General features: G+C 45.4%; 2 protein-coding genes across 3 annotated transcripts; both read right to left on the minus strand.

The window, feature by feature from the left end:
* Positions 1–21,834: 21,834 nt before the first annotated feature.
* Positions 21,835–33,132, minus strand: LOC125506978. The gene is made up of 4 exons (XM_048671686.1): positions 32,996–33,132; positions 23,108–23,422; positions 22,620–22,993; positions 21,835–21,902 (listed from the first exon to the last, which is right to left on the minus strand). Exons 1-4 carry the CDS (start codon positions 33,130–33,132, stop codon positions 21,874–21,876), a joined length of 855 nt encoding a protein of 284 aa, XP_048527643.1. The 3' UTR covers positions 21,835–21,873.
* Positions 33,133–36,242: 3,110 nt separating this feature from the next.
* LOC125508551 (WEB family protein At5g55860-like) lies at positions 36,243–41,521 on the minus strand. 2 transcript variants are annotated; one of them, XM_048673287.1, is made up of 3 exons: positions 41,295–41,521; positions 40,326–40,525; positions 36,243–38,193 (listed from the first exon to the last, which is right to left on the minus strand). In XM_048673287.1, exons 2-3 carry the CDS (start codon positions 40,494–40,496, stop codon positions 36,448–36,450), a joined length of 1,917 nt encoding a protein of 638 aa, XP_048529244.1. In that variant the 5' UTR covers positions 40,497–40,525; positions 41,295–41,521; the 3' UTR covers positions 36,243–36,447. The 2 variants fall into 2 exon arrangements, with proteins under 2 accessions (XP_048529244.1, XP_048529243.1); XM_048673286.1 differs by having other exon boundaries at positions 36,243–38,196.
* Between the last annotated feature and the right edge of the window lie 30,568 nt (positions 41,522–72,089).

Below are 72,089 nucleotides of genomic sequence, written 5' to 3' on the forward strand. Positions count from 1 at the left end.
ACGCCCGGATAATTAGACTACAGTAATTCCCTGCTAATGATGCCACGTCACCTCGGTTATTGTTGATAAACCCGCGTTAGTTCGAACCCGGTTCGAATTCAAAATTCAAAATCAAGCAAACAATAAAAGTTTTCAAATATTAAAACTAAAATGTTTGATTTGTGGCAAATAATCCATACTAAATATTGGTGATGAAACCACACTTCTGTAAAGTATTTAAGTGCACTATAGTATGTAAAACAACGACAACACTATTTTTTTAATGCTCTTAAAATAATAAACAAATACAAACTACTTTATTTAATGTGCCAAAATATTTGTGGCAGTGGCATTAACTACTAATACTAAATTAGGTAGAACCTTTGTATTTTATATAAAACAAAAGTAAACTAGGATGTAAAAGAAAACAGGAAAAAGAAATTAAATAAAAACAAAAACTAAGATAGAAAAACAACCCCCCCCCCCCCGACTGGGCCTTGGCCCAGTTGGCCGTGTGGCCGAGCGGCCTCACGGCCCACCCCCGCGCGCCCCTGGCCTACTAGACCCCCCTCCCAGCAAACCCTAACTGCTACACCTCCCCACTCGCACCCCACCCCCACGATCCCCCCTTTTCGCCCCATCTGGATCGAGCAAGCGCCCCGACCCCATCGCCCCACATCGCCAGCACCCGACCCCGTCGCCGGACTCCGCCACCGCCAAGACGCTCGCGTCGTCCCCTCCCCTGCGGCCGCTGTCGCACCTTCGTCGAATCTCCAGCAACACCGTCGCCTTTCGTCGGGGCAACCCCACCGGAGCTCCTCTGCCTCGACGCCGCCGTCGCGCGGAGCCCCTCCCCGTTGCCGGACCGCCCCACCGTCATCGCCCGTCCTCAACTTCCCCCTCGACTTGGCTCCTATGAGCCTCGCTGCCCCGTGCATCGACGCCGCATGTGAGGCCCTCCTCTAACCCTTCTTTCCTCCAGTCCAGTCACCACGCGTCGACCCCGCTCCCGCCGCTCAGTCCGCGCCATAGATCGTCGCACCTGCGACGGCCCTGCCCCTCGCGCCGTTGGACTCGCGCCCGCACACGCTCACCCACTTGAGGCCGCGCCCACGCCCCCTTTGCCCCCGCGCTTGTAGTGCTTGTCCCGCCTGCGTCGCGTCGTGCCGCTGCGTCCCTTTGCCGCTCGTGCGCCCTGCTGCTCCTGCTTCGCCGCCTCCCCACCCCCGCGTCCCGCTTCACCTGTTCTAGGCATAGCCGCCGCTCGCGTCGGCCCGCTCTGCCCCGCGCACCGCTGCTCCTCTGGCCACCACCGCCCGCCGGTGAGCGTGCGCCCCGGCTTGCCGTGGCTCCCCTCCCCCCCGCTGGCCGCGCCTGAAGCAGCGTGCGGGCGGCCGCTGCGCCACATCGGGTTGCGGCTTCGCCAGTGCCCGGCCGATAGGCCTCCGGGCCACAGACGAACGGCCCCCCTGTGAACAAAAATGAAAAAAAAGAATAATAATAATAATAAATATAAATAAATAAATAAGTTAATTAATCATGTTTAATTAATCTAATTAATTAGTTAGTTTAAATAAACAGTAATTAGATTACCTAAACCCAAATTAAACTAATTAGTGTATGACATGCGGGACCCACACGTAGTTGACCCAGTCAACTACACAGTTGACTACTGACGTCAGCATGATGTCATGCTGACGTCATCATTTACTATTATGGATAATGTTCATTTAAATAATTAAATAAATCCTAAAAATGATTTAAATCTTTTAAACTTAATATAAAATAAACCGTAACTCGGATGGAAAAACTTTGTACATGAAAGTTGCTCAAAACGACGAGACGAACCCGGATACGCAACCCGTTCGTCCGCCACGCATCCCTAGCATAGCGAACACGCAACTTTCCCCCTCCGGCTCCTCTGCCCGAAAACGCGAAACACCGGGGATACTCCCCAGATGTTTTCCCCCTTCACCGGTACCACCTCGTACCGCGTTAGGGCACGCCTAGCATTTGTTTGCATTATATTTATTGTTTCCTCCCCCTCTTCACTCGCTAGACATCGAGACCGACGCCGCTGCTACCCAGTACGACTATGGTGTTGACGACCCCTCTCTCTTGCCAGACCAACCAGGCAAGCCCCCCCCCCTTGATCACCAGATATCGCCTTAGAGTAGTGTAACATGTTACTACTTTTTGTTATCCTATCCTGATGCATAGCCTGTCCTTGCTACTACTGTTGTTACCTTTACCTGGAATCCTACATGCCTAGTATAGGATGCTAGTTTTCCATTAGTGGCCCTACATTCTTGTCCGTTTGTTGTGCTATACTATCGGGCCGTGATCACTCGGGAGGTGATCACGGGTATATACTTTATACTTTATACATGATACATGTGGTGACTAAAGACGGGTCGGCTTGTGGAGCACCCGCGAGTGATTCACGGATTGGGGGCTGAAAGGACGTTTGTCCCGACGGCCCTCTGAGTGGATCTTTGTGGCGAAGTGACAGGGCAGGTAGAGACCACCTAGGAGAGAGGTGGGACTAGCCCTGGTCGGCGTTCGCGGATACTTAACACGCTTAACGAGATCTTGGTATTTGATCTGAGTCTGGCTACTGGCCTATATGCACTAACCATCTACGCGGGGACAGTTATGGGCACTCGACGTCGTGGTATCAGCCGAAGCCTTCGTGACGTCAGTGACTGAGCCGCGCGCGCTGGATTGGACTGGAACGCCTGCTAGGCTAGGTTTGCTTCCAGCCGCGTTCGCAACGTGTAGGTGTGCAAAGGGCGATGGGCCAAGACCCCTGCGCCATAGGATTTAGACCGGCGTGCTGACCTCTCTATTGTGCCTAGGTAGGGCTGCGACGTGTTGATCTTCCGAGGCCGGGCATGACCCAGGAAAGTGTGTCCGGCCAAATGGGATCGAGCGTGTTGGGTTATCTGGTGCACCCCTGCAGGGAAGTTAATCTATTCGAATAGTCGTGATCTTCGGTAATAGGACGACTTGGAGTTGTACCTTGACCTTATGACAACTAGAACCGGATACTTAATAAAACACACCCTTCCAAGTGCCAGATACAACCGGTGATCGCTCTCTCACAGGGCGACGAGGAGAGGATCGCCGGGTAGGATTATGCTATGCGATGCTACTTGGAGGACTTGAGTCTATTCTCTTCTCCTGCTGCAAGATGGAGGTTACCAGAAGCGTAGTCTTCGACAGGACTAGCTATTCCCCTCTTATTTCGGCATTCTGTTGTTCAGTCCACATATGATACCCCCTTTTCCATTTGATACCAATGCATACAATTGTAGTGTAGCTCCTTGCTTGCGAGTACTTTGGATGAGTACTCACGGTTGCTTTTCTCCCCCTTTTCCCCTTTCCTATACCCGATTGTTGCGACCAGACGTTGGAGCCCAGGAGCCAGACGCCACCGTCGACGACGACTACTACTACTCGGGAGGTGCCTACTACTACGTGCAGCCCACTGACGACGACCAGGAGTAGTTTAGGTGGATCCCAGGCAGGAGGCTTGCGCCTCTTTCGATCTGTATCTCAGTTTGTGCTAGCCTTCTTAAGGCAAACTTGTTTAACTTATGTCTGTACTCTGATATTGTTGCTTCCGCTGACTCGTCTATAATCGAGCTCTTGTATTCAAGCCCTCGAGGCCCCTGGCTTGTAATATGATGCTTGTATGGCTTATTTTATTTGTAGAGTTGTGTTGTGATATCTTCCCGTGAGTCCCTGATCTTGATTGTACACGTTTGCGTGTATGATTAGTGTACGGTCAAATCGGGGGCGTCACATGTATATAGGCATCACGTCTGAGACAAGTAGACCGACTCCTGCCTGCATCTACTACTACTACTCCACCCATCGACCGCTATCCAGCATGGATCTAGGGTATTAAGTTAATAAAACCAGAGTAATGTGTTAAGCAAGATGACATGATGTAGAAAAAGTAAACTCAACTAATATGAATTAAAAACCCCATCGTTTTACCCTTAATGGCAACAAGGAAGAGCTTAAAGTACATTTTCACGCAGAAGGAATTGAACCTCAAACAGAGGAGATGGCTAGATTTGATCAAGGATTATGACATGAGATTGCATTATCACCTAGGGAAAGCAAATGTTGTAGCAGGTGCCTTGAGCCGTAATAGTTATGTGAACACCCTCATAGCAGGAGGATTACCCCAGGAGTTAGCCGACGATCTCAGAGACCTTCGCTTGGAGATAGTTCCGAGAGGATATGTTGCCACACTGGAGATTTTGTCCATATTGACCTAAAGAATTAGGGAATCCCATAAGTCAGAAAAGGAAATTGCGAATATAAAGGAAAATATGAGTAAAGGAAAAGCTAAAGGTTTTCATGACGATGAACATGGAACTATATGGTTTCAGGATCCTATCTATGTGCCCAATGACCTAGAGGTCGGGAAGTTAATTCTGCAAGAGGCTCATGATTCACCCTACTCAATACACCCACTCAACACCAAGATGTATCTAGACTTGAAGGAAAGTTTTTGGTGGTCAGGTATGAAGAAGGATATGGTCGAGTACGTAGGAGTATGTGATGTTTGTCAGCGAGTAAAGGCAGAACATCAGAAGCCAGCAGGGTTACTCCAACATTTGCCGATACCCGAGTGGAAATGGGAAAAATTGGGATGGATTTTATCACAGGGTTACCCAGGACTCGTTCAGGTTATGATTCTATCTGGGTAGTGGTTGATCACTTGACCAGGGAAGCTCACTTCATTCCCGTGAAGACCACATATACCAGTTCTAAGTTAGCCAAGATATACATGACCAGGACTATATGTCTATCTGGAGTTCTAAGGAGTATCATGTCAGATAGAGGAACCCAATTTACCTCAAAGTTTTGGAATCAGCTACATGAAACTTTGGGTACGAGGCTGGAGTTCAGTGTGGCTTTTCATCCGCGGTTAGATGGACAGACTGAGAGAGTCAATCAGATTCTAGAGGACATTTTGAGAGCTTGCGTGCTAGACTATGGAGCTAGCTGGGATGATAATTTTCCCTGCGCGAATTTCTCATACGACAAAAGTTATCAAAATAGTCTGAAGATGGCCCATTTTGAGGCTCTATATGGAAGGAGATGTTGAACACCATTGTTGTGGGATGGTGTTGGAGACCGAAAACTTTTGGGTCCCAATCTTATCAAAGACTCCAAAGAGAAGGTCAAGTTGATTCGTGCCAGACTCAAGATAGCCCAGACGAGACAGAAGAGTTATGTCGGCAGTAAATGCAAGGAGGTAGCATACAAAGTGGGAGACTGAGCATATCTCCATGTGTCTCCACTTCAAGGAATCAAGAGGTTTGCTGTTAAAGGAAAATTAGCACCCAGATACATAGGCCCATACAAAATTCTTGAATGCAGAGGAGAAGTTGCATACAAGCTTGAATTGCCGGAAGGATTGTCAGGAGTTCACCATGTCTTTCACGTTTCCTAGATGAAGAAATGCCATGCTGACATGGCCGATATTCCTTTGAGAGACACAATGCCCTAGAGCCCATACAGCTTGACAGTGATCTGATGTATGAGGAAAAACCCGTCAGGATTCTTGAGACTGCAAACAGAGTTACCCGCAGCAAGATCATGAAGTTTTGCAAGGTTCTGTGGAGCCACCACTCCGAGGAGGAAGCCACCTCGAAACAAGAAGACCTCCATCGAGACCACCCGCACCTATTTGCTAGCCAACCCAAATCTTGAGGGCGAGATTCATATTAAGGTGGTTAGGTTTGTAACATCCTAAATTTTCAATTTGGAATGAACAAAAGGGCCATACTCCTATTGTGAATAGGATTTAAGTTATGAATATTCATGATAAAATTGAACATCCATAACACTCTCGCTAAATGTCGCAAGACTAAAAGGATACCACATATGTGTGGTACTGCATTTAGTCACATTGGAGAAAACCGCATGGAGAAATTCCATAATGATGGATTTTAGAGTCATATGATTACGAATCATCGGACACATTTGCTCCATGGAGTTCTATTCGATGTAATCTTCTTTTGTGGTGTGTTTGTTGGGTCCAATGAATTGTGGGTTTCTGATCAGATTATGCATTGAAAGTAATTGAGTCTTTTCTGAACATTATTATGCATGATTGTTATAGCTTTGTATTTCTCTCCGATCTATCTGTTTGGTTTGGCCAACTAGATTGATTTATCTTTAGTGGGAGAGGTGCTTTGTGATGGGTTCAATCTTGCGGTTTCCTCACCTCATGACAGAAGGGGTAGCAAGACACGTATTTGTATTGTTGCCATTAAGGGTAAAACGACGGGGTTCAATCATATTGCTTGGTTTTATTCCGTCTACATTATATCATCATACTTCATGCATTACCCTATTTTTCATGAACATAATTAATAGGAGGCAAGCATAGAAGCACTATCGAAGTGGAGTAATAATAGTAGATGCAAAATCGTTTTGGTCTACTTGTCATGGGCATAATGTGTATATACATGATCATTGTCATGAATAACATCATAACTATGCGCTTTTCTATCAATTGCCCAACAATAATTTGTCTACCCACCATATGCTATTATTATGAGAGAGAAGCCTCTAGTGAAAACTGAAGGAAATATGCCCTAGAGGCAATAATAAAGTTGTTATTTTATATTTCCTTATTCATGATAAATGTTTATTATTCATGCTAGAATTGTATTGATCGGAAACATTGATACATGTGTGAATACATAAACAAAACACTGAGTCCCTAGTGAGCCTCTACTTGACTAGCTCGTTCATTAAAGATGGTTAAGGTTTCATAATCATGGACATGAGTTGTCATTTGATAATGGTATCGCATCATTAGGAGAATGATGTGATGGAAAAGACCCATCCGTTAGCTTAGCATATTGATCGTTCAGTTTTATTGCTATTGCTTTCTTCATGTCAGATACATATTCCATCGACTATGAGATTATGCAACTCCTGGATACGGAAACAATACCTTGTGTGCTATCAAACGCCACAATTTAATTGGGTCATTATAAAGATGCTCTACAGGTATCTCCGAAGGTGTTTGTGGGTTGGCATAGATCGAGATTAGGATGTAACGCCCTCGATGCGGCTATATCTCCCACGTGTCGAAGCACGACTTAGAGGCATAACCGCATTGAAAGCAATGTCGCAAGTGAGGTAATATTCACACAACCCATGTAATACATAAGGGAAAGAGATACATAGTTGGCTTACAATCGCCACTTCACACAAATACATGAATAAAGCATTACAACATCCAAATACACTCAAGGTCCGACTACGGAACCAAAATAAAAGAAAAACCCCAAAAGCGACAAGGTCCCCGATCGACCCCAACTGGGCTCCACTACTGATCAACTAGAACGAAACAACACAAAGGATAAGATCTTCATCGAGCTCCTCCTGAGCTTGGTTGCATCATCTACACGGACTCATCGGCACCTGCAAGCTGGTTTTGGAAGTATCTGTGAGTCACGGGGACTCAGCAATCTCGCACCCTCGCGATCAAGACTATTTAAGCTTATGGGTAAGGTAAAGGTATGAGGTGGAGCTGAAGAAAGCGACTAGCATATATGGTGGCTAACATACGCAAATGAGAGCGAGAAGAGAAGGCAAAGCACGTTCAAGAAAGTATGATCAAGAAGTGATCCTAAAACAACCTACGTCAAGCATAACTCCAACACCGTGCTCACTTCCCGGACTCCGCCGGAAAGAGACCATCACGGTTACACACGCGGTTGATGCATTTTAAATAAGGTTAACTTTAGGTTTTCTACAACCGGACGTTAACAAATTCCCATCTGCCCATAACCGCGGGCACGGCTTTCGAAAGTTCAATCCCTGCAGGGGGTCCCAACTTAGCCCATGACAAGCTCTCACGGTCAACGAAGGATATTCCTTCTAGCGGGAAGACCCAATCAGACTCGGAATCCCGGTTACAAGACATTTCGACAATGGTAAAACAAGACCAGCAAAGCCACTCAGATGTGCCGACAAATCCCGATAGGAGCTGCACATATCTCGTTCTCAGGGCACACCGGATGAGCAAGACGTCGGGTAAGCCAACCCAGAGTTACCCCTGGTAGCCTCGGACATCGCTCAGTTGGACCAACACTCAGAGGAGCACTGACCCGGGGGGGTTAAAATAAAGATGACCCTTGAGTCTGCAGAACCCAAGGGAAAGAAAAGGCTAGGTGGCGAATGGTAAAACCAATGTTGGGCCATGCTGGAGGAGTTTTATTCAAGGCGAACTGTCAAGGGGTTCCCATTATTACCCAACCACGTAAGGAACGCAAAATCCGGGAACATAACACCGATATGACGGAAAACTAGGGCGCCAAGAGTGGAACAAAACACCAGGCATAAGGCCGAGCCTTCCACCCTTTACCAAGTATATAGATGCATTAATTAAATAAGAGATATTGTGATATCCCAACAAGTAAACATGTTCCAACAAGGAACAACATCTCCATTGTAACGCCCGGGTAATCAAGCTACAGTAATTCCATGCTAATGGTGCCACGTCACCACGATTACTGTTGCTAATCTACCGTTAGTTCGAAACCGAGTCAAACTGAGTCAAGTTCAAAACCCAAATTAATGGCAACAATAAAAGTTTTCAAAAGTTGAAACAAAAATGTTCGGTGGGTGCCGAATATTACAAGGGTAATTATGGTGCAGCAAACACAATTTTACAAAATACCTAAATGAGCTAAACTAACTAAAACAGAAAAGGGAAATAAATGAAAGAAAGAAACTAACAAAGAAAAAAAAGACCCCCAACTGGGCCTCGGCCCAGCAGGCCATCGGGCCCCAGGCCGGCCCACTCGCCCCCTGCATAACCCCCTCCCCACTCGGCCGAACCCTAGCGCCACCCCACGTCCCCCACTCACTTCCACTCCCCTCCCCACGTCGTTCTCCCCTCCCCCCCCCCACGATCCAGATCTGGATCGGGAAGGGGAAACAAACTGCGCGACCCCGTCGCCCCTGATCCCGCTCGACCCCGCAGCACCTCCCGCCAGCCACGCCCTGCTCCTCCCCCGAGCTCGCCTCTCCCTCCCCTACACCCACCTCTGTCGCCATTCCTGCGCCAGAACCCTCCCCCGCCGACGCATCGCCAAGCACGACGCCGCCCGTCGTCATCGTCGGCGCTAGGCGCCGCCTCGACCACGCCTCCCCACCGGACTGCCTCCCCGTCTACGATGTCGTCGTCTCCGTCCTCCGCCCCAAGCCCCGTTGCCTCGAACCCTACGGCCCCCTGTGAGCCGCCACCTCCCCTCCTCCCTTTCTCTGCTCACCATGCCTCGCCGTCGTGCCCCGCCCCCGCCGGCCACCGCGACCCCCCTGCCCTTGCTCGCGCGCCTGCGCACATCGCCGCGCACACCGCGTCCGGTCCCCGTGGTGCTGCACCTCCGCCTGCCTCTCTGATGTGCCCGCGCGCCCCGCCGCGTCCTCGTCCCCTCGCCACTCGCCCCACTCACCCCTGCCGGCGCCTGCTTCTTGCGTCGGCCGCCTTTGCCTTGCTACGTCGCCCGCTCGCCGGTGCACCGGCGCCCGCGCCCGCCAGCCGCCCCGTCGGGTGCGCCCCTGCGAGGGTCATCGCCCGTTCGGGCTGCACCCGATACCCGCACGCCCGCAAAGGCCCCTAGGGCCTATGACGAACGGGGCCCATGCCCAGAACAAAAATGTTAAAAAAAAGAGAATTAAAAATAATAATTAATAAAAAAATAATTAATTAAAGAATTAATTAACTTAATTAATTGTGTTTAACTAACCTAATCAATTAACTAAACTAATTAAACCAGTTTAGTTAGTCATAGACAATGACAGTAGGACCCACATGTCAGTTTGACTAGGTCAACTGACTAGTTGACCGCTGACACAATAATGACGTCATGCTGACATCAGAAGTCACTGTTTTGGATAATTCGGATTTAAAAAAATTAAATTAATTCTAGAAAATAGATAAATCTTTAAAAATTAATATAAAATAAACCATAACTCGGATTAAATTATTTTCAACATGAAAGTTGCTCAGAAAGACGAGATGAATCCGGATACGCAACCCGTTCGTCTGCCACACATCCCTAGCATAGCGATCACACAACTTTTCCCCTCCGACTCCTCTGCCCGAAAACGCGAAACACCGGGGATAATTTCCCGGATGTTCCTCCCCTTCACCGGTACCACCTCGTAACGCGTTAGGGCACACCTAGAATCATGCTTTGTCATGTCATGCATCGTCATGCATTTTTTTGCATTATATTTATTGTTTCTTCCCCCTCTTCTCTCGCTAGACATTGAGACCGACGCCGCTGCTACCCAGTACGACTACGGTGTTGACGACCCCTCTCTCTTGCCAGAGCAACCAGGCAAGCCCCCCCTTTGATCACCAGATATCGCCTACTCTTTTCTCTACTGCTTGCATTAGAGCAGTGTAGCATGTTACTGCTTTCCGTTAATCCTATTCTGATGCATAGCCTGTCCTTCCTACTACTGTTGTTACCTTTACCTGCAATCCTAATGCTTAGTATAGGATGCTAGTTTATCATCAGTGGCCATACATTCTTGTCCGTATGCCATGCTATATTATCGGGCCGTGATCACTCGGGAGGTGATCACGGGTATATACTATATACTTTATACATGATACATGTGGTGACGAAAGACGGGTCGGCTTGTGGAGCACCCGCGAGTGATTCACGGATTGGGGGCTGAAAGGACCTTTGTCCCAACGGCCCTCTGTGTGGATCTTTGTGGCGAAGCGACAGGGCAGGTTGTGACCACCTAGGAGAGAGGTGGGCCTGGCCCTGGTCGGTGTTCGCGGATACTTAACACATTTAACGAGATCTTGGTATTTGATCTGAGTCTGGCTACTGGCCTATACGCACTAACCATCTACACGGGGACAGTTATGGGCACTCGACGTCGTGGTATCAGCCAAAGCCTTCGTGACGTCAGCGACTGAGTGGCGCGCGCCGGATTGGACCGTAAGCCTGCTCTTGTATTAAGGGGGCTAGTTCTGCTTTCGGCAACGTGCAGGTGTGCAATGGGCGATGGGCCCAGACCCCTGCGCCATAGGATTTAGACCGGCGTGCTGACCTCTCTGTTGTGCCTAGGTAGGGCTGCGACATGTTGATCTTCCGAGGCCGGGCATGACCCAGGAAAGTGTATCCGGCCAAATGGGATCGAGCGTGTTGGGATATGTGGTGCACCCCTGCAGGGAAGTTAATCTATTCGAATAGCCGTGATCTTCGGTAACAGGACGACTTGGAGTTGTACCTTGACCTTATGACAATAGAACCGGATACTTAATAAAACACACCCTTCCAAGTGCCAGATACAACCAGTGATTGCTCTCTCACAGGGCGACGAGGGGAAGATCATCGGTTAGGATTATGCTATACGATGCTACTTGGAGGTCTTCAGTCTACTCTCTTCTACATGCTGCAAGACGAGGCTGCCAGAAGCGTAGTCTTCGAAAGGACTAGCTATCCCCCCTTATCCCGGCTTTCTGCAGTTCAGTCCACATATAATAGCCTTATTCCAGTTGATACCAATGCATACATATGTAGTGTAGCTCCTTGCTTGCGAGTACTTTGGATGAGTACTCACGGTTGCTTTCTCCTTCTCTTCCCTCTATCCTTTCTACCTGGTTGTCGCAACCAGATGCTGGAGCCCAGGAGCTAGACGCCACCGTCGACGATGACTCCTACTACACCGGAGGTGCCTACTACTACATGCTGCCCGCTGACGACGACCAGGAGTAGTTAGGAGGATCCCAGGCAGGAGGCCTGCGCCTCTTTCGATCTGTATCCCAGTTTGTGCTAGCCTTCTTAAGGCAAACTTGTTTAACTTATGTCTGTACTCAGATATTGTTGCTTCCGCTGACTCGTCTATGATTGAGCTCTTGTATTCGAGCCCTCGAGGCCCCTGGCTTGTAATATGATGCTTGTATGACTTATTTTATTTGTAGAGTTGTGTTGTGATATATTCCCGTGAGTCCTTGATCTTGATCGTACACATTTGCGTGCATGATTAGTGTACGGTCAAATCGGGGCATCACAAGTTGGTATCAGAGCCGACTGCCTGTAGGAATCCCCCTTCCACACTCCTTGGCCGAAGTTGAGTCTAGACATTACAAAAACTTTTACTAACATGGTTGTGTGCCTTACGGGCCCACATCGCCATCTGGGTGGTATTAGGCTCTTTTACTCCTCGATCCTTACTCTGGGACTTTGAACTCTCTCCTACTCGGGTTAAACGATTTTACTAACTCTAACACTAGGATCCGTGACCACGTTCACCCCAAAGTTGGATAAGCCCTAGTTATTCTTTAGAGTAGTATTTGAACATTATCCACATTGTCATTTGACTCCTGTGAAAACATCTTTGTTTTCAGATGGAACCCACGAGGGAGGTCATGCGCCACACGACGGCCATTGGTGCCTCAGGATCACCTGTTGTGTTGGTTGAGATGATGACCTATCTGGGTTATCGCTGGCACCCTGAGTACACCGTCTATGAGGAGTATCAGGACTTCAACCAGGAGCAGTACCGTGCCATCGTCCACCTCTACTCTCGGGAGTATGACTCCACTACCGTGCTGCACACTGCTCATGGTGTTGGAGTGACTATCGATATGGCGGTCCACGATGCTGCTTATGCTGCTTTGACACGTCTTCGTGGAGAGTATCAGGAGTTGGATACCTCCCCCTTCAGGCACATTGCTATCGCATCCGATGTTGGTGCGGAGGGATACTACACTGCTGCCTACTCCACTGTCACCCGAGAGCCCTTCTACCATCAGAACCTGGTTCTGCATGCTGATGGGCTGGATAGAGCTAACCGAGCTCTTCGCCACGAGCTGTACACCACCCGCCAGCACCTGTATCGTGCTCTGACGCTGTTGCACCCCTCTGTCCGCTCTGGTGATCTGTCGCGTTCTGCGATCTACCCTGCGCGGACCGTGATGCCCCAGGGCGTCGGCTGGCCAGATGTGGGAGGCTACTCTCCTGCATTGGGTCCTCTCCTGCCACCTGCGCATCGGGTTCTGCGCCAGAGTATCCGCGGACCCCAGGCTACACGCGTGGAGGTCTTCCCTTCGCGTCACTACCAGCTGTCGGGCTACACCTACCTCCGCAGTACCGCATGGGACTGATGTAGACTTGCTTGTTAGTGTTAGATGCATTCGCCGCAAGCCTGTGTGCCGCCTATGATGTCTTAGCCTGTGTACCGAACTCTGTGTAACGAACTCTATGCATGATCTCTTTTGTAAGATATGCCGACTACTATGTAGTATCTATCATGCTGCTTTCGTTGTGCATGTTTCATCATGAATGATTCTTTTCTTTGCAAATTTCTCAATGCTGAACTACCCCTGTTATATATTAGCAGGATGGTTAGACCAGGTGGTCGTGGTCGTGGTGGCAACGCCCCACCACCGCCTGAGTACATGGCTGGGATGATGCAACAGTTTGAACTGAATCGTCAGTTCATGGAGAATATTATGGCTCAGTTTCCTCGCCCCAACATGAACCAGCAACCAACCCAAGTGACTCTGCAGGATTTCATGCGCCTCAACCCAACCGTGTACCGCAGCTCAACTCAGCCTCTGGATGCTGACGACTGGCTTCGTGACATCACCTATGAGATGGAGTCTGCTGATGTAGCCCCTGCCAGCTATGTCACCTTTGCTTCCTTCTTCCTGAAAGGACCCTCAGCTCAATGGTGGGACAGCCACAGGCGTACTCTGCTAGCTGGAACAATCATCACCTGGCCAGACTTCCAAGCTGCCTTCCATGCTCGCTTCATTCCTCAGGGAGTCATGGACCGGAAGAAGCGTGAGTTCCGCAACCTCACCCAAGGCAACAAAACTGTGGAAGCTTATCAGCGGGAGTTTCTGGACTTGTCCCGCTATGCTGAAGAGGACATTGCAACTGATGCACGCAGACAGGAGAAGTTCCGTGATGGCCTTCAAGCTGACATCAAGCTCGCACTTCTAGTGCATGACTTTGCTGATTTCGCCACTCTGGTGAACAAAGCCATCAATGTCGAAACTGGTCTGCAGGAATACCAGAGCTCTCACAGGCGCAACCGTGACACGGGCTCATCTTCGGGCCCGTCTTCGCAGAAGCGCAAGATATGGATTCCCAACAGCATGTACCAGCCGAATGCACCTGCCCCAAGGCAGACCTATGCTGCACCTCGTCTGCCTGCTCCTCCAACTAGGCAGCCAAGACTTCCAGCTCCACCACCACAAGCTCCTATTCCCACTCCCAATAATGGTCTCTGCTACAAGTGTGGTCAGCCAGGTCACCGTGCTAGGGATTGCAATCAGAACCAGAATCAACTGGCCCTCCCCACAGCTGGTCGTGGAAGCAACCAGCCTCGCAACAACAATGCCAAGTCTTATGGTCGTGTTCATGCCAACCATGTTGATCTCAATGAAGTTCTAGACCAGCCTGCTACCGTGATGGGTACACTCCTCGTAAACTCAGTACCTGCATCTGTTTTATTCGATTCAGGAGCATCGCATTCATTCATGTCAGAAGATTTTGCATACAAGCATGACGTTAAATGTGAGGAGATGAACACTTCGGTATTGGTAAAAACCCCCGTGGGACAATGTCAAACCTCACTGGTTGGCATCGATGTCCCCGTGGAAATCGAAGGGCTAGAATTCTATGCCTCTCCCATTATCCTGAAGTCGTCTAACATCGACCTCATTCTGGGAATGGATTGGTTGAAAGCGCATACTGCTTCTATAGTTTGCGCCACTAAGGTCGTCCATCTGCTACACCCTTCTGACGAAATAATAGCTTACCAAGCTCATCTAGTTCAGAACGCCGAGGCACGACTTTATGCCTTGAATGCATTGAACGCTGCACCACTCGAGGGCATTGAAAACATTCCCGTCGTTCATGAATTCCAAGATGTCTTCCCAGAAGAACTTCCAGGGATTCCCCCTGCTAGAGTTGTCGAATTCATCATCGACTTGAAACCCGGCACCACCCCTATAGCTAAACGACCCTATAAGATGCCGCCGCATGAACTCATTGAGCTTAAGGAGGAAATCGACAAATCTCTTGTCAAAGGTTTCATTCGCCCAAGTTTCTCTCCTTGGGGAGCACCTTCTCTCTTTGTTAAGAAAAAGGATGGGACAAACCGATTAGTCCAAGACTACCGTCCTATAAACCAAGCTACCATTCAGAATAAATATCCTCTTCCTTGGATCAATGATCTTTATGATCAACTGGCTGGCTCATTAGTGTTCTCCAAACTCGATTTGAGTCTAGGTTACCACCAGATCCGTGTTCATGAAGAGTATATCCCAAAAACCGCCTTCGTGACTCGGTATGGATCATACGAGTACACCGTCATGTCATTCGGCTTAACGAATGCTCCCGCCACCTTCTCTCGTCTAATGAACTATATATTCATGGATTACCTCGACAAGTTCGTCGTGGTTTATCTGGACGATATCCTTGTATTTTCCAAGAACGAGGAAGAACATGCTGGACATCTTCGTCTGGTGCTAGAAAAGCTTCGAGAGCACCAACTGTATGCTAAGTATTCCAAGTGTGAATTCTGGCTCCCCGAAGTAACCTATCTTGGGCATGTCATCTCCAAGGATGGTATTGCCGTCAACCCTGAACGAGTTCAGGCTATTCTCGATTGGACTCCTCCGAAGAATGTCAAGCAAGTCCGAAGTTTTCTCGGTCTCGCCAGCTATTGCCGTCGATTCGTCGAGAACTTCTCCAAGATTGCCAGGCCCTCTGACTAATCTGTTGCATAAGGGTGTCAAGTTCGAATGGACAGACAAGTGTTAGGAAAGTTTTCAGGCGCTCAAAGACAGGTTGACCTCTGCCCCCGTGCTTGCTCCACCTGATACTAAGAAGGACTTCGTCATTTACTGCGACGCTTCCCGTCAAGGATTAGGCTGTGTCCTAATGCAAGAGCGCAGAGTGATTGCTTATGCCTCTCGTCAACTGCGCCCTCACGAAGAAAACTACCCAGTTCACGACCTCGAGCTTGCTGCTGTCATTCATGCACTAAAGCAGTGGCGACATTACCTTCTCGGTAATTGTTGCAAGATCTTCACCGACCACCAAAGTCTGAAGTATCTGTTTACTCAGCCAGATCTGAACCTCCGCCAGCAGAGATGGATGGAGACTGTTGCAGACTTTGACGTGGGTATATCTTATACCCCCGGCAAGGCTAATGTAATGGCTGATGCCTTGAGCCGCAAGTCTTACTGCAACCACCTCCAGGTTCACCAAGTTTAGCCCTCGCTTGTCGAGGAATTTAGAAAGCTGAACCTCCATATTGTTCCTCCTGGAGCACTCGCTCCCCCTCCCCCGGAGTTCCGCAAGATGAATCTTCTTGTTGTTACTAAGGGTTCTCTAAATACCCTGGCTGTCGTACCAGATCTCGAAGCTGGTATGAAGACTATTCAAGGTTATGACTCTGAAGTCCATAAGATTAAACGCCATCTAGCAGAAGGAAAGCCCTCATTCTTCACTATCGCCGACGATGGCGCCTTGTATTTCAAAGGCCGCCTAGTGGTACCATGTTCGAAGAAAAACCTGGATAAGACTAAAAGGGTTATGCAAGAAGCCCATGATACGCCTCTGTCCATCCATCCTGGTGGTACAAAGATGTACCAGGATATTCGTCAAAGATTCTGGTGGTCTAATATGAAGCAGGACATTGCTTGTTATGTTGCTGAGTGTGACGTTTGTCGCCGAATCAAAGCAGAGCATCAAAGGCCTGCTGGAACTCTGCAACCTATCTCTATTCCTGAATGGAAATGGGACCATGTTGAAATGGACTTCGTCACTGGATTTCCCAAATTGCAGAAAGGTAATGATGCTATTCTTGTTGTCATTGACCGGCTTTCCAAAGTTGCCCATTTTCTGGCGGTCAAAGAGACAATCACTGCTAGTCAGCTTGCTACTCTCTACATGGCCAGAATTGTTTCACTTCACGGTATTCCACTGGTTATCAGTTCAGACCGTGGCAGCTTATTCACTTCAAGGTTTTGGGCGAGTTTCCAAGAAGCTATGGGAACTCATCTGTCGTTCAGTACTGCGTTTCATCCTCAGTCGCAAGGACAGGTTGAACGTGTCAACCAAGTTCTCGAAGACATGCTTCGAGCTTGTGTAATATCATTCGGTAAGAAATGGGAGGAATCTCTTCCATATGTCGAGTTCTCTTATAATAATAGCTATCAAGCTAGTCTGAAGATCTCCCCCTTCGAAGTGCTATATGGACGAAAGTGTCGAACCCCTCTGAACTGGTCAGAAACGGGGGAACGTCCACTCTTCGGTCCGGATATTATCCAACAGGCCGAAGAACAAGTTCGCATTATTCGCGAGAATCTCAAGACTGCTCAGTCACGTCAGAAAAGTCAGTATGACCGTCATCACCAAGACATGGTCTATCAACCTGGCGAAAAGGCTTATCTTCGAGTTACACCAATGAAGGGTACTCACCGCTTCGGGATCAAGGGCAAGCTAGCTCCTCGCTATATCGGTCCCTTCACTATTCTCGAAAGGCGTGGAAAAGTGGCATATCAACTGGAGCTTCCGCCGAACCTTTCTCAGGTTCACGATGTGTTCCATGTGTCACAACTCCGCCGTTGCTTCAAGGATCCAATCCGAGCAGTGGATCATGAAGTGCTTGAATTGCAACAGGACCTCTCCTATAAAGAGCATCCGGTCCGCATTCTCGACCAAGCTGAACGCCGCACAAGTCAGAAGGCGATCAAGTTCCTCAAAATCCAGTGGTCGAATCACTCTGAAGACGAAGCCACTTGGCAACGCGAGGACCGCCTGCGTGATGAATACCCCGCACTGTTTCCTTCTACCTCCTAAAATCTCGGGACGAGATTTCTTGTAGTGGAGGAGTTTTGTAACGCCTGGTAATCAAGCTACAGTAATTCCATGCTAATGGTGCCATGTCACCACGATTATTATTGCTAATCTACCGTTAGTTCGAAACCGAGTCAAACCAAGTCAAGTTCAAAACCAAAATTAATGGCAACAATAAAAGTTTTCAAAAGTTGAAACAAAAATGTTCGGTGGGTGCCGAATATTACAAGGGTAATTATGGTGCAGCAAACACAATTTTAAAAAATACCTAAATGAGCTAAACTAACTAAAACAGAAAAGGGAAATAAATAAAAGAAAGAAACTAACAAAGAAAAAAAAAGACCCCCAACTGGGCCTCGGCCCAGCAGGCCATCGGGCCCCAGGCCGGCCCAGTCACCCCCTGCATAACCCCCTCCCCACTGGGCCGAACCCTAGCGCCACCCCACGTCCCCCACTCGCTTCCACTCCCCTCCCCACGTCGTTCTCCCCTCGCCCCCCCCCCCCCCCCCCCCCCCCCCCCCCGTCGTTCCCCCCCCCCCCCCCCCCCCCCGATCCAGATCTGGATCGGGAAGGGGAAACAAACCGCGCGACCCCGTCGCCCCTGATCCCGCTCGACCCCGCAGCACCTCCCGCCAGCCACGCCCTGCTCCTCCCCCGAGCTCGCCTCTCCCTCCCCTACACCCACCTCTGTCGCCATTCCTGCGCCAGAACCCTCCCCCGCCGACGCATCGCCAAGCACGACGTCGCCCGTCGTCATCGCCGGCGCTAGGCGCCGCCTCGACCACGCCTCCCCACCGGACTGCCTCCCCGTCTACGACGCCGTCGTCTCCGTCCTCCGCCCCAAGCCCCGTTGCCTCAAACCCTACGGCCCCCTGTGAGCCGCCACCTCCCCTCCTCCCTTTCTCTGCTCACCACGCTTCGCCGTCGTGCCCCGCCCCCGCTGGCCACCGCGACCCCCCTGCCCTTGCTCACGCGCCTGCGCACATCGCCGCGCACACCGCGTCCGGTCCCCGTGGTGCTGCACCTCCGCCTGCCTCTCTGATGTGCCCGCGCGCCTCGCCGCGGCCTCGTCCCCACGCCACTCGCCCCACTCACCCTTGCCGGCGCCTGCTTCTTGCGCCGGCCGCCTTTGCCTTGCCGCGTCGCCCGCTCACCGGTGCACCGGCGCCCGCGCCCGCCAGCCGCCCCGTCGGGTGCGCCCCTGCGAGGGCCATCGCCCGTTCGGGCTGCACCCGATACCCGCACACCCGCAAAGGCCCCTAGGGCCTATGACGAACGGGGCCCATGCCCAAAACAAAAATGTTTAAAAAAAAGAGAATTAAAAATAATAATTAATAATAAAACAATTAACTAATTAATTAACTTAATTAATTGTGTTTAACTAACCTAATCAATTAACTAAACTAATTAAACCAGTTTAGTTAGTCATAGACAATGACAGTAGGACCCACATGTCAGTTTGACTAGGTCAACTGACTAGTTGACCGCTGACACAATAATGACGTCATGCTGACATCAGAAGTCACTGTTTTGGATAATTCGGATTTAAAAAATTAAATTAATTCTAGAAAATAGATAAATCTTTAAAAATTAATATAAAATAAACCATAACTCGGATTAAATTATTTTCGACATGAAAGTTGCTCAGAACGATGAGACGAATCCGGATAGCAACCCGTTTGTCCACCACGCATCCCTAGCATAGCGAACACGCAACTTTTCCCCTCCAACTCCTTTGCCCGAAAACGCGAAACACCGGGGATAATTTCCCGGATGTTCCTCCCCTTCACCGGTACCACCTCGTAACGCGTTAGGGCACACCTAGAATCATGCTTTGTCATGTCATGCATCGTCATGCATTTTTTTGCATTATATTTATTGTTTCTTCCCCCTCTTCTCTCGCTAGACATTGAGACCGACGCCGCTGCTACCCAGTACGACTACGGTGTTGACGACCCCTCTCTCTTGCCAGAGCAACCAGGCAAGCCCCCCCTTTGATCACCAGATATCGCCTACTCTTTTCTCTACTGCTTGCATTAGAGAAGTGTAGCATGTTACTGCTTTCCGTTAATCCTATTCTGATGCATAGCCTGTCCTTCCTACTACTGTTGTTACCTTTACCTGCAATCCTAATGCTTAGTATAGGATGCTAGTTTATCATCAGTGGCCATACATTCTTGTCCGTATGCCATGCTATATTATCGGGCCGTGATCACTCGGGAGGTGATCACGGGTATATACTATATACTTTATACATGATACATGTGGTGACGAAAGACGGGTCGGCTTGTGGAGCACCCGCGAGGTGATTCACGGATTGGGGGCTGAAAGGACCTTTGTCCCAACGGCCCTCTGTGTGGATCTTTGTGGCGAAGCGACAAGGCAGGTTGTGACCACCTAGTAGAGAGGTGGGCCTGGCCCTGGTCGGTGTTCATGGATCTTAACACGTTTAACGAGATCTTGGTATTTGATCTGAGTCTGGCTACTGGCCTATACGCACTAACCATCTACGCGGGGACAGTTATGGGCACTCGACGTCGTGGTATCAGCCGAAGCCTTCGTGACGTCAGCGACTGAGTGGCGCGCGCCGGATTGGACCGTAAGCCTGCTCTTGTATTAAGGGGGCTAGTTCTGCTTCGGCAACGTGCAGGTGTGCAATGGGCGATGGGCCCAGACCCCTGCGCCATAGGATTTAGACCGGCGTGCTGACCTCTCTGTTGTGCCTAGGTAGGGCTGCAACGTATTGATCTTCCGAGGCCGGGCATGACCCAGGAAAGTGTGTCTGGCCAAATGGATCGAGCGTGTTGGGATATGTGGTGCACCCCTGCAGGGAAGTTAATCTATTCGAATAGTCGTGATCTTCGGTAACAGGACGACTTGGAGTTGTACCTTGACCTTATGACAACTAGAACCGGATACTTAATAAAACACACCCTTCCAAGTGCCAGATACAACCGGTGATCGCTCTCTCACAGGGCGACGAGGGGAAGATCATCGGTTAGGATTATGCTATACGATGCTACTTGGAGGTCTTCGGTCTACTCTCTTCTACATGCTGCAAGACGAGGCTGCCAGAAGCGTAGTCTTCGAAAGGACTAGCTATCCCCCCTTATCCCGGCTTTCTGCAGTTCAGTCCACATATAATAGCCTTATTCCAGTTGATACCAATGCATACATATGTAGTGTAGCTCCTTGCTTGCGAGTACTTTGGATGAGTACTCACGGTTGCTTTCTCCTTCTCTTCCCTCTATCCTTTCTACCTAGTTGTCGCAACCAGATGCTGGAGCCCAGGAGCCAGACGCCACCGTCGATGACGACTCCTACTACACCGGAGGTGCCTACTACTACGTGCTGCCCGCTGACGACGACCAGGAGTAGTTAGGAGGATCCCAGGCAGGAGGCATGCGCCTCTTTCGATCTGTATCCCCGTTTGTGCTAGCCTTCTTAAGGCAAACTTGTTTAACTTATGTCTGTACTCAGATATTGTTGCTTCCGCTAACTCGTCTATGATCGAGCTCTTGTATTCGAGCCCTCGAGGCCCCTGGCTTGTAATATGATGCTTGTATGACTTATTTTATTTGTAGAGTTGTGTTGTGATATATTACCGTGAGTCCTTGATCTTAATCGTACACATTTGCGTGCATGATTAGTGTACGGTCAAATCGGGGCGTCACATCCATGTCCCAACAAGGAACAAACTTCAATCTTCACCTGCAACTAACAACGCTATAAGAGGGGCTGAGCAAAGTGGTAACATAGCCAACAACAGTTTGCTAGGGCAAGGTGGGTTAGAGGCTTGGTTCAACAATATAGGAGGCATGATAAGCAAGTGGTAGGTATCGCAGCATAGGCATAGAAAAAGAGCGATCAACTAGCAAGCAAAGATAGAAGTGATTTCGAGGGTATGGTCATCTTGCCTGAAATCCCGCAAGGAAGAAGAACGAGTCCGTGAAGAAGACAAACGGACGTAGTCGAACGGGTCCTCACAAACGCGACGTTACCGGAACCAACCCGAAGAAACAAACACTGGAAAGAAGCACACAACATAGTAAAACATCCACCACATAAACATGGCATGATGCACAATCAAGTATGATGCATGTACGGTTTAAAGAAGCATGGCATGGCAAAATGCACAAAACAATCCTACAAATTAAGTGGAGCTCAATATGCAACGAGATGCATATTGACAAAACACCACATTCCATTATTTAGTTCGATCTTGTTATGTACCCAACAATATTAAATGTTCTTAACATGGCAAGGGGTGAAGCAAATGAAAACTACCTATCTAGGCAAGTTTAAATGAGGCCGGAAGCAACGAACAACAATTCCGGTAAATCCCCGTATGCATATTTTAAGGTTTGGTACTGTTCTGCCCTAAACACAATTTTAAAGTTGTTAAACATGCAAAGTAAGGTCACCATGATAAACTAGGCATAATTCTACCCCATTTACATATAAAGTTTATTAAATTTGGAGCTACGGTTATTTAGTTATGAATTAAATCATTTTAGCATGGCATAGGAGTAAATTAATTCAAACAACAGTTTAAGCATTTTTAACATGGATGAAAGTTGCATATTATTAAACTAGATGAAATTCTAAGAAAATTTCATATATAATGTTTTAATCCGGTGCATGGATGATGAGTTATTAAAGCATGAACATGGAGGGTTTTTCTGTAAAACTGTCAAACTCTGAAAAAAGACAAAAACACCAGATCTGGAAAAAAAACATTACGGGCCAAAACAAGAACTAGCCCAACAGCAACAGGGGCGGGGCTGATCACTTCGGGCCTTGGCCTGGCTCGGTGGGGAGACAGCAGGCCGGTTTGGGAGCTGGGCTTCGCGTGCCGCTGGATGGGAGGCTGGGCCTCGCTGGAAAAGAAACTGTGGGCCGGCTCGGTCAAAACAGCGGGAGTCAACGCGGTCGCATCGAACGACTTGAGGCAGAGGCTTCGTCCTCCTCTTTTCGACAGGAAGAAGGGCAGCGGCGGCGCTGAGGGCTCCGGCGAGCGGCAGGAGGTCTGGGGATGGGGGATCCATGGCGGAGGCGGCGGGATCTGGCGGTCCTGGGCCGGATCTGACGCGAAACAGCGGCGGAAGCTCCTACTGCTGCAGTACAGGGGAGAGAGAGAGAGCTACATGAGAGAGAAGAAAATCGAGATAGGGAGGAGAAGGAAACAGAGAGAAACGAGGGCGCGAGGCAGTTCCTGGCGGACGGCTCACCGACGGCGCCGAACGGCGATGGCGAGGAAAAGGCTTCGGGAGGAGCTCCTCTCCTCCTGAATCGGGAAGAGGCGCAGGGTTACCGGGGGTGTCGTCGACTGCAGGTGGAGGCCAAGACGATCAGGTGCTACAGCGCTGGGGCCTGCTGGTTTCAGTCGCCTGTGATGGACGGGAACGGTGGCGTCCGAGAGCTCGGGGACGAGGCGCTGAAGCTGGAAAGAGGCGGTTGTGGGAACGAGCCGCGATGGTTGGTCAGGCACGGAAACAGAGAAGAGACTGGGGTGGCGGCGGCTAGGATTTGATGGAAGGGACAAACTGCCTAGGATTTAGGGTTGGTCTAGTTTATATAGTGAGTGGGTTAGATTAGGGGCTATCTCGTCCCTCCGATTAAAATTGGACGGTCAGGTTAAATAGGCTAGGGAGTCCAATTAACAAAACGGAGACGTTTTGTAGACGTTTGGGGATGATCCGGATCCAACGGTGGCGACAGTCCGGGTCGGGTTCCGGACAACTTTCGGACGAGCACGTGAGGGGTCGATGCACCATGCAAGGAGGGGTTTCGGGGCCTGGCGGTGATAGCGGATTGTGCAGACGGACTAGAGAGGAAAGAGAGGGAAAGCCCGGCAACAGTTTTCGAAGACCGAAAACGTCCGACGTGTGCCCGGCTATAATGCCGCTATAGTTTAACGTTGGGACGTCAAACGAACTCCGAATGCGATGAAACTTGACAGGCGGTATATCTACACTATAATAAGACCACACGTCAACTCTCATCCCATTCCGAGAACATTTTTCCGGCTACTTATAAAATACTATCTCGGACATGCCGCGGGTGCGTGCAAGTGTGGTTGGGCTCAAAACGGACAACAGAGAGGACGAGGAGACCGGGACGGATGCAAGTTTTGAAAACATGATGATGCAATGCGGATGATGACATGAAAAGATGCAACACGCAAGCAAATGACAAGCCAACAACAGCAAATAAGCGGAGGACACCTGGCACATCGGTCTCGGGGCGCTACATAGGATTTGTCACTCCGAGTATCAGAGAGGTATCTCTGGGCCCTCTCGGTAATGCACATCACAAGAAGCCTTGCAAGCAAAGTGACCAATGATTTAGTTATAGGATGATGTATTATGGAACAAGTAAAGAGACTTGCCGTTAACGAGATTGAACTAGGTATGAAGATACCGACGATCGAATCTCGGGCAAATAACATGCCGATGGACAAACGGAATTGTGTATGTTGTCATAACAGTTCGACTGATAAAGATCTTCGTAGAATATGTAGGAGCCAATATGAGCATCTAGCTTCCACTATTGGTTATTGACAGGAGAGGTGTCTTGGTCATGTCTACATAGTTCTCAAACCCGTAGGGTCCACACGCTCAACGTTCGATGACGATTTAGTATTATTTGAGTTATGTGATTTGGTGACCAAATGTTTTTCAGAGTCCCAGATGAGATCACAGACATGAAGAGGAGTCTCGAAATGTCCGAGAGGTCAAGATTGATATATAGTACGATGGTATTCGGACACCAGAAGTGTTCCGGAGGGTATCGGGTACTTATCGGGTCACCGGAAGGTGTTTCGGGTACCCCCGGCAATCCTATGGGCCATATGGGCCTTGTGAAGGAACACACGAACCCACAAGAGGCTGGTGCGCCCTATAAGGCTATATGGGGAGGAGAAGGAAAATGAAAGTGTGGATTAGGATTCCCACTTCCTTCCCTCACACCCCCCCTCTTTCCTTCCCCTTCATGCATACATGGAAACGGGGGCGCAAGGCAAGGCAGGGCCCCTAGGGGGCGGCGGCCAACCCTAGGGCACCCCTGGCTGCCTCTCCCCCCCTCCCACCTATATATATGTGGGGAGGGGCGCCTAGAACACACAACATCAATTGTTAGCCGTGTGCGGCGCCCCCCTCCATAGTTTACACCCCCCGTCATATTCTCGCGGTGCTTAGGCGAAGCCCTACGCAGATCACTTCACCATAACCGTCACCACGTCGTCGTGTTGACGGAACTCATCTACTTCCTGGACACCTTGCTGGATCAAGAAGGCGAGGGATGTCATCGCACTAAACGTGTGCAGAACCCGGAGGTGCCGTACGTTCGGTGCTTGATCGGTCGGATCTAGACGAAGTTTGACTACATCAACCGCGTTGTCAAACGCTTCCACTTTTGGTCTATGAGGGTACGTAGACACACTCTCCCCCTCTCGTTGCTATGCATCTCCTAGATAGATCTTGTGTGAGCGTAGGAAATTTTTTGAAATTACATGCTACGTTTCCCAACAGTGGCATCTAAGCCAGGTCTATGCGTAGATGATATGCACGAGTAGAACAAAAAAAATTGTGGGCGATGATCGTCATACTTCTTACCACCAATGTCTTATTTTGATTCGGCGGTATTGTTGGATGAAGTGTCCCGGACCAACCTTACATGACCACGTTCATGATACCGGTTCCACCGACAGACATGCAACTAGTTTTGCATAAAGGTGGTTGGCGGGTGTCTGTTTCTCCTACTTTAGTTGAATCGAAATTGACTGCGGCCGGTCCTTGTTGAAGGTTAAAACAACAAAATTGATAAATCACCGTTGTGGTTTTGATGCGTAGGTAAGAATGGTTCTTGCTAGAAGCCCATAGCAGCCATGCAAAACTTGCAACAACAAAGTGGAGGACGTCTAACTTGTTTTTGCAGGGCTTGTTGTGATGTGATATGGTCAAGACATGATGTGATATACGTTATTGTATGATATGATCATGTTTTGTAAAATTTACTGGCAACTGGCAGGAGCCTTATGGTTGTCTCTTTATTGTATGAAATGCAAACGCCATGTAATTGCTTTACTTTATCACTATGCCTTAGCGATAGTTGTAGAAGCAATAGTTGGCGAGACGACCACGACGCTACGATGGAGATCAAGGTCTTGAGCCGGTGATGATGGAGATCATGACGATGCTTTGGAGATGGAGATCAAAAGCACAAGATGATGATGGCCATATCATGTCACATATTTTGATTGCATGTGATGTCTATCTTTTATGCATCTTATTTTGCTTAGTACGGCGGTAGAATTATAAGATGATCCCTTAACTAAAATTTCAAGGTATAAGGGTTCTCCCTGAGTATGCACCGTTGCGACAGTTCTTCGTTTCGAGACACCACGTGATGATCGGGTTTGATAGACTCTATGTTCACATACAACGGGTGCAAGACGGTTTTGCACATGCAGAATACTCAGGTTAAACTTGACGAGCCTGGCATGTACAGACATGGCCTCCGAACACTGGAGACCGAAAGGTCGAACATGAATCATATACTAGATATGATCAACATAGAGATGTCACCATGGATGACTACTCCATCTCACGTGATGATCGAACATGGTTTAGTTGATTTGCATCATGTATCACTTAGATAACTTGAGGGATGTTTATTTAAGTGGGAGTTCATTAGTAATTTGATTAACTAAACCTAATTTATCATGAACTTAGTCTTATAGTTTTGCATATCTGTGTTGTAGATCAATAGCTTGCAATATAGATCCCTTATTTTTTGATATGTTCCTAGAGAAAAATAAGTTGAAAGATGATAGTAGTAATGATGCGGACTGGGTCCATGATCTCAGGATTATCCTCATTGATGCACAGAAGAATTATGTCTTTGATGCACCGCTAGGGGACAGACCTATTGCAGGAGCAGATGCAAACGCTATGAACGTTTGGCTAGCTCAATATGATGACTACTTGATAGTTTAGTGCACCGTGCTTAATGGCTTAGAATCGGGACTTCAAAAATGTTTTGAACGCCACGGAGCATATGAGATGTTCCACGAGCTGAAATTGGTATTTCAGACTCATGCCTATGTCGAGAGGTATGAGACCTCTGACAAGTACTTTGCCTACAAGATGGAGGAGAATAGCTCAGCTAATGAGCATGTGCTCAGAATGTCTGGGCACTACAATCGCTTGAATCAAGTGGGAGTTAATCTTCTAGATAAGATAGTGATTGACAGAGTTCTCTAGTCACTATCACCAAGCTACTAGAACTTTGTGATGAACTATAATATGCAAGGGATGACAAAAACGATTCTCGAGCTCTTCGCGATGCTGAAATCAGCGAAGGTAGAAATCAAGAAAGAGCATCAAATGTTGATGGTTAACAAGACCACTAGTTTTAAGAGAAAGGGCAAAAGGGAAAGAAAGGGAACTTCAAGAAGAATGGCAAACAAGTTGCCTCTCCCATGAAGAAACCCAAAGCTAGACCCAAGCCTGAAACTGAGTGCTTCTACTACAAAGGAAATGGTCACTGGAAGCGGAACTGTCCCCAAATACTTGGCAGATAAGAAGGATGGCAAAGTGAACAATAGTATATTTGATATACATGTTATTGATGTGTACTTTAATAGTGTTCATAGTATCCCCTGGGTATCCGATATCGGTTCAGTTGCTAAGGTTAGTAACTTGAAGCAGGAGTTGCAAAATGAACAAAGACTAGTTAAGGGCGAGGTGACGATGTGTATTCGAATTGATTCCAAGGTTGATAAGATCACCATCGCACACTCCCTCTACCTTCAGGATTAGTGTTGGACCTAAATAAATATTATTTGGTGTTTGTGTTGTGCATGAATATGATTGGATCATGTTTATTGCAATATGGTTATTCATTTAAGTCAAAGAATAATTGTTGTTCTGCTTACATGAATAAAACCTTCTATGGTCTTACACTCAATGTAAATGGTTTATTGAATCTCGATCGTAGTGATACACATATTCATAATATTGATGCCAAATGATGCAAATTTGATAATGATAGTGCAACATACTTGTAGCACTACCGTTTAGGTCATATTGGTGTAAAGTGCATGAAGAAACTCCATGCAAATGGGCTTTTCGAATCACTTGATTATGAATCATTTGATACTTGCGAACCATGCCTCATGGGAAAGATGACTAAAACTTTGTTCTCCGGAACAATAGAGCGAGCTAATGACTTATTGGAAATAATACATACCGATGTATGCGGTCCGATGAGTGTTGAAGCACGCGGCGGGCATCGTTATTTTCTGACCTTCACAGATGATTTGAGTAGGTATGGGTATATCTACTTCATGAAACACAAGTCTGAAACATTTGAGAAGTTCAAAGAATTTCAGAGTGAAGTGGTGAATCATCGTAACAAGAAAATAAAGTTTCTACGATCTGATCGCGAAGGCGAATATTCGAGTTACGAGTTAGGCCTTCATATAAAACATTGTGGAATAGATTCACAACTCACGCCACGTGGAACAGCATAGCGTAATGGTGTGTCCGAACGTCGTAACTGTACTTTATTAGATATGGTGCGATGTATGATGTCTCTTACCGATTTACCACTATCGTTTTGGGGTTATGCATTAGAGACAGCTGCATTCACATTAAATAGGGTGCCGTCTAAATCCGTTGAGACGACACCGTGTGAACTATGGTTTGGCAACAAACCTAAGTTGTCATTTCTTAAAAGTTTAGGGTTGCGACACTTATGTCAAAAGGCTTCAGCCTGATAAGCTCGAACCCAAATCGGAGAAGTGCGTCTTCATAGGATACCCTAAGGAAACAATTGGGTACACCTTCTACCACAGATCTGAAGGCAAGATCTTTGTTACTAAGAATGGATCCTTTCTAGAGAAGGAATTTCTCTCGAAAGAAGTGAGTGGGAGAAAAGTAGAACTTGATGAGGTAATTGTACATTCTCTCAAATTGGATAGTAGCACAACAGAGAAAATCGTTCCCGTGATGCCTACACCAACTAGAGAGGAAGCTAATGATGATGATCATGAAACTTCAGATCAAGTTACTACTGGCCCTCGTAGGTCGAACAGAGCACATTCCGCACCAGAGAGGTACGGTAATCCTGTCCTAAAAGTCATGTTACTAGACCATGACGAACCTACGAACTATGAAGAAGCTATGATGAGCCCAGATTCCGACAGATGGCTTGAGGCCATGAAATCTGAGATAGGATCCATTTATGAGAACAAAGTGTGGACTTTGGTGAACTTGCCCGATGATCGGCAAGCCATAGAGAATAAAAGGATCTTCAAGAGGAAGACTGACCCTGATGGTAATGTTACTGTCTACAAAGCTCGACCTGTCACAAAAGTGTTTTTGACAAGTTCAAGGAGTTGACTACGATGAGACTTTCTCACCCGTAGCGATGCTTAAGTCTGTCCGAATCATGTTAGCAATTGCCACATTTTATGATTATGAAATCTGGCAAATGGATATCAAAAATGCATTCCTTAATGGATTTCTTAAACAAGAGTTGCATATGATGCAACCAGAAGATTTTGTCGATCCTAAAGGTGCTAACAAAGTGTGCAAGCTCCAACGATCCATCTATGGACTGGTGCAAGCATCTATGAGTTGGAATATATGCTTTGATGAGGTGATCAAAGCATATGGTTTTATATAGACTTTCGGAGAAGCCTGTATTTACAAGAAAGTGAGTGGGAGCTCTGTAGCATTTCTAATATTATATGTGGATGACATATTATTAATTGGAAATGATATAGAATTTCTGGATAGCATAAAAGGATACTTGAACAAGAATTTTTCAATGAAAGACCTCGGTGAAGCTGCTTATATATTAGGCATCAAGATCTATAGAGATAGATCAAGACGCTGGATAGGACTTTCACAAAACACATACCTTGATAAAGTTTTGAAGAAGTTCAAAATGGATCAGTCAAAAAAAGGGTTCTTGCCTGTGTTACAAGGTGTGAAGTTGAGTTAGACTCAAAAACCCGACCACGGCAGAATATAGAGAGAGAATGAAAGTCATTCCCTATGCCTCGGTCATAGGTTCTATAAAGCATGCCATGCTGTGTACCAGATCTGTTGTGTACCTTGCCATGAGTTTGGCAAGGGGCACAATGGTGAGCCAGGATTAGATCAATAGACAGCGATCAAGATTATCCTTAGTTACCTAAGAGGACTAAGGAAATGTTTCTCGGTTATGGAGGTGATAAAGAGTTCGTCGTAAAGGGTTACGTTGATGCAAGCTTTAACACCGATTCAGATGAATCCGAGTCTCAATCTAGATACATATTGAAAGTGGGAGCAATTAGCTAGAATAGCTCCATGCAGAGCATTGTAGACATAGAAATTTGTAAAATACATACGGATCTGAATGTGACAGACCCGTTGACTAAACCTCTCTCATAAGCAAAACATGATCACACCTTAGTGCTTCTTGGGTATTAATCACATGGCAATGTGAACTAGATTATTTGACTCTAGTAAACTCTTTGGGGTATTGGTCACATGGCGATGTGAACTATGGGTGTTTATCACATGACGATGTGAACTAGATTATTGACTCTAGTGCAAGTGGGAGACTAAAGGAAATATGCCCTAGAGGCAATAATAAAGTTGTTATTTTATATTTCCTTATTCATGATAAATGTTTATTATTCATGCCAGAATTGTATTGATCGAAAACATTGATACATGTGTGAATACATAGACAAAACACTGAGTCCCTAGTGAGCCTCTACTTGACTAGCTCGTTGATCAAAGATGGTTAAGGTTTCCTAATCATGGACATGAGTTGTCATTTGATAACGGGATCACACCATTAGGAGAATGATGTGATGGACAAGACCAATCTGTTAGCTTAGCATATTGATCGTTCAGTTTTATTGCTATTGCTTTCTTCATGTCAAATACATATTCCTTCGACTATGAGATTATGCAACTCCTGGATACCGGAGGAATACCTTGTGTGCTATCAAACGTCACAACGTAACTGGGTGATTATAAAGATGCTCCAAGGTATCTCCGAAGGTGTTTGTGGGTTGGCATAGATCGAGATTAGGATTTGTCACTCCGAGTATCGGAGAGGTATCTCTGAGCCCTCTCGGTAATGCACATCATAAGAAGCCTTGCAAGCAAAGTGACTAATGAGTTAGTTACAGGATGATGTATTAAAACGAGTAAAGATACTTGCTGGTGACGATATTGAACTAGGTATGGAGATACCGACGATCGAATCTCGGGCAAGTAACATACCGATGGACAAAGGGAATTGTGTATGTTGTCCTAACGGTTCGACCGATAAAGATCTTCGTAGAATATGTAGGAGCCAATATGAGCATCCAGGTTCCGCTATTGGTTATTGCCTAGAGAGGTGTCTTGGTCATGTCTACATAGTTCTCAAACCCGTAGGGTCCGCACGCTTAACGTTCGATGGCGATTTAGTATTATATGAGTTATGTGATTTGGTGATAAAATGTTGTTTGGAGTCACGGATGAGATCACAGACATGACGAGGAGTCTCAAAATGGCCGAGAGGTAAAGATTGATATATAGGACGATGGTATTCAAACACTGGAAGTGTTTCGGAGGGTATCGGGTCACCGGAAGGTGTTTCGGGTACCCCGACAATCCTATGGGCCATAAGGGCCTTGTGAAGGAACACACCAGCCCACAAGGGGCTGGTGCGCCCTATAAGGCTATAGGGGCGAGAAGGAAAGGGGAGAAGGGAAGGAAAGTGTGGATTAGGATTCCCACTTCCTTCCCTCACCCCCCCCCTCTTTCCTTCCCCTTCATGCATATATGGGAAGGGGGGCGCAGGGCAAGGCAGGGCCCCTAGGGGACGGCGGCCAACCCTAGGGTGCCCCTGGATGCCTCCCCTCCCCCTCCCACCTATATATATGTGGGGAGAGGGCACCTAGAACAAATAACATCAATTGTTAGCCGTGCGCGGCGCCCCCTCCACAGTTTACACCCCCGGTCATATTCTCGTGGTGTTTAGGCGAAGTCCAGCGCAGATCACTTCACCATCACTGTCATCACGACGTCGTGTTGATGGAACTCATCTACTTCCTCGACACCTTGCTGGATCAAGAAGGCGAGGGACGTCATCGCGCTGAACGTGTGCAGAACTCGGAGGTGTCGTATGTTCGGTGCTTGATCGGTCGGATCTAGAAGAAGTTCGACTACATCAACCGCGTTTCCAAACGCTTCCACTTTCGGTCTATGAGGGAACGTAGACACACTCTCCCCCTCTCGTTGCTATGCATCTCCTAGATAGATCTTGTGTGAGCGTAGGATTTTTTTTGAAATTGCATGCTACATTTCCCAACAAAAACTATGGCCCCCGGTCTACTTTTATCATATTACAAAAATCAAATATACCTTGCTGCAATTTATTTACTTTTATTTTACTTTGCAATTTATCTATCTACCACTACCAGATTTAATCCTTGCAAGTAACAAGTTCAAGCAGATTGACAATTAGCGTTAGGTGCAAGTATTTGCTCTTGTGTGTGCAGGTGTTGTTTGACTAGGATTTGCTTGGTTCTCCTATTGGTTCGATAACCTTGGTTCTCACTGAGGGAAATACTTATCTGCTACTATATTGCTTCACCTTTCCTCTTTGGGGAAAATCCCAACGCAGTTCACAAGTAGCAGTTCACGCGTGGAAGCTCGTGTGGTGTAGCCTGAGTCCGTCGAGTGATGAGGCATGAGCGGCGAACCAACGATGCAATAGGAGCATAGTTGATTTATCTGCAGAAAGTAGTACCCACAGACATCGACATTATTTGTCATAGTAATACATATGGTTGAATGATTAGATAGATAGCACCTGGTTGTAAACGGTGAGACAGTGCCCTCGAGCCGGTTCTTGCGAGGTTTGCAGATTGACAGCCACACGATGGGCTCGTGCGGTGAGACCTCCGGCTGAGGAGGTCCGTGCGGTGAAGATGAGGTCGATGCGAGGAGGTCGACGGTAGACCTCCCACGGAGGAGGTCCACGCATGAAGATTAGGTTGGCGTGAGGAGGCTGACGGTAGACATCTAGCAGAGGAGGTTTGTGGCGCCGAAGTTCTGCACCATGAAGGTCCTTGTAGTGGAGGTCCATGCCATGGAGGTCCGTGGCGCCGAAGGTCTACGCCATGGAGGTCCGGGCGAAGGAGGTCCGCGGAGAAGGTCCATGCCATGGAGGTCCGCACGATGGAGATCCCCGACATGGAGGTCCACCGAGGAGGTCTTCGAGTGGTGAAGGTCTCCATGCGATGAAGTTTGATAGCTCGTCCATGAAGAAGGATGAACTCAGGTCGGATCTATTTTCACGCAGGAAACTAACGCATACCTTGATGCACTCTTTGGGCTCGTCCCGGATTTGAACGGTCGGATCGGCCTGAAATTTTGATGGGTTGTTGACAACACACACCTGCATGAGATCAACTGTTGGATCTTCCAAAGGATGTCGGAGTTGGCCGCTGGACTCGTTTCCCTGAGCTCGCATGGATTCTCATTCAAATTCGTTAGTATCTTGGTATTTCGGAGATTGCTGGAGACTCGCAGATCGGGTCGTGTTGAAATTTTGAGGGGTTGTTGTAGACGTAATTCCACACAATCTCTCCGAAGGAAACGTCAAACTGATGCTCGAGGATATGGGGACGATGAAAACGGATATGTTGTCTGGGAAATTCTGTAGGTCACAAGGCCATGTTGACGTTGAGCCCTTAACCTCCATGGAAGATTCTCCATGATCTTGATTGAGGTTGAAGTTGATGTTGATGAAGAATCCCATTTGAACATAGTATCTATGCACACCAGCCCCTACCTGGCGCGCCAACTGACGGAGCGAAATCCCGTCAGATCCTTGCATAGGGTTCCTCATGGGGCGGAGTGCGCATAGAGGATCGGATTGGGGTACACATAAGACACGGATTTACCCAGGTTAGGGCCTCCATGGTGGAGTAATACCCTAGATCCTGCATATATGAGTGTATTGATTGTGTTTCTGTTGTGAAGAGATGAGGAGATGATAGATGCCGACTTGGGAGGCCCCTACCTCCCCTTATATAGATGGGTTACAAGTGCCCAAGTCATGTTACATGGCTTGGCACCCAAGTTTTCTACCAGAGTACATGTATTGTGGTACAATTAATGTATATCCTTCTGGAAGAAGCCCACCGTTAGTGGCGAGGGGCCTAGGCTATGTCCGAGCTCCGAGGCAGGCCTAGCAACCTTGTTCTCCGAAGGTCAGGTGCCCTGATGTATGGCACCATCACCCCTAGTCCTTGGTCGCATCATTATTGGAGTTCAGCTTACGAAAACACTAATGGACGACAATAGAGGTTTCAATATCCTAAATGGACACCCTCGACAATATGGGGATCATGTGCTCCTGAATGATACATGTCAATGCACCCTTCCATAGAATTATCCTTGGACATCAGGCCATAACGACTGGATGGGCCAACTTGCTTGTCACATTTAACACCCCTAATGACTACATGACTGAGAAGGTCACAAACCGGTGGCTCTATATTTTACGAATTTTAGAGCCCATTTATTGCATGTTATCTCCATATATTATGTCTCATTGAACCAAAGTTGTCCAAACAGGCTGGCACGGCACGACCCACAGGGGCACGGTTAATAGACGGGTGTGTCGTGCACGTGGGCGCCTTCACGCCCAGGCACAACCCCTTTACTAATAGGGTCAAACCATCGGCGTGCTAGACATGTAGGCTCATGTGTTATTGGCTTGTTGGGCTATTTTTGGGCCAATTTAACCTATTGGGCTAGTTATAGGCCATATATACAAGAAATATAAAAAGATAAAAAGATAAACTGGTCGTGTGCTGCCCGGCATGCTCAGCCTAGTGGCCCAAGCATGGCCCATGGCGTGCCTGGCACAGTTCGATTAGCCCGTGCCAGGCCAGGCCAATCTCGTGTCGTGGCACCGTGCTAACGGGCTAGCCTGACAGGCACGGCTCGGATGGCCAGCTCTGCACCAAACCAAGTATATGTCAATTATGCATGATTTCTGATTTTTACTCTTTTCATTGTGAGCATTCGTAGTTTGTAATTTATTTTGTTTCCTTTGTTTTGTCGTGTCTACAAATGTTTTGGAGCATTATCGGCAGCTTTGATCCTTGAAGAAGTCAGAGACGAGCCTCTGAAAAATGAAGAGAAAGGGGAGAAGAGGAGGGCCTCTGGTCCATCGGTTGCGAGGTCACGGTTGACGACAACGATTCAACACTCTAATGAGCAATTGCTCACCGTCTAGTGGAGACAAGCTTCCTCTTCGAGAGGGCGATTGGTTCGGAGCAGCGTGCAATGCTTCGGGTGGTTTATATAGGAGAGGGGAGGAGGTTGATGGAGCTGCTCACGGTGGAATTGGTGGCAGCCTTTTCGGGTTTGCCGTAATGGCCACTAGAGTGGCCTCGATGGCATACTAAGGATGAAAGAGGTCGTGAGCGAGGATTGGGGGACTTCTCGAAGCATGTGGGGCCAGGGAGGTAGAGGGGGTGAGGTGCGGGTCGTTTTTCTCGTCGGTTGACGTCAGCAACCGGAGGAGGAGGATGATGCCTTGGGTAGGGCTCAATCGTCAGTGAGGCCGGGAAGGGAGATAGGGAGGATGTCATTTGGGTTGGGCCCTGCTACAACCTGTTTTCTTTAGGTGAAGTTGCTCTTGCGCGAAGATGAAGAGAAATGGGTCATGGACTGGATTTGGCCCATATAGTCTAGGATTTCTTTTTTCTTTTTTTAAAATAACAAAAAGGTTTTGATTTTTAAAATATTACCAAACATTTTCCTATAAATCCAATAAAATTCACAATAAACAAAAATAAGTGTGCTGGACATAGTAAAATTATTTCCAGCCAAAACTAAGCTCGGTAAATAATTTTTATTTTGCTCATGCCTCATTTAGGCATTTGTAATTTCCCTAAAATAAGTATATAGGGTTTTATAAATAACCATAAATGTTTTTTTTGTTGTTGTGGATTGGTTTTGAGTTGCTTATCACGCTTGTGAGATCACAAATGGTTTTGAAATACCCAAATGCAATGGATCCTATTTAAAACATATCCAACACTATTATTTGGAGAAGTCATATTATGTCCACTCCTTTCTTTCATTACGATATTGGAAATTATTTTAAATAATCTCCCAAACTCAAATAAACTTCAAATTCGAAATAACATTATGTGAAATGAAATGGTTTTGTACACATATTATATGAAATCAAACGTGGTTCTATCATGTTTATATAAGGAGAAAAACTACTTTTTTGGAGAAGCAGAAAAACTACTAGTAGTACCTATCAGAGACCGAAAAGGAGTTAGAAAATAAACAGATAAAACATTCATACATAGGATGCAGTTATATGTCAGGAACATACTACAAGCAACCACAAATATATTACATAAAGTATGGCATGCAACCATCTATATTGTACAAAGTGGAAACATGAACTAGAACCACAAAAATATCAATGAGAATGAAAAGCCATGATGATATCATACAGATTTTTCCCCAGGAAGGTATCATGGAGAACTGCCATCGACATGGCCCTTCTTCTTATGAAACATGCCTGTGATGTTTGGCAACACAAAGCCCTTCCTCAACAGCATTCTGCTGTTCCTTTGATGCCCATCATTCTTCTCGGTGGGTTTTCCAGCAGGAGCCTTGTGTACAGATGAAAGTGTGGTTGCGTGTGCTTGCGCTTCTGCAGAAGACACGGACTCTGCAGCTTTCTTCTGTTCCTTTTCACGCCACCTCTTAAGCTCACCTTCTACAGCCTTCTTTGCTGCTTCAGCCATCTCCGCCCTCTTCAGTGCCTCCTCTGTTGCTAATTCCATGTCCTCCATCTCTCTCCGGGCAGTTTTCATTTTCTGTATTGCCTCATTCTCGCTGGCCCTAACAGCTTCCACTTGCGCCATGGCAGCAGCTACTTTCATCTCACTCAACTTCTCTGACTCCTTTAACTTACGGCTAAGAGATTCAAACTCCGCTTTTGAGATTGTGACCTTTCCTCCGGGTTCAGAAGTTGAAGCTTGAACAGCACTTGCTCTGTCTGATAGTTGCTTAATCTGATCAAGGGCCTTCGCTTCAGCTGCTTTTGCTTCTTCTGCTTCTTTCAAAGCTGATTGCAACCGTTCCTCCGCTTCTGTTAACGCAACACGTGCTGCTTCAGCTTCAATTCTTAACTCTGCTGCACTCTTCTGCATCATTTCAGCTTCTTGCAGGGCAGTTTTAGACTCACACGACAGCTGTTGAAGAGCTAGCATCAAGTCATCAGAAGCTGTTGCAGCTTCTGATTCAGCACAAACAGCTACCTCAAGCTCAGATTTGCATTTCTGAAGCTTGACATGTAGATCTGCAACAATGGATTCAGTATCTGTATCCTTCTCTTTGAGTTGACTGTGGTCCTGCTTTGCAGCTGCTAACTCCAGCTTCAGTGATTCTACTAAGTTCTGAAGTGTGCTTTCCTCTTCAGCTACTTTCTGCAACATTTCCTTCGCATCATCCAATTCTGTGGTGATAGCAGCAACAGTTTCTAAATCTAGAGCACGGGCATCTTCGATCTTTTTCTGCATTGATGAAATCTCAGAGTTGGTCTCATCTAGCTTTTCTTTAAGGGTTTTATAAGCAGCAGGATCAAATTCATTTCTCAAATATGACAATTTCTTCTCAGCTTCTTCCAAAGCCTGTTTATATGCATTCCTAGCAACATCCTTCTCATCAAGGACTTGCGACTCTTCTTCCTGTAATTGTTCTGTAGCTGCCTTCATGTGCATAAGCGATTCCTGAATTGCTTTAGACTCATTACGAAGTTGAGCAGCCTTTTCCTTGTTGGCTTCTATCGAGTGCAATGATTCCTCTTCCTTCTGGGCAGCAGACAGCCTCATATCTAATGAGGTTTCAAAATCCTTCTTGAGCTTCCTCAGCTCCTGTTTGGCTGCATCGAGGTCTGCCAGAGCAACCGCATACTGTTGCCTTGCACTGTCCAGTTCCTGCTTCAAGGGACTATCTTTTCGAACAGCTTCCTTCGGGTTGCCTCCTTCAAGCTGCTTGGTTCGAGTCTTTGTATCTTCCGTGGCTTGAATAGCCATCTCTTTGGATTTATTGATTGCATCCAGCTTAGTAGTTAGCTCATCAACAGTTTTTCTAGCTTTCTCCAACTCGGAGAGGGACTGTAGTCTGGCTGTTTCAGCATTACTCAGTTGTTCCCTGTATTTATTCAACTCTTTCTGGGCCAAATGAAGTTCGGTCTCCTTAGCTAACACCTTCTGCTGAAAGTATGTTTCAAAAAACAGAGTCAGAGTATATTCGGATAATCAGATACCAAATAGAGCCAGTGAACTGTGTTGCATGAATAATAAGGAAGAGATATGCCAATTATGCGATGTAATTGCATCAGTAATATGTGAACTGCAGAAGCCAGATATGTAGGGGCAAAGACAATACACTGTTCCTGACTGACAGTACAAGTAATATCAGAAGTCATGAAAAAGGCGAAGAGGTGAAATAACTGGAAAGAAGACCCAAGAAGTTTAGGCCAGGAAATGTAGAGCTAGTGGGCGGTTAAGCTGGTTGATTATTTGAAAATGTGATACAAATTTCCATCATGCAAATTATGTTCGACTATCTGCCTATATGTCACTTCTGCAAAATTAGTACAGTTGAGCAAAATTTCAATTGCAATTTCTAACAAGTCGTCTTTTTTTCCTCCATTCCCAAAGATTAAACAAAACAAAATAATGGAAAAATCAAACCAATTTAAAATATTAGTCCAGTAACTCCAGTTCCCACTGGTACTAATTACATAAAATGACACAATTCTCTGGCCAAAGATAAAGTTATCTACCATGAATATTAGGCTACTTGATATTCTACCAGGAACAAAACAAAGATGTTATCATGTGTGGCCGCTGCATTGCAAGGCAAGGTGGGTATGGTATGTTGATTGGTTGAAATATATGCATGTCAAGTCTGAAGGACTCGAACATCACCAAAGATTTAGCCATGGACAGGGGTGCGTGGAAGTTAGCTACTTGGTCCAGATATATTATGGCTTTCAACTCTAGCTTACCCCAACTTGTTTGGGACTGAAATGCGGTATTGTATTTTGGTTGGTTGAAATATCTGCATGTCATGTCTGAAGGACTGGAATATCACCAAAGATTTAGCCATGGGCAGGGTTTGTGGAACTTAACTATCTACATGCCAGAACCATGACTTGATTTTGGTATCTTATGGTTTTCAACTGTAGCTTACCCCAACTTGTTTGGGACTGAAAGGCTTTGCTGTTGTACATATGCGTAGGCAGATTGATCTGATAGGGAAATTGCAAATTTAAGGGTATCTTTGATCTCAAAGATTCCATAGAGGAATATGAAAACCATAATTGCAATGGCATGTCTTCCTGGGCCATAAAGGATTGGAAATCCTAGGGTTTGCACCAAAGGGTGTCTGATACACCGCAGGGAGAACGCAGAGTTCTTACAAGACATTTGTATGAATGGGAATTTTTGCATGGAACAGTACAAAGGGATCCTACGAATTACAATCAAAATTAAGTAGCCTAGATAGAAAAACATGGCATGGATTACAATTCATAGGGATCATCCTAAGACTCATAACACGAGGATGTAAATTTAAAAACAATCCACATTCTTAAAAAAAATCATTATTTCTATAAGGTAAGGGTGTCTGATACACCGTAGGGAGAACGCAGAGTTCTTACAAGACATTTGTATGAATGGGAATTTTTGCATGGAACAGTACAAAGGGATCCTACGAATTTCAATCAAAATTAAGTAGCCTAGATAGAAAAACATGACATGGATCACAATTCATAGGGATCATCTTAAGACTCATAACACGAGGATGTAAATTTAAAAACAATCCACATTCTTAAAAAAATCATTATTTCTATAAGGTAAAGGCTGACAATTTGAAATGGGAGGACACCCTCGCCGTCACCATCAATTAAAATAAATAAATGGAAAACATATGTAAGTGACAACATTGAGTGGGTACCAAATTACAGCATATATTACTCACTGAAACATGCTGTAAACTAAATTGACTAGAAAGGGGGTAAATTTCTCAACAACAAAATGCAGCATGGGAAATAATTAGACATTTCAGAGGAGATAAACAAGCAAGATCAGTACCAAAATAATCACGTATACTTTCAACAGATTAGAAACATCTAGAACTTCTCAGTGATGAAATTTATGACACAACATTTTGAGCTAGCAGTTTTCACAACACGCGATGCGTTTCTTTTTCAAAATTATACTTGTATAAGGATGTCAAGGGTTAAGCAGGTGTCCTCAGTATTCATGCTATGCGAGTGAATCATGGCAAACATGCATGTGCGCATGTTAAGTATTTGAACTTGCAAAGTAACTACCTCTGCCTGAGGAGCCTTTGGCTTTCTCGCAGCTGATTTGTCAGATGAAAACCTTACTTCACCAAATAAGCTCACTGCAGCTTTGACAGATTCAAAAGGAGCTCTTGTATCTATTTCTCCAACCTCCATTTTTTCTGCGTCAGTAGAAGGTGGGCGAACTTTTGTAGCCATATTTACTGTACTACTATATTATATGCAAGCTGCAATAGAAAAACAAGGAGTTACAGAAAAGCATTTGCAGGAAAGCTAATGGTACACAACTTTCTGCAATATATACTACTCCCTCCGTTCTTAAATATAAGTCTTTCTAGAGATTTCAATATGAACTACATACGGATGTATACAGACATACATATTTTAGAGTGTAGATTCATTCATTTTGCTCCGTATGTAGTCTATATTGGGATCTCCAGAAAGACTCATATTTAGGAACGGAGGGAGTAGAATGATCAATTTGATTAAGGAAACTACTAGGATGTGGTTATAGGACATGAAACAACAGTAATTATGTTCCAGCAACCTTTTTCAGGGGGAAAACGCATATTGAAGATTCATGGGATCGTATTATTAGAAAACACTACAGGTGATATTGATGTCCCATATGGTTGTTCGTAAACTGTTACAAATGCATGCATGACACTGTAATTTTTGTACAAAATAACATGGTAAAATGCCCTGCTGCTCCAAAATTTATGTTGCAGAGTCACAGCAGAGATGTGCATTCCGCATTTCTAATTCATTCTCCCCTGCAAACCCTTCCAACCCCCTTCAGGCCTAAAAGAGGCCGCAAATATGCCCCAAAATCCCCTTGAATAGTCACATAAGCACATCACAACGGGCGTAGCGTCTCTCAAAGGACAAGAGGGTTTCACCGAGCTTGAAAAGTGAGGAGAAAATAAGGAAATCAATCCAGACAACCAATTCTAGGGCTTAGCAGGAACAAAAAAAAAATGTCAGGCCGAAACGAACCAGTAGATGCGCAGAGAGAGGTGAGGCCCAAGCCGGTGGCAATCCAGAAAGCCGCTACGGCGGAGGGGGCAGAAAGGAAGGGCTGGGGTTGCCGGCCGGCGGCGGCGGAGGGGCTTGGGTGGCTTGTTGGGGTTGGGGTTAGGCGGTCCGATCGGTCCGAAAGGAACGTGCGGCTTGGTCGGAAAGAGCAAAAGTTGGTGGGGCGCACGTATTTTCCGGGCATCATAGCCAATTCAATCAATGGCAGTGGCGGGGCCCACGTTTTGTTGGGTTTGAGTCGAGCTCAAACAGGAGAGAGTATTTTTAGGACCTTTAGCAACCTAGCACGTACGCAAGCTGCCAACTCCTTCCCGGAGCGTGTGAGCCAAGCACGGGGGCGATGATTAAGGCGGGCACGTTGACGCACGGTCCAATTTGAGATGCCCCTTCCCGCATCGTGTCCATCGGATCGCATCTCGATCTGCTCTGGGGCAGTAAGATGGTGGCGGCAGAGTCAACCTCCGCGGGGTTGGCGGCGAGCAAGGCCGCGGTGCTGACAGGAGGCGGTGGGGCGAGGCTGTGGTGGGAATAAGGGCCGGCGGAGCGAGGCCGTGGTGGCGATAGGGGGCGACGGGGCGAGGCCGTGGTGGGGGTGGTGCGTGCTGCAGAGGAGGCGGCTGGCGGAGAAAGCAAAGTGATAAGTGTACTGTCTCTCACGGTCTCATCCGAGTAAAATGCAAGTGCAGTCCTAATTCTTTTCAGAAAGTATGGATTGGGTCTCAATTCTTTTAAAATGCACATCTGGGTCCTAATTCTTTCTAAGTTGTTCATCCGAGGTCTTACTTTCATCTGACTAGCTTGCGTGGTGCTTTGATAGCCGTCACGTCGACGCTCGGGCCCAGGCGGGAGATTTCCCGCGGCTGGCATTTGGTCTTTTTTGCAATTCGGCCCCTGGAGCTTCTGGTTTTCGCATTCCCCCGTCCCTAGGTCTATTGCTTGCTCTCTCCTCTCCCTTTCTGCCATTGTCGCCGTCGCCGCCATGTCCGCAGATGCTAGCTCTTCGGCCGTGAAGCATCGCGGGAAGAATGTTGTCCAAGCGTCTCTTCCACCTCCGGCATTAGCCCTTTTCTCGCCGCCCCTCTCATCGCCCGCACCGGCGGGTGTGCTGCCGTTGGTACCATGCCCTAGTTGTCATATTCGATGTGCCATTCGTCTCGTGTAAATTGGAAACAAATCCTGACGGGATTTTCTACAAGTGCCCCAGTCACCGTGTAAGTTTGCTTATTTTCTCTTTTTTTTGTTTCCTTGATTTGATGTTTCTTGTGTGTTCCTTTTTTGCTAATTTTTTAGTCAATTTGTCACAGATTCCACCAAATCCTTGCGAGCATTATTACTGGGAAGATGGACCAAACAATTATGAGGATTTTCTAGTCAGAGTTGGGTACCTTAGCCGTGGATTGAGCAGTTTTGGTTCGGATGGTGTCATTGCAAGTGAAGAAACAGAGGTGGAAGAGGAATGTGCATGAGAAATGCAAAGAACTGTTGAAGATGTACTAAAGAGGATGAATGTGTAGGAGAAATGCAATGTAGATGTACTGAAGAAGACGAATGAGCTCATTTTTCTTGTAGGAGTATTCTCGGTGCATTTGTTGTACTGATTGCAATACTGGTGTATGTAGGCTTTAAGAAGTGATGTGGTGGTATGATGTATCCAGTGTTCAATGGTTGTTGACGTATCCAGATCTTGATCATGCACTGTGGTAATGGAATGGAAGTAAAATTTGGCAGCATTTTGTTTGTTTCTTTGTACTTTAGCAAAATTTCTTTTGATAGCATTGACAGCAGAAATCAACAGTAATATGCAGTCTCAAATGCATAAATAAATAGTAATATGCAAGGCATTTCTCTTATTAGTAATTGAATTTAAAAGTGATCTCAAAGATGGATAGATGGGTTCAACATTACAAGGTCTTGAAGTTGTGCAACATAGGAAGGAAGTATCATTACATTTGCATGGTTTGTGTGAAACCCAAAGCCACATCCCACCATCAGGTTTCATTACAAACCATCCTACTTCCTAACCAAAAAGCAAAACATCCTACACTGCTTCTTTCCATAATTTTTCTTTTGTCCAAAATGTGCCACTTTTGTACCTCAGTAATGTCACCTCTTCACTTCTGAATTATTGGGGCTTTGTTCTCCTTCATTTTTGTCACTTTCTTCCTCCTCTTCAAACCTAGTGTTGCGGTAGTATGGCTTCTTGTAGGGGGCAGGGCATTGATACGTCTCCGACGTATCTATAATTTATGAAGTATTCATGCCATGTTTACAATAATTCCATATGATTTTGGTATGATTTGATTAGAACTAACCCAGATTGACGTTGTTTTCAGCAGAACTACCATGGTGTTGTTTTTGTGCAGAAATAAAATTTCTCGAAACGAGCTGAAAATTAACAGAGAATTTTTCTGGAAAATATAAAAAATACTGGAAGGAAAAGATACCGAAGAGGAGTCCCAGGGCCACCACAAGGGTGGGGGCACCCCCCCTAGGGCACGCCCTTAGTCCTTATCATCGCCTCGTGGGGCCTCCTAACGTGAAACCGACGCCAACCCCTCCTATAAATCCTAAAAAACCATAACAGAAGAGAGATCAGAAGTTCCGCCGCCGTGAGCCTCTGTAGACATGAAAAACCAAACTAGGCCCTCTCTAGCACCCTGCCGGAGGGGGCCAACATCACCGGAGGCTATGGAGGAGGAAGCTGGAGGGGTCACCATCGTCATGGAGGCCAAGTACCAGAGGAAGAACCTTGCCCCATCTAAGGCAAAGGCCGTGGAAGAGGAAGCACAAAGGGGAGAAACACTCCCCCTCTCTCTTGGTGGCACCAGAGTGCCATCGGGGGAATCATCGACGTGGTGATCGTCTTCATCAACATCACCATCATCATCTCTTTTACGCGGTCCACTCTTTCGCACCCCGCTGTAATCCCCTACTCAAACTAAAGGAAATATGCCCTAGAGGCAATAATAAAGATGTTATTTACATTTCCTTATATCATGATAAATGTTTATTATTCATGCTAGAATTGTATTAGCCGAAAACTTAGTACATGTGTGAATACATAGACAAAACAGATTGTCCCTAGTATGCCTCTACTTAACTAGCTCGTTAATCAAAGATGGTTAAGTTTCCTAACCATAGACATGTGTTGTCATTTGATGAACGAGATCACTTCATTAGAGAATGATGTGATGGACAAGACCCATTCGTTAGCTTAGCATAATGATCGTTAAGTTTTATTGCTATTGCTTTCTTCATGATTTATACATATTCCTCTAAATATGAGATTATGCAACTCCCGGATACCGGATGAACACCTTGTGTGCTATCAAACATCACAACGTAATTGGGTGATTATAAAGATGCTCTACGGGTGTCTCCGAAGGTGTTTGTTGGGTTGGCATAGATCAAGATTAGGATTTGTCACCCCAAGTATCGGAGAGATATCTCTGGGCCCTCTCGGTAATACACATCACTATAAGCCTTGCAAGCAATGTGACTAATGAGTTAGTTGTGGGATAATGTATTACAGAACGAGTAAAAAAACTTGCCGGTGATGGGATTGAACTAGGTATGATGATACCAGCGATCGAATCTCGGGCAAGTAACATACCGATGACAAAGGGAATAACGTATGTTGTTATGCGGTTTGACCGATAAAGATCTTTGTAGGATATGTAGGAACCAATATGAGCATCCAGGTTCCGCTATTAGTTATTGACCGTAGATGTGTCTCGGTCATGTCTACATAGTTCTCGAACCCGTAGGGTCCGCACGCTTAACGTTCGATGACGATTTGTATTATGAGTTATGTGTTTTGGTGACCGAAGTTTGTTTGGAGTCCCGGATGAGATCACAGACATGACAAGGAGTCTCGGAATGGTCGATAGGTAAAGATTCATATATTGGAAGGTTGTATTCGGACATCGGAATGGTTCGGAGTGACTCATCTATTTTTCGAAGTACCGAGGGGTTTCCGAACACCCCCCCCCCACCCGGGGGGAATATTGGGCCTACATGGGCCATAGGGGAGAGGGGAGGCAGCCCACAAGGGGTAGCTGCGCCCCCTCCCTATAGGGAGTCCAAATTGGACTAGGGAGGGGGCGCACCCCCCCTTCCCTTTGAAGGAAATATGCCCTAGAGGCAATAATAAAGCTATTATTTATTTCCTTATATCATGATAAATGTTTATTATTCATGCTAGAATTGTATTAACCGGAAACATAATACATGTGTGAATACATAGACAAACAGAGTGTCACTAGTATGCCTCTACTTGACTAGCTCGTTAATCAAAGATGGTTATGTTTCCTAACCATGGACAAAGAGTTGTTATTTGATTAATGGGATCACATCATTAGTTGAATGATCTGATTGACATGACCCATTCCATTAGCTTAGCACCCGATCGTTTAGTATGTTGCTATTGCTTTCTTCATGACTTATACATGTTCCTATGACTATGAGATTATGCAACTCCCGTTTGCCGGAGGAACACTTTGTGTGCTACCAAACATCACAACGTAACTGGGTGATTATAAAGGTGCTCTACAGGTGTCTCCAAAGGTACATGTTGGGTTGGCGTATTTCGAGATTAGGATTTGTCACTCCGATTGTCGGAGAGGTATCTCTGGGCCCTCTCGGTAATGCACATCACATAAGCCTTGCAAGCATTGCAACTAATGAGTTAGTTGTGAGATGATGTATTACGGAACGAGTAAAGAGACTTGCCAGTAACGAAATTGAACTAGGTATTGGATACCGACGATCGAATCTCGGGCAAGTAACATACCGATGACAAAGGGAACAACGTATGTTGTTATGCGGTCTGACCGATAAAGATCTTCGTAGAATATGTAGGAACCAATATGAGCATCCAGGTTCCGCTATTGGTTATTGACCGGAGACGTGTCTCGGTCATGTCTATATTGTTCTCGAACCGTAGGGTCCGCACGCTTAATGTTACGATGACAGTTTCATTATGAGTTTATGTATTTTGATGTACCGAAGGTTGTTTGGAGTCCCGGATGTGATCATGGACATGACGAGGAGTCTCGAAATGGTTGAGACATAAAGATCGATATATTGGAAGCCTATATTTGGATATCAGAATCGTTCCGGGTGAAATCGGGATTTTACCGGAGTACCGGGGGGTTACCGGAACCCCCCCGGGGGGTTATTGGGCCTACATGGGCCTTAAGGGAGAAGAGGAAAGGAGGCAAGAGGTGGTCGCGCGCCCCTCCCCTTCCTAGTCCGAATAGGACAAGGGAAGGGGGGCGGCGCCCCCCCCCCTTTCCTTTCCCTCTTCCTCCTCTTTCCCCCTTCTCCTTCTCCAACTAGGAAAGAAGGGAGTCCTACTCCCGGTGGGAGTAGGACTCCCCCTTGGCGCGCCCTCCTTGGACGGCCGCCCCCTCCCCTTGGCTCCTTTATATACGGGGGCAGGGGGCACCCTAGAACACACAAGTTGATCTTCGTGATCGTTCCTTAGCCGTGTGCGGTGCCCCCCTCCACGATATTACACCTCGGTCATATTGTAGCGGTGCTTAGGCGAAGCCCTGCGACGGTTGAACATCAAGATCGTCACCACGCCGTCGTGCTGACGGAACTCCTCCCCGAAGATTTGCTGGATTGGAGCCCGGGGAGCGTCATCGAGCTGAACGTGTGCCAAGAACTCAGAGGTGCCGGAGTAACGGTGCTTGGATTGGTTGGACCGGGAATACGTACGACTACTTCCTCTACGTTGCGTCAACGCTTCCGCTTCGGTCTACGAGGGTACGTAGACAACACTCTCCCCTCTCGTTGCTATGCATCACCATGATCTTGCGTGTGCGTAGGAATTTTTTTGAAGTTACTACGTTACCCAACACCCTTCTCCTCTTCCTCTCCCTTCCCTCGTTCCCCCCTTTGGAAAAGTAAAGGGAGTCCAACTAGGATTGGGAGTCCTAGTTGGACTCCCCCTTTGGTGCGCCCCCTAGGCCGGCCGCCTCCTCCCTCCTCCTTTATATACGGGGGCGGGGGGGGAGGGCACCCCAAAGACACATCAATTGTTCTTTAGCCGTGTGCGGTGCCCCCCTCCATAGTTTACCACCTCGGTCATATTGTCGTAGTGCTTAGGCGAAGCCCTGCGTGGACCACATCACCAACACCGTCGCCACACCATCGTGCTAACAGAACTCTCCCTCGACCTTCAACTGGATCAAGAGCTCAAGGGACGTCATCGTGTTGAACGTGTGCTGAACACGGAGGTGTCGTACGTTCGGTACTTGGATCGTTTGGATCATGAAGATGTTTGACTACATCAACCGCGTTAACATAACGCATCCGCTTTCGGTCTACAAGGGTACGTAGACACACTCTCCTCTCTCGTTGCTATGCATCTCCTAGATAGATCTTGCATGATCGTAGGAATTTTTTTGAATTACTACGTTCACCAACAGCGGCATCCGAGCCAGGTCTATGCGTAGATGATATGCACGAGTAGAACACAAAGAGTTGTAGGCAATAATAGTCATACTGCTTACCACCTACGTCTTACTTTGATTCGGCGATATTGTTGGATGAAGCGGCCCGAACCGACATTACATGACCGCGTTCGTGAGACTGGTTCTACCGACATGCTTTTGCACACAGGTGGCTGGCGGGTGTCTGTTTCTCCAACTTTAGTTGAATCGAGTTTGACTATGGCTGGTCCTTGTTGAAGGTTAAAACAACACAATTGACAAAAAATCATTGTGGTTTTGATGCGTAGGTAAGGACGGTTCTTGCTAGAAGCCCGTAGCAGCCACGTAAAACTTGCAAAAACAAAGTAGAGGACGTCTAACTTGTTTTTGCAGGGCATGTTGTGATGTGATCTGGTCAAGACATGATGAGATATAAATTGTTGTATGAGATGATCATGTTTTATAAAAGATATCGGCAACTGGCAGGAGCCTTATGGTTGTCGCTTTATTGTATGAAATGCAATCGCCATGTAATTGCTTTACTTTATCACTAAGCGGTAGCAATAGTCGTGGAAGCAATTGTTGGCGAGATGACAACGACACTACGATGGAGATCAATATGTCAAGCCGGTGACGATGGAGATCATGACGGTGCTTTGGAGATGGAGATCAAAGGCACAAGATGATGATGGCCATATCATGTCACATATTTTGATTGCATGTGATGTTTATCCTTTATGCATCTTATTTTTCTTAGTACGGCGGTAGCATTATAAGATGATCCCTCACTAAATTTCAAGGTATAAGTGTTCTCCCTGAGTATGCACCGTTCCTATAGTTCGTCGTGCCGAGACACCACGTGATGATCGGGTGTGATAAGCTCTACGTTCACATACAATGGGTGCAATCCAGTTTTGCACGTGCAGAATACTCGGGTTAAACTTGATGAGCCTAGCATATGCAGATATGGCCTCGGAACACTAAGACAGAAAGGTCGAATGTGAATCATATAGTAGATATGATCAACATAGTGATGTTCACCATTGAAAACTACTCCATCTCATGTGATGATCGGACATGGTTTAGTTGATATGGATCATGTGATCATTTAGATGACTGGAGGGATGTCTATCTAAGTGGGAGTTCTTTAGTAATATGATTAATTGAACTTTAATTTATCATGAACTTAGTCCTGATAGTATTTGCGTATCTATGTTATAGATAAATAGCTCGCGTATAGCTTCCCCATTTTATTTATGATTCTTTCCTAGAGAAAACTAATTTGAAAGATGATAATAACAATGATGCAGACTAGGTCCGTGATCTAAGGATTATCCTTATTGATGCACAGAAGAATTATGTCCTTGATGCACCGCTAGGTGATAGAACTACTGCAGGAGCAGATGCAGACGTTATGAATGTTTGAGAAGCTCGGTATGATGACTACTTTATAGTTTAGTGTGTTGGGGAACGCAGTAATTTCAAAAAAAATTCCTACGCACACGCAAGATCATGGTGATGCATAGTAACGAGAGGGGAGAGTGTTGTCTACGTACCTACGAAGACCGACTGCGGAAGCGTTGACGCAACGTAGAGGAAGTAGTCGTACGTCTTCCCGATCCGACCGATCCAAGCACCGTTACTCCGGCACCTCCGAGTTCTTAGCACACGTACAGCTCGATAACGATCCCCGGGCTCCGATCTAGCAAAGCGTCGGGGAGGAGTTCCGTCAGCACGACGGCGTGGTGACGATCTTGATGTTCTACTGTCGCAGGGCTTCGCCTAAGCACCGCTACAATATGATCGAGGTGGAATATGGTGGCAGGGGGCACCGCACACGGCTAAGGAACGATCTCAAGGATCAACTTGTGTCTCTAGGGGTGTCCCCTGCCTCCGTATATAAAGGATCCAAGGGGAGGGGCTGGCCGGCCAAGGGGGGCGCGCCAGGAGGGTCCTACTCCCTCTGGGAGTAGGATTCCCCCCAATCCTAGTTGGAATAGGACTCCTTGAGGGGGGAAAGAGAGAGAGGGGGGCCGGCCACCTCTCCTAGTCCTAATAGGACTAGGGGAGGGGGGAGGCGCGCGGCCACCTTGGGCTGCCCCTTTCTCCTTTCCACTAAAGCCCACTAAGGCCCATATAGCTCCCGGGGGTTCCGGTAACCTCCCGGTACTCCGGTAAAATCCCGATTTCACCCGGAACACTTCCGATATCCAAACATAGGCTTCCAATATATCAATCTTTATGTCTCGACCATTTCGAGACTCCTCGTCATGTCCGTGATCACATCCGGGACTCCGAACTAACTTCGGTACATCAAAATGCATAAACTCATAATAACTGTCATCGTAACGTTAAGCGTGCGGACCCTGCGGTTCGAGAACAATGTAGACATGACCGAGACACGTCTCCGGTCAATAACCAATAGCGGGACCTGGATGCCCATATTGGCTCCTACATATTCTACGAAGATCTTTATCGGTCAGACCGCATAACAACATACGTTGTTCCCTTTGTCATCGGTATGTTACTTGCCCGAGATTCGATCGTCGGTATCCAATACCTAGTTCAATCTCGTTACCGGCAAGTCTCTTTACTCGTTCCGTAATACATCATCTCGCAACTAACTCATTAGTTGCAATGCTTGCAAGGCTTATGTGATGTGCATTACCGAGAGGGCCCAGAGATACCTCTCCGACAATCGGAGTGACAAATCCTAATCTCGAAATACGCCAACCCAACATCTACCTTTGGAGACACCTGTAGAGCTCCTTTATAATCACCCAGTAATGTTGTGACGTTTGGTAGCACACAAAGTGTTCCTCCGGTAAACGGGAGTTGCATAATCTCATAGTCATAGGAACATGTATAAGTCATGAAGAAAGCAATAGCAACATACTAAACGATCGGGTGCTAAGCTAATGATGTGACCTCGTTAATCAAATAACAACACCTTGTTCATGGTTAGGAAACATAATCATCTTTGATTAACGAGCTAGTCAAGTAGAGGCATACTAGTGAGACTAAGTTTGTCTATGTATTCACACATGTATTATGTTTCCGGTTAATACAATTCTAGCATGAATAATAAACACTTATCATGATATAAGGAAATAAATAATAACTTTATTATTGCCTCTAGGGCATATTTCCTTCAGTCTCCCACTTGCACTAGAGTCAATAATCTAGATCACATCGCCATGTGATTTAACATCAATAGTTCACATCTTTATGTGATTGGTTCACATCTCCATGTGACTAACACCCAAAGGGTTTACTAGATTCAATAATCTAGTTCACATCGCTATGTGATTAAGACCCAAAAAGTGATCATGTTTTGCTTGTGAGAGAAGTTTAGTCAACGGGTCTGCCACATTCAGACCCGCGTGTATTTTGCAAATTTCTATGTCAACAATGCTCTGCATGGAGCTACTCTAGCTATTTGCTCCCACTTTCAATATGTATCTAGACCGAGACTTAGAGTCATCTAGATTAGTGTCGAAACTTGCATCGACGTAACCCTTTACGACGAACCTTTTGTCACCTCCATAATCGAGAAACATATCCTTATTCCACTAAGGATAATTTTGCCCGTTGTCCAGTGATCTACTCCTAGATCACTATTGTACTCCCTTGCTAAATAGATCTGGTACACAGCATGGCATACTTTATAGAACCTATGGCCAAGGCATAGGGAATGACTTTCATTCTCTTTCTATCTTCTGCCGTGGTCGGGTTTTGAGTCTTACTCAATTTCACACCTTGTGACACAGGCAAGAACTCTTTCTTTGACTGTTCCATTTTGAACTACTTCAAAATCTTGTCAAGGTATGTACTCATTGAAAAACTTATCAAGCGTCTTGATCTATCTCTATAGATCTTGATACTCAATATGTAAGCAGCTTCACCGAGGTCTTTCTTTGAAAAACTCCTTTCAAACACTCCTTTATGCTTTGCAGACTAATTCTACATTATTTCCGATCAACAATATGTCATTCACATATACTTATCAGAAATGTTGTAGTGCTCCCACTCACTTTCTTATAAATACAGGCTTCACCGCAAGTCTGTATAAAACTATATCCTTTGATCAACTTATCAAAGCATATATTCTGACTCCGAGATGCTTGCACCAGTCCATAGATGGATCACTGGAGCTTGCATATTTTTTTAGCACCTTTAGGATTGACAAAACCTTCTGGTTGCATCATATACAACTCTTCTTTAATAAATCCATAAAGGAATGCAATTTTGTTTATCCATTTGCCAGATTTCATTAAATGCGGCAATTGCTAACATGATTCGGACAGATTTAAGCATAGATACGAGTGAGAAACTCTCATCGTAGTCAACACCTTGAACTTGTCGAAAACCTTTTGTGACAATTCTAGATTTGTAGATAGTAACACTACTATCAGCATCCGTCTTCCTCTTGAAGATCCATTTATTTTCAATTGCTTCCCGATCATCGGGCAAGTCAACCAAAGTCCATACTTTGTTCTCATACATGGATCCCATCTCAGATTTCATGGCCTCAAGCCATTTTGCGGAATCTGGGGCTCATCATCGCTTCCTCATAGTTCGCAAGTTCGTCATGGTCTAGTAACATGACTTCCAGAACAGGATTACAGTACCACTCTGGTGCGGATCTCACTCTGGTTTACCTGCAGATTCGGTAGTAACTTGATCTGAAGTTACATGATCATCATCATTAGCTTCCTCACTAATTGGTGTAGTAGTCATAGGAACAGATTTCTGTGATGAACTACTTTCCAATAAGGGAGAAGGTACAATTACCTTATCAAGTTTTCTACTTTCCTCCCACTCACTTCTTTCGAGAGAAACTCCTTCTCTAGAAAGGATCCATTCTTAGCAACGAATGTCTTGCCTTCGGATCTGTGATAGAAGGTGTACCCAACTGTCTCCTTTGGGTATCCTATGAAGACATATTTCTCCGATTTGAGTTTGAGCTTATCGAGATGAAACTTTTTCACATAAGCATCGCAACTCCAAACTTTAAGAAACGACAGCTTAGGTTTCTTGCCAAACCATAGTTCACACGGTGTCGTCTCAACGGATTTAGATGGTGCCCTATTTAACGTGAATGCAGCTGTCTCTAATGCATAACCCCAAAACGATAGTGGTAGATCGGTAAGAGACATCATAGATCGCACTATATCTAATAAAGTACGGTTATGACGTTCGGACACACCATTATGCTGTGGTGTTCCATGTGGCATGGGTTTGTGAAACTATTCCACATTGTTTTAATTGAAGACCAAACTCGTAACTCAAATATTTGTCTCCGCGATCAGATCGTAGAAACTTTATTTTCTTGTCACGATGATTTTCCACTTCATTCTGAAATTCTTGGAACTTTTCAAATGTTTCAGACTTATGTTTCATCAAGTAGATATACCCATATCTGCTCAAATCATCTGTGAAGTTCAGAAAATAACGATACTTGCCGTGAGCCTTAACACTCATCGGACCGCATACATCAGTATGTATTATTTCCAATAAGTCAGTTGCTCGCTCCGGAGAACAGAGTCTTAGTCATCTTGCCCATGAGGCATGGTTCGCAAGCATCAAGTGATTCATAATCAAGTGATTCCAAAATCCCATCATCATGGAGTTTCTTCATGCGCTTTACACCAATATGACCTAAACGGAAGTGCTACAAATAAGTTGCACTATCATTATTAACTTTGCATCTTTTGGTTTCAATATTATGATTATGTGTATCACTACAATCGAGATCCAACGAACTATTTTCATTGGGTGTGTAACCATATAAGGTTTTATTCATGTAAACAGAACAACAATTTATTCTCTTACTTAAATGAATAACCGTATTACAATAAACATGATCATATCATATTCATGCTTAACGCAAACACCAAATAACACTTATTTAGGTTTAACACTAATCCCGAAAATATAGGGAGTGTGCGATGATGATCATATCAATCTTGGAACCACTTCCAACACACATCGTCACTTCACCCTTAACTAGTCTCTGTTTATTCTGCAACTCCCGTTTCGAGTTACTAATCTTAGCAACTGAACTAGCATCAAATACTGAGGGGTTGCTATAAACACTAGTAAAGTACGCATCAATAACATGTATATCAAATATACTTATGTTCACTTTGTCATCCTTCTTATCTGCCAATCACTTGGGGTAGTTCCGCTTCCAGTGACCAGTCCCTTTGCAGTAGAAACACTTAGTCTCAGGCTTAGGACCAGACTTGGGCTTCTTCACTTGAGCAGCAACTTGCTTGCTGTTCTTCTTGAAGTTCCCCTTCTTCCCTCTGCCCCTTTCTTGAAACTAGTGGTCTTGTCTACCATCAACACTTGATGTTTTTCTCGATTTCTACCTTTGTCAATTTCCGCATTACGAAGAGCTTGGGAATCATTTCTGTTATCCCTTGCATATCATAGTTCATCACAAAGTTCTACTAACTTGGTGATGGTGACTAGAGAATTCTGTCAATCACTATCTTATCTGGAAGATTAACTCCCACTTGATTCAAGCGATTGTAGTACTCAGACAATCTGGGCACATGCTCACTAGTTGAGCGATTCTCCTCCATCTTTTAGCTATAGAACTTGTTGGAGACTTCATATCTCTCAACTCGGGTATTTGCTTGAAATATTAACTTCAACTCCTGGAACATCTCATATGCTCCATGACGTTTAAAACGTCTTTGAAGTCCCGATTCTAAGCCATTAAGCACGGTGCACTAAACTATCAAGTAGTCATCATATTGAGCTAGCCAAACGTTCATAACGTCTGCATCTGCTCCTGCAATAGGTCCGTCACCTAGCGGTGCATCAAGGACATAATTCTTCTGTGCAGCAATGAGGATAAACCTCAGATCACGGATCCAATCCGCATCATTGCTACTAACATCTTTCAACACAATTTTCTCTAGGAACATATCAAAATAAACACAGGGAAGCAACAACGCGAGCTATTGATCTACAACATAATTTGCAAAATACTACCAGGACTAAGTTCATGATAAATTTAAGTTCAATTAATCATATTACTTAAGAACTCCCACTTAGATAGACATCCCTCTAATCCTCTAAGTGATTACGTGATCCAAATCAACTAAACCATGTCCGATCATCACGTGAGATGGAGTAGTTTCATTGGTGAACATCGTTATGTTGATCATATCTGCTATATGATTCACGCTCGACCTTTCGGTCTCCGTGTTCCGAGGCCATATCTGTATATGCTTGGCTCGTCAAGTATAACCTGAGTATTCTGCGTGTGCAACTGTTTTGCACCCGTTGTATTTGAACGTAGAGCCTATCACACCCGATCATCACGTGGTGTCTCAGCACGAAGAACTTTCGCAACGGTGCATACTCAGGGAGAACACTTCTTGATAATTAGTGAGAGATCATCTTATAATGCTACCGTCAATCAAAGCAAGATAAGATGCATAAAAGACAAACATCACATGCAATCAATATAAGTGATATGATATGGCCACCATCATCTTGTGCTTGCGATCTCCATCTTCGAAGCACCGTCATGATCACCATCGTCACCGGTGCGACACCTTGATCTCCATCGTAGCATCGTTGTCGTCTCGCCAATCTTATGCTTCCACGACTATCACTACCGCTTAGTGATAAAGTAAAGCATTACAGCGCGATTGCATTGCATACAATAAAGCGACAACCATATGGCTCCTGCCAGTTGCCGATAACTCGGTTACAAAACATGATCATCTCATACAATAAAATTTAGCATCATGTCTTGACCATATCACATCACAACATGCCCTGCAAAAACAAGTTAGACGTCCTCTACTTTGTTGTTGCAAGTTTTACGTGGCTGCTACGGGCTTAAGCAAGAACCAATCTCACCTACGCATTAAAACCACAACGATAGTTTGTCAAATAGACTCCGTTTTAACCTTCGCAAGGACCGGGCGTAGCCACACTTGGTTCAACTAAAGTTAGAGAGACTGTCGCCCGCAAGCCACCTATGTGCAAAGCACGTCGGGAGAACCGGTCTCGCGTAAGCGTACGCGTAATGTCGGTCCGGGTCGTCTCGTCCAACAATACCGCCGAACCAAAGTATGACATGCTGGTAGGCAGTATGACTTATATCGCCCACAACTCACTTGTGTTCTACTCGTGCATATAACATCAAACCATAAAACCAGGCTCGGATGCCACTGTTGGGGAACGCAGTAATTTCAAAAAATTTCCTACGCACACGCAAGATCATGGTGATGCATAGCAATGAGAGGGGAGAGTGTTGTCTACGTACCTAAGCAGACCGACTGCGGAAGCGTTGACGCAACGTAGAGGAAGTAGTCGTACGTCTTCCCGATCCGACCGATCCAAGCACCGTTACTCCGGCACCTCCGAGTTCTTAGCACACGCACAGCTCGATGACGATCCCCGGGCTCTGATCCAGCAAAGCGTCGGGGAGGAGTTCCGTCAGCACGACGGCGTGGTGACGATCTTGATGTTCTACTGTCGCAGGGCTTCGCCTAAGCACCGCTACAATATGATCGAGGTGGAATATGGTGGCAGGGGGCACCGCACACGGCTAAGGAACGATCTCAAGGATCAACTTGTGTCTCTAGGGGTGTCCCCTGCCTCCGTATATAAAGGATCCAAGGGGAGGGGCTGGCCGGCCAAGGGGGGCGCGCCAGGAGAGTCCTACTCCCTCTGGGAGTAGGATTCCCCCCCCCCCAATCCTAGTTGGAATAGGACTCCTTGAGGGGGGAAAGAGAGAGAGGGGGGCCGGCCACCTCTCCTAGTCCTAATAGGACTAGGGGAGGGGGGAGGCGCGCGGCCACCTTGGGCTGCCCCTTTCTCCTTTCCACTAAAGCCCACTAAGGCCCATATAGCTCCCGGGGGGTTCCGGTAACCTCCCGGTACTCCGGTAAAATCCCGATTTCACCCGAAACACTTCCGATATCCAAACATAGGCTTCCAATATATCAATCTTTATGTCTCGACCATTTCGAGACTCCTCGTCATGTACGTGATCACATCCGGGACTCCGAACTAACTTCGATACATCAAAATGCATAAACTCATAATGAAACTGTCATCGTAACATTAAGCGTGCGGCCCTACGGGTTCGAGAACAATGTAGACATGACCGAGACACGTCTCCGGTCAATAACCAATAGCGGAACCTGGATGCTCATATTGGCTCCTACATATTCTACGAAGATCTTTATCGGTCAGACCGCATAACAACATACGTTGTTCCCTTTGTCATCGATGTTACTTGCCCGAGATTCGATCGTCGGTATCCAATACCTAGTTCAATCTCGTTACCGGCAAGTCTCTTTACTCGTTCCGTAATACATCATCTCACAACTAACTCATTAGTTGCAATGCTTGCAAGGCTTATGTGATGTGCATTACCGAGAGGGCCCAGAGATACCTCTCCGACAATCGGAGTGACAAATCCTAATCTCGAAATACGCCAACCCAACATCTACCTTTGGAGACACCTGTAGATCTCCTTTATAATCACCCAGTAACGTTGTGACGTTTGGTAGCACACAAAGTGTTCCTCCGGTAAACGGGAGTTGCATAATCTCATAGTCATAGGAACATGTATAAGTCATGAAGAAAGCAATAGCAACATACTAAATGATCGGGTGCTAAGCTAATGAAATGGGTCATGTCAATCAGATCATTCAACTAATGATGTGACCTCGTTAATCAAATAACAACACCTTGTTCATGGTTAGGAAACATAACCATCTTTGATTAACGAGCTAGTCAAGTAGAGGCATACTAGTGACACTAAGTTTGTCTATGTATTCACACATGTATTATGTTTCCGGTTAATACTATTCTAGCATGAATAATAAACATTTATCATGATATAAGGAAATAAATAATAACTTTATTATTGCCTCTGGGGCATATTTCCTTCATAGTGCACCATGCTTTACGACTTAGAACCGGGACGTCAAAAATGTTTTGAACGACATGGAGCATATGAGATGTTCCAAGAGTTGAAATTGGTATTTCAGACTCATGCCCGTGTTAATAGGTATGAAACCTCTGACAAAGTACTTTGCCTACAAGATGGAGGAGAATAGCTCAGCTAGTGAGCATATCCTCAGAATGTCTAGGTACTACAATCGCTTGAATCAAGTGGGATTTACTCTTCCAAATAAGATATTGATTGATAGAGTTCTCTAGTCACTATCACCAAGTTACTAGAACTTTGTGATGAACTATAATATGCGAGGGATGACGAAAACGATTCCCAAGCTCTTCGCAATGCTGAAATCAGCGAAGGTAGAAATCAAGAAAAAGCATCAAGTGTTGATGGATAACAAGACCACTAGTTTCAAGAAAAGGGCAAGGGAAAGAAAGGGAAAACTTCAAAAAAATGGCAAGAAAGTTGTCACTCCCATGAAGAAGCCAAAAGCCAGACCCAAGCCTGAAACTGAGTGCTTCTACTGCAAAAGAAATGGTCACTGGAAGTGGAACTGCCCTAGATACTTGGCGGATAAGAAGGATGGCAAAGTGAACAAAGGTATATTTGTTATACATATTATTGATGTGTACTTTACTAGTGTTTATAGCAACCCCTCGGTATTTGATACTGGTTCAGTTGCTAAGAGTAGTAACTTGAAATAGGAGTTGCAAGATAAACAAAGACTATTTAAGGACAAGGTGACGATGTGTGTTGGAAGTAATTCCAAGGTTGATACGATCACCATCGCACACTCCCTCTACCCTTGGGATTAGAATTGAACCAAAATAAATGTTGTTTGGTGTTTGCATTGAGCATTAATATGATTAGATCATGTTTATTGCAATATGGTTATTCATTTAAGTCAGAGAATAATTGTTGTTCTGTTTATATGAATAAAACCTTCAATGGTCATACACCCAATGTAAATGGTTTATTGAATCTCGATCGTAGTGATACACATATTCATAATATTGATGCCAAAAGATGCAAAGTTGATAATGATAGTGCAACATACTTGTAGCACTACCATTTAGGTCATATTGGTGTAAAGCGCATGAAGAAACTCCATGCAAATGGGCTTTTGGAATCACTTGATACTTGCGAACCATGACTCATGGGCAAGATGACTAAAACTCCGTTCTCCAGAACAATAGAGCGAGCTAATGGCTTATTGGAAATAATACATACCGATGTATGTGGTCCGATGAGTGTTGAAGCACGCGGTGGGTATCGTTATTTTCTGACCTTCACAGATGATTGGATTAGGTATGGGTATATCTACTTAATGAAACACAAGTCTGAAACATTTGAAAAGTTCAAAGAATCTCATAGTGATGTAGAAAATCATCGTAACAAGAAAATCAAGTTTCTATGATCTGATTACAGAGGCGAATATTTGAGTTATGAGTTTGGTCTTTATTTGAAACAATGTGGAATAGTTTCGCAACTCACGCCACCTAGAACACCACAGCGTAATGGTGTGTACAAACGTCATAACCGCACTTTATTAGATATGGTGCGATCTGTGATGTCTCTTACCGATTTACCACTATCGTTTTGGGGTTATGCATTAGAGACAGCTGCATTCACCTTAAATAGGGCACCATTTAAATTTGTTGAGACGACACTGTTTGAACTATGGTTTGGCAAGAAACCTAAGCTGTCATTTCTGAAAGTTTGGGGTTGCGATGCTTATGTGAAAAAGCTTCAATCTGATAAGCTCGAACCCAATTCGGAGAAATGCGTCTTGATAGGATACCCAAAGGAAACTGTTGGGTACACCTTCTATCACAGATCCAAAGGCAAGATATTCGTTGCTAAGAATGGATCCTTTCTAGAGAAGGAGTTTCTCTCAAAAGAAGTGAGTGGGACGAAAGTAGAACTTGATGAGGTAGTTGTACCTTCTCCCAAATTGGAAAGTAATTCATCACAGAAATCAGTTCCAGTGATGCCTACACCAATTAGTGAGGAAGTTAATGATGATGATCATGAAACTTTAGATCAAGTTACTACCGAACCTCGTAGGTCAACTAGAGTATGTTCCGCACCAGTGTGGTATGGTAATCCTGTTCTGGAAGTCATGTTACTAGACCATGATGAACCTACAAACTATGAGGAAGCGATGATGAGCCCATATTCCACGAAATGGCTTGAGGCCATGAAATCTGAGATGGGGTCCATGTATGAAAACAAAGTATGGACTTCGGTTGACTTGTACGATGATCGACAAGCCATACAGAATAAATGGAACTTCAAGAGGAAGACGGACACTGATGGTAGTGTAACTATCTACAAAGCTCGACTTCGCAAAAGGTTTTCAACAAGTTCAAGGTGTTGACTGCTATGAGATTTTGTCACTCGTAGCGATGCTTAAGTCTGTCCGAATCATGTTAGCAATTGCCACATTTTATGAAATCTGGCAAATGGATGTCAAAACTGCATTCCTTAATGGATTTCTTAAAGAAGATTTGTATATGATGCAACGAGGAGGTTTTGTCAATCCTGAAAGTGCTAACAAAATGCACAAGCTCCAGTGATCCATCTATGGACTGGTGCAAGCATCTCGGAGTTGGAATATAATTTTATACAGACTTGCGGTGAAGCCTGTATTTACAAGAAAGTCAGTGGGAGCACTACAGCCTTTCTGATAAGTATATGTGATTGACATATTGTTGATCAGAAATGATGTAAAATTTTCTGGAAAGCATAAAGGAGTGTTTGAAAGGAGTTTTTCAAAGAAAGACCTTGGTGAAGCTGCTTATGTATTGAGCATCAAGATCTATAGAGATAGATCAAGACGCTTGATAAGTTTTTTCAATGAGTACATACCTTGACAAGATTTTGAAGTAGTTCAAAATGGAATAGTCAAAGAAGGAGTTTTTGCCTGTGTTGCAAGGCGTGAATTTGAGTAAAGACTCAAAACTGACCACGGCAGAAAATAGAAAGAGAGTGAAAAGTCATTCCCTATTCCTCAGTCATAGGTTCTATAAAGTATGCTATGTTGTGTACCAGACCTATTGTGTACCTCACCATGAGTTTGGCAAGAGGGTACAATAGTGATCCAGGAGTGGATCACTGGACAACGGTCAAAATTATCCTTAGTGGAATAAGGATATGTTTCTCAGTTATGGAGGTGACAAAAAGGATCGTCATGAAGGGTTACGTCGATGCAAGCTTTGACACTGATCTGGATTACTCTAAGTCTCAATCTGGATACATATTGAAAGTGGGAGCTATTAGCTAGAGTAGCTCAGTGCAGAGCATTGTAGACATAGAGATTTGCAAAATACATACGGATCTGAATGTGGCAGACCCGTTGACTAAACTTCTCTCACAAGCAAAACATGATCACACCTTAGTACTCTTTGGGTGTTAATCACATGGCGATATGAACTATATTATTGACTCTAGTAAACCTTTTGGGTATAGGTCACATGGTGATGTGAACTATTGGTGTTAAATCACATGGCGATGTGAACTAGATTGTTGACTCTAGTGCAAGTGGGAGACTGAAGGAAATATGCCCTAGAGGCAATAATAAAGATGTTATTTATATTTCCTTATATCATGATAAATGTTTATTATTCATGCTAGAATTGTATTAACCGGAAACTTAGTACATGTGTGAATACATAGACAAAATAGGGTGTCCCTAGTATGTCCCTACTTGACTAGCTTGTTAATCAAAGATGGTTAAGTTTCCTAACCATAGACATATGTTGTCATTTGATGAACGGGATCACTTCATTAGAGAATGATGTGATGGAAAAGACCCATCCATTAGCTTAGCATAATGATCGTTAAGTTTTATTGCTATTGCTTTCTTCATGACTTATACATATTCCTCTGACTATGAGATTATGCAACTCCCGAATACCGAAGAAACACCTTGCGTGCTATCAAACGTCACAATGTAACTGGGTGATTATAAAGATTTTCTACAGGTGCCTCCGAAGGTGTTTGTTGGGTTGGCATATATCAAGATTAGGATTTGTCACTCCAAGTATCGGAGAGGTATCTCTCGGCCCTCTCGGTAATACACATCACTATAAGCCTTGCAAGCAATGTGACTAATGAGTTAGTTGTGGTATGATGTATTACGGAACGAGTAAAGAGACTTGCCGGTAATGAGATTAAACTAGGTATGATGATACCAACGATCGAATCTCGGGCAAGTAACATACCGATGACAAAGGGAATAACGTATGTTGTTATGCGGTTTGACCGATAAAGATCTTCGTAGAATATGTAGGAACCAATATGAACATCCATGTTCTGCTATTGGTTAATGACTGGAGATGTGTCTCGGTCATGTCTACATAGTTCTCGAACCCGTAGGGTCTGCACGCTTAATGTTCGATGACGATTTGTATTATGAGTTATGTGTTTTGGTGACCGAAGTTTGTTCGGAGTCCCGGATGAGATCATAGACATGACGAGGAGTCTCGGAATGGTTGAGAGGTAAAGATTCATATATTGGAAGGTTGTATTTGGACATCAAAATGGTTCTGAGTGATTCGGGTATTTTTCTGAAGTACCAAGGGGTTACCGGACCCCCCTCCCCCCGGGGGGGGGAATGATACATCTCCAACGTATCTAATTTTTCTCACGCTTTTTCTCTTGTTTTGGACTCTAATTTGCATGATTTGAATGAAACTAACCCCGGACTGACGATGTTTTCAGCAGAACTACCATGGTGTTGTTTTTGTGCAGAAATAAAAGTTCTCGGATTGGAACGAAACTTCGCGAGGATTTTTTATATCAATAATAAGAATTTCTGGAGCCAAGGCCCACCAGAGAGGGGCCCCTGGGTGGGCACAACCCACCAGGGCGCGCCCCCCTCTCCTGGCGCGCCCAGGTGGGTTGTACCCACCTAGTGGCCCCGCAGACGACCCCCCTGATACTATAAAATCACATATTTCCAAACAAATCAGGGAGAAAGAATTATTGTGATCCACAAGACGAAGCCACCGCCAAGCCCTATTCTTCCCTGGGAGGGAAAATCTGGAGTCCGTTTGGGGCTCCGTAGAGGGGGATCTTCGTTCTTCGTCATCACCAACCCTTCTCCATCGCCAATTCCATGATGCTCCCCACCGGGAGTGAGTAATTCCTTCGTAGGCTCACTGGTCGGCGAGGAGTTGGATGAGATTCATCATGTAATCGAGTTAGTTTTGTTAGGGCCTGATCCCTAGTATCCACTATGTTCTTAGATTGATGTTGCTATGACTTTGCCATGCTTAATGCTTGTCACTTTAGGCCCGGGTGCCATGATTTCAGATCTGAACCATTTATGTTATCATCACAATATCCATGTTCTAGATCCGATCTTGCAAGTTATAGTAACCTACTACGTGTTATGATCCGGCAACCCTGGAGTGACAACAACCGGGCCCACTCCCGGTGATGACCGTTGTTTGAGGAGTTCATGTATTCACTATGTGTTAATGCTTTGTTCTGGTTCTCTATTAAAAGGTGGCCTTAATATCCCTTAGTTTCCAATATGGACCCCCGCTACCATGGGAGGGTAGGACAAAAGATGCCATGCAAGTTCTTTTAATAAAGCACATATGACCATTTACGGAATACATGCCTACATCATATCGATGAACTGGAGCTAGTGCCGTATCACCCTAGGTTATAACTGTCACATGATGAATATCATCCAACAAGTCACTGATCCAATGCCTACGAATTTATCCTTATTTATCTTGCTGCGTTACTATTGCTATCATCACTGTGACACTTGCTACAAATTATTGCTATCACTATTACTGTTACCGTTGCTGATGTCACTATTATCAAAACTATCAAACTACTTTGCTACTGATCACTTTGCCACAGATAATTAATCTCCAGGTGTGGTTGAATTGACAACTCAGCTGCTAATACCTTCAAATATTCTTTGGCTCCCCTTGTGTTGAATCTATAAATTTGGGTTGAATACTCTATCCTCGAAAACTGTTGTGATCCCCTATACTTGTGGGTTATCAAGTCCTTTTTCTAGCACCGTTGCCGGGGAGCATAGTTATATTTGTTGAGTCACTTGGGATTATTATCATATTATCACTATGAAGAATCTGAAGGATGCTAAGACTAAGATTTTTCCCTCAAAGACAAGGGGAGGTAAGGAACTGCCATCTAGTTCTGCTTTAGATTCACCTTCTGTTATAAGTAAACTTGCAACACCACCACATGCTATTAATTCTGATATGTCACAAGTTATTGATGATGCTACCTCTGCTATGGATAATGCTTTTGATGATGCTAGTACCTTGCTTAATGATGATGTTCCACTTGGTAACTTTCTTGATAAACAAATTGCTAGAGTTATACAACATGATGTTGTTGAATCTGATGATGAGCTTGAAACTGAAACTCCTGAAACACCTGCTAGAACTAGCCTTCCTAGATATGAATTCCCTAAGGTACCGAAAGGTTCTGTTATGAGTGAAGAAACAACTAGAGATATTCTTGCTTGCAATGATAGAGATGATCTAGAGAAATTACTACACAAGTATAAAGAAAAATCTCTGAATGCTAGAATGAAATGTGATCCTAAGTTTGCTACTTCACCTATCTTTATTGATGATAAGGACTATGAATTCTTTGTCAACCCAGAGCTAATTACTTTGGTGTGGCACATCTTACTAAGTTGAATGACATAGCCACCCTTTTTACTCATGATGAGAAAACTCGCTATTACTTTATTCTCAAACTATTTCCTTTCTCATTAAAGGGTGATGCTAAAGCTTGGTACAATACTCTTTCTCCTGGTTGTGTGCGTAGTCCCCAGGATATGATTTATTACTTCTTTGAAAAATATTTTCCTACTCATATGAAACAAGCTGCCTTACAGGAAATATTTAACATTGTGCAAACTAAAGAAGAGAGTCTCCCACAAGCTTGGGGGAGGCTTTGCTAGTTACTTAATGCTTTGCCTGATCATCCTCTTAAGAAAAATGAAATACTTGATATCTTCTATAATGGACTAACTGATGCTTCTAGGGACTTCCTAGATAGTTGTGCTGGTTGTGTTTTCAGGGAAGGAACTGTTGGACATGTTGAAGAATTATTGAATAACATGTTGAAAAATTATGATGATTGGACCATTCCTGAACCACCGCGTAAACCCACTCCGAAGAAGAGGGGTGTATTATATCTCAGTCCCGAATATATGCAAGAGGCAAAGAAATCTATGAAGGAAAAGGGTATTAAAGTTGATGATGTTAAAAATTTACCTCCTATTGAAGAAATACATGGGCTTAATACACCACCAATGCCTAAGGTGGTAGAGGTAAATTCTCTTATGAAGTTTAATGATAATGGTAATCCTCACAATATGCATCCTAGTCAATGCCTTTATGAGTTTGAAAACTACATTAGAAAACAAGATCACTTCAATGAAAATGTTATGAAACAATTGAAATATAATTCTGATATGATTGATCGCTTGAGTGACTTGTTATTTATAATATCAAATGATGTTAGAGTGTCACATCCCTAGTTCTGGTATGACCTAGACCAGCTAGTCAGTTGTGCATCATGTTAAAATTCCATTTAAATTTGAAATGGGGATTGTGAAATCCTCAGAAATCATTTCTGGAAATAACCCAGATAAAAATTGCTCCAAAAAGGTCCAAGAAAATGTTCATGTTGCTCTCTGAATATATTGGTCAAAGGTAAAAATCAAACCAATATTTTTAGGAACTCATAAATATTTATTTTGGCCATTTGGAATTAATGCAATAATTAATTGTTTGGATATATATATGATATATATATATAATATATGTCCAAAATTTATGCCAGTAGTTGAGGAGCTCTGGAATAATACCACTAGCCCCTGCAAAAATTGGCATAAGAAAATAAAATGGTTTAGTATTTTTATTAAACCAAACAAATGTTAGAAAAATAGAAAAGAAAAACAAAAATGGAAAAACCTACCTGGACCTTACCTGCGGCCAGCTCCTATGCTGGCCCAGCACTGTGCGGCCTGGCCCGGCCCAACTGGCCAAGCCAGTCATCCTCCTCCTTGCCAGGAGGAGGCGAAGGAGGGCACGGCGAGCGCGCGCATGCACGCCACGCTCCTGCCTGCCTGCCCCCCCTTCCCCTTGGCGCTGTCCACCCCAGAGAGCTCCACCGAGCCCCCTGGCCTCTCCTCACTCTCTCCCGAGCTCTCTCCTCTCCTCTGCTCATCTTCTGTCCCGCGCCCGAACGCCACTGCAGCACGTCGCCGTGAGCCACCGCGACCATCGCCACCGCCCCGTCCCTTGCTGCTGTCCAGGAGCACCGCCGCCCTCGACTACGCCTCCTCGTCGAGCTGGACGATGCCAGGAGCACTGCAGCGTCTTCACCGCCGTCATCCCCTTCGTCGGAGCCGTGGATCGCCGCTGCTAAATTCGTCGCCGACTGGTCCTCCTCGAGCTCACCGACGACGCCTTCGAGTTCGCTGTGAGTTCCCATTCCCCCTCCCCCTAGCCCCGTAGCTCGAGCGCCCCCTAGCCCTGTCGGCCACCTTGGCCGAGAGCTCGGCTCCGCCATTCATGTCGCCGCCGTGGCCACAGCTGCCACAACTTGCAACCGAGCTCACCGCCGTTCTTAGTGCCCTCCTGCGCGTCGTTTGCACCCAACCGCAGCCCCCTAGTGCCCAGAAGCGCCGAACCCGCCGTTCCCGTAGCTCCGGCCACCGCGGATGACCTCGCCGCGGTCATCTCCGGCCACCCCTCCTCCTCCTACCCACCCCACTAGATGCGGGAGAGCACGGGCTACGCCCCGGTGCTCCCAGCCGCCGCCCCCGTGCCCTGTAGCGTGGACGCCGCCGCGTCCAGAGGTCGCCGCCGATGACCCTAGCCGTCCTGACGTGCAGGCCCGGCCTGACAGGTGATTAGCTTAAGGCTAATCACCGTTTAACTAACCCCTGATGCTGACAGTGGGCCCAGGCGCCCTAATCCTTTAATTAGATTAGTTTAATAACCCCCTGTTAACTAACCGGTCACTGACGTGTGGACCCCACACGTCAGGTTTGACCTGGTCAGCTCCGTTGACCTGCTGACGCAGGCATGACGCAATGCTGACGCGGTTATTCATTTTCTGGTTTAAAATTAAATCAGGAAATTCCAGAATATATTCAAAACTTCAAAAATTCATAGAAATTCAACCGTAACTCAGATTGAAATAATTTATATATGAAAAATTATCAGAAAAATTCAATCTATTCATCTGTACCTATTTCATGCATGTCTAACCAACTTATACTTGCTGTATAGGTGAAAACATATAAATGGCATTTATAAAGATTTAATTTAGAGTTGCATTTGAACCTTGGGTTCAAATGGACCTCTTCCAAATAGAATGCTAAATGAATTAGCTCAAAGCACATCACATACTCATGCCATGATCATGCATCATATTGTTGCATATGCTTGTGTTTGATTATCGACACCGTTCCTTCTCGATAGGTCCTGCTCCGGAGACCCTTCCAGAGTACCTGTCTGAGGAGTAGTGCCTTCCTTGTTGATCTACTAGGCAAGCAAACCCCCTTGTTCATTCCGATAAAATCCTACTCTCTCGCTCCTGCTCTCATTTATTGCATTAGGACAACAATGATTCAACTGCTACTTTATGCTGCGGTAGTTGAACCCATTCCTCTGCATGACCTGTCATTGCCACAGTAAATAGTTAAAACCCACTAGCATGTGTAGGAGTTGATTGAGCCATGTTGTGTTCTTGCCATGCCATGCCTGCTATTGCTTAGAGTTGTGTCAGGTCTGATTCATCGGGAATGAATTGGAGTGGTACGATATGTTCTGGTGCTGAGAGTTAAGCGTGTGAACACGATTTGGTAAAGGTAGCAGTGAGAGGCCATGTAGGAGTACATGGTGGGTTGTCTCACTGGAACCGTCCTTAAGCACCGAGTTCCGTGTATGTTGTCCAATGACTAGCTACTACCACACATTGGAATGCTTAAGTGCCCCTCTTGACTTATTAGCCAACTTGATCTCTGTCCAGGAGTCGCAAATAGTTTCTGGTGTTTGTAGGTAGTGTTAGTAGTCTACCAAGTGGCACCCGGCCAGGTGGGCTTGGGACAGACTAGGCACAAGTGGCATGGTGTACCAAGCGTAGATCCATCTGGCGAGGTGGGCTTGGGAACCCTGCACATATCGTTTGGGGCCGTGAGCGACACCCCGGCCGGATCTCCTTGCGGATGGAACCCGAATAGGCGATAAACCTGGACTAGAGTCTTGTGTGGTTAGTCAGGTCGTGGCTGACACCCTTGCCAGGCTTCCGCTTGAAGGTTGCCGAGGTACATGACGTGTACATGGTGATAAGTGGTGAGAGTGTGTGTGAAGAAGTACACCCCTGCAAGGTTATCATGATCTATTCGAATAGCCGTGTCCTCGGTTATGGACTTCTTGGATGCTTACGTGGTACATAGACAACTTAAAGTGGATACTCTAAAATGCTCAAGACAAGTGTGAGTGCTGTGGACGGCCTTCTCGTAAGGAGACGAGGATGAATCCATAGTAGTGTATTGATGTGGTGTTTAGTGGACTCGTGTGCGCTGCCTCACCTCAAAGAAGTTTCTTGTTGTCGTAGAACAGGATAGCCACTGAGTCAAAGCTGGCTTGCTGCAACTAAACCCCACATTACCTTCTTGATACAAATGCATGTATGATAGGATCTGATGTAAGTCTTGCTGAGTACCTTTGTACTCACGTTGCTTTATTTATGTTTTTGCAGCGGAGACTTCGGTCTTATTAGTTTACTTGGACTTCGACGAGTAACTTGCACCTCAGCTACGATCTTGTGCCCTTGGGAGGGACTTGTAGATAGTCAGGCTTCTTAGCCCTTTTATTTTGTAGTTGTCTGTACTCAGACATGTAATGCTTCCGTTGCTTGTATGCTCTGAATGATGGGTCATGTGACCCCTGTTTGTATTAATGTTATGTGGCTCTTCTAGGCCTTTATCTATATGAGTTGTGTTATGTTGTGATGTCATGTTGTACAACACATACTTGCATGTTATGCGTACGTGTGACGTGTATTGCTATGTGTGGGATCCGACAATCTAGTTGTTTATCCTTGGCAGCCTCTCATATGGGGAAATGTAGTCTAGTGCTTCCTTGAGCCATAGTAGTCCGCTACAGCCCGGTTCACCGGAGTCCTGCTAGCCCAGCACTACTGCTCAGGACACTTGACTGGCCGGCATGTGTTTCACTTTGTTCATGTGTCTGTCCCTTCGGGGAAATGTCATGCGGTGACATCCAGAGTCCTGTTAGCCCAGTGCTACAACCCGATTCACACGCTGCTGACCGACATGCTCGATGTGAATCATGTATGCCTGTCCCCATAGGTTAGTGCCGCTTTGGGTTCACGACTAGCCATGTTGGCCCAGGTTCCCTGTCATATGGATGCTAGCGACACAATCATATACGTGAGCCAAAAGGCGCAAACGGTCCCGGGCCAGGGTAAGGCGACACCCGTGGGAATACCGTGCGTGAGGCCGCAAAGTGATATGAGGTGTTACCGACTAGATCAATGTGACTTGGGATCGGGGTCCCGACATAGAGGTGTTGGAAAACATGCTCCTATGGTTCAAACTCAACTAGAGAAAGTTGCTAAATCTCAGAGAGAATTACTTGATGAAATGAATCATAATATGCATGACTTTGTTGTTAGAGTTGCAACTAGAGGAGGTAAAATGACTCAGGAACCACTTTATCCTAAGGGACACCCAAAAAGAATTGAACAAGATTCACAAAGAGCTAACACAAGTGCACCTAGTCCTTCTAGGAAGAAAAAGAAAAATGATAGGACTTTGCATGCTCCTAGTGAACCTGAAATAGAAAAACCTCCTGATAATGATAATGAAATTTATATCTCTGATGCTGAAACTCAGTCTGGTAATGAACACTCACCTACTGATAATGAAAAATATAATGATGAGGTTCGTGAAGACTCTCAACCAAATAATAAAGAACCAGACAATGATGTTGAGATAAAACCACCTGTTGATCTTGATAACCCACAACCTAAAAATAAAAGGTATGAAAAAAGAGACTTTGTTGCTAGAAAACACGGTAAAGAAAGAGAATAGTGGGTTAAAAAACCTATGCCTTTTCCATCCAAGTCAACTAAAAAGAATGATGATGAAGAATTTGAATGCTTTGCTGAAATGCTGAGGCCAGTCTTTTTGCGTACTCGCTTGACTGATATCTTGAAAATGCCTCCTTATGCAAAATATATGAAAGACATCATCACAAATAAGAGAAAAATACCGGAAGCTGAAATCTCCACTATGCTTGCTAATTACACTTTTAAAGATGGAGTACCTCAAAATCTTGGAGATCCGGGAATACCAACTATACCTTACTCTATCAAAAAGAATTATGTGAAAATTGCTTTGTGTGATTTAGGAGCTAGTGTTAGTGTTATGCCTTTCTCTTTATATAAAAGACTTGAATTGAATAAACTCACACCTATTGAAATATGTTTGCAAATGGCTGAAAAATCAACTGCCATACCTATCAGTACCTATGAGGATGTGCCCGTTGTTGTTGCTAATGTTACTATTTTGACTGACTTTGTTATACTTGAGATGCCCGAGGATGACAACATGTCGATTATCCTTGGTAGACCATTCTTGAATACTGCAGTGGCTGTTATTGATTGCAATAAAAGCAAGGTCACTTTTCATATTAATGGTAATGAGCATACGATGCACTTTCCGAAGAAACAATTCCAAGTGAATGGTATTAATGTTATTGAAAAATCTCCGACAATCACTATTGGAAGTTTTCAAATACCTCTACCTACCGTCAAAAAGAAATATGAAATACTTATTGTTGGGGAAATGCATATCCCCATTGAGGTAACTTAGTGATTTACGAAAGTTCTTCGGTTTCATGCTAATCGAAAGTGGTTGTTAATAAGACTTGATCAACCTTATTAATGGATCATTTTTGAACGGTATGAAGTTGATGAATTTAGTAAGCACTACTTTCTGTCTTCTCTGTTTTTATTAGTTAAATAAAATAAAATGCCATGTTTTATCTGTTTTCTGAATTTCCCGTGCAATAAAAAAATGACCCAAGAATAAAAGTTCTCAGAATGCCCTGAAATTTTAATACGATTTTTTCTGAATATTTGAGAATTTTTGGTGCAATAAACATCAGAGGGAGGTGCACCAGGTGGGCACAACCCACCTGGGCGCGCCAGCACCCCCAGGAGCGCCTGGTGGGTTGTGGTCCCCATGTGGGCCCCCTCACTTACCTCTTCATACCACATCAGCACTTACCTCTAGAAAAAATCTCTGTTGCTCTCTCTCCCATGTTCTTGAGCTCAAACCCGCGGATTTCGATCTCTTTGCTCGAAGCTCCATTTCCGAAACTATGTCGGGGGATTGTTTCTTGGTATGCGACTCCACCATTTTTCCAATTAGTTTTTGTTTTAGTGGCTTATACTTTGAATAATTAGCTACTCTTGGTGCTGCTGTAGATGTGCTTTCATGTTGAATTCTTAGTGTCCTAAGTAGTTTGAATGCTTGCTATGGCCTCTATGTATCCCTATGAGTAGTTGTTATCAATCTTACAAAGTTTTGTTGACAAATTTTTGTCACTCCAAAATTTTTATTTTCAGAAAATTGTACGCGGACATGAATATCTTCAGGAAGTTTGGCTCTAAGAAGAACTCCAAGGGTGTTATAGGGGAGTCTTCTGACAATGATCTCCACCCTCGGAGGTTGGCGGAAGTACGGTCATGCGAATGGCCACACACCCCGTTCCAGCAAGAGGCTAGAATTCTTGATGCATTCATGCAATATATTGCTAATGCCGGCCTCACCAACTTCATCGCAGATGAGTGTGACTAGCACCAAATCCTCACAAACATCTTTGTTCAGAGATTTACTTTCTTACCTAGAAATAATCCCCCTGAAGTGAGCTTTGATTTATATGATGAAAACCATTAGATACCACTTACTGAGTTTTGTGACATATGCATGATGCCTTCTAATGGGAGCTTGGCTGAGCCTAGGCCGGACGAGTTTGAGGCCTTTTATCGCACTCTGACAGTGGGTGATGAGAGAGGAGTGTCAACCATCACTATCGCTGGCTTACATTTTCCTGTTGTTCATTACTTTGCAATTTTTATTGCCAAATGCTTGCTTGCTAGGGAGAAGGTGGGTGCACTTAGTTCACCAGACCTTGCTGTTCTATGTCGTGCACTGGAGGGCAACAACACACATAGCTTGGGAGCTGTCGTGGCTCGTCTCCTCCATCTTAATAAATCTCAGGGCAAAATACATGGTGGGATTTATGCTACTCGTTT

This window comes from Triticum urartu, chromosome 5 (genome assembly GCF_003073215.2).
Source record: "Triticum urartu cultivar G1812 chromosome 5, Tu2.1, whole genome shotgun sequence".
NCBI classification, from domain to species: domain Eukaryota; kingdom Viridiplantae; phylum Streptophyta; class Magnoliopsida; order Poales; family Poaceae; genus Triticum; species Triticum urartu.

Excerpts from the sequence above, each read along its gene's own strand:
- LOC125508551 (XM_048673286.1), bottom strand. The coding sequence starts at position 40,496 with ATGGCTACAAAAGTTCGCCCACCTTCTACTGACGCAGAAAAAATGGAG. Across the intron at positions 38,197-40,325 it reads CAAAGGCTCCTCAGGCAGAG|CAGAAGGTGTTAGCTAAGGA; the intron begins GTAGTTACTTTG and ends ACATACTTTCAG.
- LOC125506978 (XM_048671686.1), bottom strand. The coding sequence starts at position 33,132 with ATGTCGGGGATCTCCATCGTGCGGACCTCCATGGCATGGACCTTCTCC. Across the intron at positions 23,423-32,995 it reads CCACTACAAGGACCTTCATG|TTTGTCCCTTCCATCAAATC; the intron begins GTGCAGAACTTC and ends AATCCTAGGCAG. Across the intron at positions 21,903-22,619 it reads GCTAGTTCTTGTTTTGGCCC|TGTTTGTTTCTTCGGGTTGG; the intron begins GTAATGTTTTTT and ends GCTTCTTTCCAG.